At 41.2% G+C, this 67957-nt stretch overlaps 6 protein-coding genes and 2 long non-coding RNA genes across 10 annotated transcripts in view; 5 read left to right on the top strand and 3 right to left on the bottom strand.

Moving 5' to 3' along the window:
- Positions 1–7874: 7874 nt before the first annotated feature.
- Positions 7875–18131, bottom strand: si:dkey-56m19.5 (proteoglycan 4). Its single transcript, XM_062989237.1, has 2 exons — positions 17972–18131; positions 7875–10721 (listed from the first exon to the last, which is right to left on the bottom strand). Exon 2 carries the CDS (start codon positions 10711–10713, stop codon positions 8500–8502), a length of 2214 nt encoding a protein of 737 aa, XP_062845307.1. The 5' UTR covers positions 10714–10721; positions 17972–18131; the 3' UTR covers positions 7875–8499.
- Positions 18132–22555: 4424 nt separating this feature from the next.
- On the top strand, positions 22556–31984 carry dync1li2 (dynein, cytoplasmic 1, light intermediate chain 2). The gene is made up of 13 exons (XM_062989238.1): positions 22556–22656; positions 24096–24169; positions 24788–24904; positions 25278–25508; positions 27834–28000; positions 29128–29221; positions 29933–30068; positions 30197–30308; positions 30395–30454; positions 30688–30729; positions 30820–30937; positions 31361–31489; positions 31811–31984. Exons 1-13 carry the CDS (start codon positions 22556–22558, stop codon positions 31918–31920), a joined length of 1491 nt encoding a protein of 496 aa, XP_062845308.1. The 3' UTR covers positions 31921–31984.
- Positions 31985–36807: 4823 nt separating this feature from the next.
- Positions 36808–47038, top strand: cmtm4 (CKLF-like MARVEL transmembrane domain containing 4). Its single transcript, XM_062989646.1, has 5 exons — positions 36808–37100; positions 37959–38254; positions 41174–41350; positions 43317–43415; positions 43998–47038. The coding sequence occupies exons 2-5, from the start codon at positions 38069–38071 to the stop codon at positions 44148–44150; spliced, it is 615 nt and encodes a 204-aa protein (XP_062845716.1). The 5' UTR covers positions 36808–37100; positions 37959–38068; the 3' UTR covers positions 44151–47038.
- Positions 47039–48323: 1285 nt separating this feature from the next.
- LOC134304314 (uncharacterized) lies at positions 48324–58161 on the top strand. 3 transcript variants are annotated; one of them, XR_010007811.1, is made up of 6 exons: positions 48324–48638; positions 55282–55371; positions 56164–56235; positions 56313–56503; positions 57374–57514; positions 57992–58161. It is a non-coding gene; the product is annotated as an uncharacterized LOC134304314 (long non-coding RNA). The 3 variants fall into 3 exon arrangements; XR_010007812.1 differs by lacking the exon at positions 48324–48638 and adding an exon at positions 53972–54054; XR_010007810.1 differs by lacking the exon at positions 48324–48638 and having other exon boundaries at positions 55091–55371.
- cmtm3 (CKLF-like MARVEL transmembrane domain containing 3) lies at positions 48361–53849 on the bottom strand. The gene is made up of 5 exons (XM_062989921.1): positions 53539–53849; positions 50312–50467; positions 49956–50051; positions 49059–49173; positions 48361–48955 (listed from the first exon to the last, which is right to left on the bottom strand). The coding sequence occupies exons 1-5, from the start codon at positions 53665–53667 to the stop codon at positions 48927–48929; spliced, it is 525 nt and encodes a 174-aa protein (XP_062845991.1). The 5' UTR covers positions 53668–53849; the 3' UTR covers positions 48361–48926.
- LOC134304313 (chemokine-like factor) lies at positions 54875–56993 on the bottom strand. Its single transcript, XM_062989922.1, has 4 exons — positions 56858–56993; positions 56328–56483; positions 55405–55500; positions 54875–55096 (listed from the first exon to the last, which is right to left on the bottom strand). The coding sequence occupies exons 1-4, from the start codon at positions 56915–56917 to the stop codon at positions 54968–54970; spliced, it is 441 nt and encodes a 146-aa protein (XP_062845992.1). The 5' UTR covers positions 56918–56993; the 3' UTR covers positions 54875–54967.
- Positions 58162–59092: 931 nt separating the features above from the next.
- On the top strand, positions 59093–61880 carry LOC134304307 (uncharacterized). The gene is made up of 4 exons (XR_010007808.1): positions 59093–59872; positions 59956–60058; positions 60460–60553; positions 61588–61880. It is a non-coding gene; the product is annotated as an uncharacterized LOC134304307 (long non-coding RNA).
- A 5504-nt stretch (positions 61881–67384) lies between these two features.
- LOC134304326 (adenine phosphoribosyltransferase-like) overlaps positions 67385–67957 on the top strand; it is a 1383-nt gene continuing 810 nt past the window's right edge. Inside the window, exon 1 of the mRNA XM_062989935.1 lies at positions 67385–67598. Within this exon, the coding sequence (XP_062846005.1) occupies positions 67507–67598 (92 nt within the window). The 5' untranslated portion in view covers positions 67385–67506. The remainder of the gene's footprint in view (positions 67599–67957) is intronic.

Raw genomic sequence — 67957 nt, 5'->3', positions numbered from 1 at the left:
TTATAGACACCAGTTTGTACACCAGTTCTCATATCCAGCTCAGATAGAAATAATAAAGATGCTGTATTTAATCTCTGGCTTTGCTCCAGCAGCTCGCCGTTTCTCTCCTGCTGAGTTTTATTAAACATGATGTCTTATCTTTATTTATTGGAGATTCAGAGAGAGCACAGAGAGGGACAGTAAATCCTGGGCTGAATGGCTGAATCCTTCCAGACTCTGTATTCAGACGTTTCAGAATAAACACGCCGCCGTCAGAACAGAACAGTGATGTTACAGAATGTTGCAGAATCTATTTATACTACAAGTTATAATAATTATTTATTCATTCAGTTTCATTGATGTCAGGATAGATTAAAGAAATGCAGTGTTTCTTTTGTATGTTGGTTGTACTCGTCCTCTGAAAGTAAAACGACGTGAGTAAATATCCTCAGTTCTCAGGTACAACACTAACTGCAGAGTTCTAGAATGCTTTTAGCAGCACAACAACTTTCATCAGCAGCGTCTTGGCTGCACACAACCCTAACATCACCATGTGCAATGCCAAGCACTTACTGATGCAATGTAAAGCCACCGCCGTTAGACTCCTGAGCTATAAAATCACAGCTCATTATCAGACAGCCCCTCTTAAATGTGTCTGCAATTCCCCTCTTTTCCTCCCTGGTTCATTTTAGATAGTATTCCTATCCATATCATGCACCACACCCGTACTTCTTAAGGAGGGCTGCAGACTAGCACTCGCCATCTCAGACTGGTGTGAAACCTCCAAATATATCTTGCGATGAATTTGTGACTATGTACAGAGGAACACACTATGCTCTCTGTATTCCTCCACCACTTGTGGCAGAGCTTCAACTGGAAAGTAGAAGTCGCTGAGTCCATATTCAACCTTCCGTACCTCAAACATGGTCAATTGTGTCTGTAAAATGCACAACCAGGATGTTGACTCTACAAAAAACTCAAACCCAGGACCCCACAGGGTGAGGTAGGGCACTAAACTGTTTCGCCACGGTAGTGCTGATCTTCTTGTGGATTTTTACACAGACTTCAATTTTAAAACAATGCATATTGCTACAATTTTGTGTGTAACACACCCTTTGATTTTTAGAAAGGTGTATTAGTGTAATGTGGAAGGGGAACTTGCTTTACACATAAAGAGGAAGCAAACGGGAGGTGAGATAAAACACACACAAACAATGATTATCATGATTAGCTTCACCTTTTTGTAAACGTGAGCAGCTTTGTTCTACTACACAACGTGAGTTTGATAAACTAAAAGGAAACCAGAGGTACCATGAGAAAACCCTGTTTTTGCAGGGGTCAGGTTTGATCATCACAATATAATCATAAGTTGAATTTATATTTTTATATTGCCTTTCTCATAGCCAAGGTTGCTTTACAGAGGCTGAACGTAATAAAAAAATCAAACGATCAATTATTGTCACACAACAATATTAATATATAAAGAAATATGTTGGTGCTGGAACACTTACTGTGGCTCAAGGTGACCTGGTTTAAGTAAACACACACACACACTGTGCAGGTCACTTGCTTGACTTGAGGATTGTGATTGGTGCGTGATGATGTCAGAAGAAACGTTCTGCTTTAAGTCAGTTAGTGATAATGGCTCTGATATGATAAGAGTGTGTGTGAGTGTGTGTGTGAGTGTGTGTGTGTGTGAGAGTGTGTGTGTGTGTGTGCTTAGAGAGTGTGAGCAGTTCACCTTCACAGCAACAGGTCAGTGTGAACCAGAAGGGTATTTTCACGCTGGATGCTTTCCAGCAAACTAGCGTCTCTCACCTTCCAGTTTTGTCTTCTGCACAAAGCCAGGAATCACGTGTGTCCAGAGTAATGTCCAGATGAATTTCTTTCTTTTATATTTTGTTGCACCAGTCTGAGATACCAGTCAATCCACCATCTGGAGGACCTGAATTCAAGTCCCTGGTGCTCTTTATGGAGTCGTAAAGTCACTGCCGCAACACCAAGTTTTCCTTCCTGGTGGAGGAATACGGGAAGCATAGCATGTTCCCTTGTACGTGTTAAAGTACTCTGTAAGAATCCACTGCTGTCTGGTGTAAAGAAGAGTCGAATGAGACGTCTACAGCCCTCAGAACCAGCACAAAATTCTGTTTTAGTCATTCACTAATAGAAATAAATGCAAAATAATTAAATCCCATGACTGCTAAAATAAAATAAGAAAAAAAAATAAAAAAAAATAACTTGTTGCAGCAGTACTGAAAGAAAATAGACACTAACTGAAAATCCTTGAAAAACATATAGTGTGTAGTTTTTTTACACTAAAGGGTTCCTTGTAAAACAAGTAATGTACTTTGTTATATTATTATAAATATAATATATACATAAAAAATGAATAATTGATGATAATATATACAGTGTATCACAAAAGTAAGTACACCCCTCACATTTCTGCAGATATTTAAGTATATCTTTTCATGGGACAACACTGACAAAATGACACTTTGACACAATGAAAAGTAGTCTGTGTGCAGCTTATATAACAGTGTAAATTTATTCTTCCCTCAAAATAACTCAATATACAGCCATTAATGTCTAAACCACCGGCAACAAAAGTGAGTACACCCCTTAGTGAAAGTTCCTGAAGTGTCAATATTTTGTGTGGCCACCATTATTTCCCAGAACTGCCTTAACTCTCTTGAGCATGGAGTTTACCAGAGCTTCACAGGTTGCCACTGGAATGCTTTTCCACTCCTCCATGACGACATCACGGAGCTGGCGGATATTCGAGACTTCTAGCTCCTCCACCTTCCGCTTGAGGATGCCCCAAAGATGTTCTATTGGGTTTAGGTCTGGAGACATGCTTGGCCAGTCCATCACCTTTACCCTCAGCCTCTTCAATAAAGCAGTGGTCGTCTTAGAGGTGTGTTTGGGGTCATTATCATGCTGGAACACTGCCCTGCGACCCAGTTTCCGGAGGGAGGGGATCATGCTCTGCTTCAGTATTTCACAGTACATATTGGAGTTCATGTGTCCCTCAATGAAATGTAACTCCCCAACACCTGCTGCACTCATGCAGCCCCAGACCATGGCATTCCCACCACCATGCTTGACTGTAGGCATGACACACTTATCTTTGTACTCCTCACCTGATTGCCGCCACACATGCTTGAGACCATCTGAACCAAACAAATTAATCTTGGTCTCATCAGACCATAGGACATGGTTCCAGTAATCCATGTCCTTTGTTGACATGTCTTCAGCAAACTGTTTGCGGGCTTTCTTGTGTAGAGACTTCAGAAGAGGCTTCCTTCTGGGGTGACAGCCATGCAGACCAATTTGATGTAGTGTGCGGCGTATGGTCTGAGCACTGACAGGCTGACCCCCCACCTTTTCAATCTCTGCAGCAATGCTGACAGCACTCCTGCGCCTATCTTTCAAAGACAGCAGTTGGATGTGACGCTGAGCACGTGCACTCAGCTTCTTTGGACGACCAACGCGAGGTCTGTTCTGAGTGGACCCTGCTCTTTTAAAACGCTGGATGATCTTGGCCACTGTGCTGCAGTTCAGTTTCAGGGTGTTGGCAATCTTCTTGTAGCCTTGGCCATCTTCATGTAGCGCAACAATTCGTCTTTTAAGATCCTCAGAGAGTTCTTTGCCATGAGGTGCCATGTTGGAACTTTCAGTGACCAGTATGAGAGAGTGTGAGAGCTGTACTACTAAATTGAACACACCTGCTCCCTATGCACACCTGAGACCTAGTAACACTAACAAATCACATGACATTTTGGAGGGAAAATGACACGCAGTGCTCAATTTGGACATTTAGGGGTGTAGTCTCTTAGGGGTGTACTCACTTTTGTTGCCGGTGGTTTAGACATTAATGGCTGTATATTGAGTTATTTTGAGGGAAGAATAAATTTACACTGTTATATAAGCTGCACACAGACTACTTTTCATTGTGTCAAAGTGTCATTTTGTCAGTGTTGTCCCATGAAAAGATATACTTAAATATCTGCAGAAATGTGAGGGGTGTACTCACTTTTGTGATACACTGTACATGAAAAATTTAATTTTGGGAATAAAAATGGAAAAAACTAATAGAAACTGTTATTTTTTAAGTAAACTTTGGACTTAATATTGAAATATTGGAACTTTATGTTGTACCTGTAGATCAATGAGAGAGAGAGAGAGAGAGAGAGAGAGAGAGAGAGTGACTGGGTGAATGAATGAAATGGAAAATAATAATGTAGTAAAAGCATTATGCATGTGCAGATCGATACAGCTCACCGATCCACCGCCGCTTTTAGACGTTTCACATTAACAGCACTCCCAGCTGAGCAGGACACACACGTGAACGATTTACTTGTTGGAAATGTGGCGTCCCGTTACAGATCTTATTGAAAGTCAGATACATTTTTAGTATAGATTATCCTACAGACAGGGTTTGTCTGTCTAGGCTGCATGTTTGAACCCATTATATAGATACTACGTCTACATACTTCTGTCCAGACATGCTGTACATGAAAGTTACCATTTGTCATGTGTTTGTAGGTTCTCCGAAAATGTACAGAAATATACAGACAGCATGTGTTAGATTTGGTTTCATGAGCCTCAGCTTTTACCTTGATCTGCTGGTTTTGATAGACGTCATCAAGCATCTGGTACAATCTGATTGGATCTTTGATTACCATTTGGTAGATTTGGTTGATCTCAAACACTTCTGATAGTTTTTCACTTTTAGTACAGTTTATACATTTTATGATTATCTTTTTATGCATTTTACCCCCTTTTTCTCCCAGGAAGCGCATTGGGTATATATTCGCCTGACACACACTCCCTCCGACGTGTGCGTAGTCCACCAATCCCTTCTTATACACCACTTTCTGTACAGGCGCTCTGGGCAACCAAGGTCCTTACACAGCATTGATAACCTCAACCCTTATCAGTCTGGTCTTCCCCACTCAGCAGACTAAAGGCCAATTTGTTTGCATTTGCATTTGCCAATTGTGCCGACCGGTAGCAGAGCTGAGATTTGAACCCGAGAGCTCAGAACCTCAGCAGATTATCAGTTTATACATTTCTGACAGGCCAAATGTCAAAGCCTTATTTATTTATTCCTAAACCAGTTCTGATTTGTGATTTGGTTTATTGCCTGGCAGTAACACCTAACTCTGTCCAAGATTTAAACATTTCATGTCCTTCCTTCATTATTCCTATCCATTTTCTGCAGTGCACTTATTCAACTGTTAGTAAAACAGCTCCCTAACACAATACTACCAACATGCTTGATTGTAGGTACAGTATTGTTGGGTTGAGTCTAATTATTGTGGTCAAAAAACCTCTAGATATCCCTGAACGCCTGAACTCATTATAATGAGCTATTCCTAAGTGATTGTAATGCAAGTAGTTAGACGTGTGTGTGTGTGTGTGTGTGTGTGTGTGTGTGTGTGTGTGTGTGAAAGAGAGAGTGAGGGGCCCACAAGGCACTGAGTTCATTCCCTTAAACCCCCTCAACTTTCAAGAACATTCCTTTCATAAATCTGGGAACCCCGTGAGTGTTCTTTAAGAAACTCCACTCGCAGCCATGTGTGTGTGTGTGTGTGTGAGTGTGTGTGTTTAGATTTTTAGCATAAAAACATGTACAGTCTGAGAATGTAGTGCATGCACACTATGCTGTATAGACTGGGAATGCAACACACACACACAGTGCATTACAAGACAGTGAAGTGTGTATGTGAAAAGCATACCCTGCTTTTCTTTCAGCTGCTCCCACATTTACGAGGTCGCCACAGTGGTTAATTCTGGTCCGCATACCTCATTTGTCACAGTATTTAAGCCGGATGCCTTTCCTTGTTATTTTATCCGGGCTTGGGACCAGCACTGAGAGCGCACTGACAAGTGCACTCCCAGCGGGAGGGCTGTTCGGTTTATCGATAGCACATTTATTAAAATAGTACATTTAGAAACCAGTGTGTCTCATACTGATGCTTCCAGGTTTTAAATTCAGATGTAAACAGTAATGGAGCAGAAATACTTTGTCTCTGACTGTGTTTAAAATTTAATTTAGGGATGTTATGCATTAGGCGCTGCTACAAACTAATCTAAAGTCTAAATTTTGATGCTTTGATCTGGAATTTGATAGATTTCCAATTTCTCCCAGTCTAATTCTGATTTTAGATTTCTGTGTTACTGCTGGACCTTGATTGGTGCCTTGAGAAGCTGAGTGATGCTTAAAAAAAAAAACCCTCTGGTTTCCCCCTCAATCCAGAGACCCCTTCCATTCTCAAACACACACACACACACACGCACACACACACACACTCCTCCCCCAGCTCTCCACATTATCCAGCTGGGAGATGTAAGTGTATAAGGCAGAAGGTTGGGGGAGGGTTGAACTGATCCGTGTGTGTGTGTGTGTGTGTGTGTGTGTGTGTGTGTGTGTGTGTGTGTGTGTGTGTGTGTGTGGAACGGGACATCTGTATGCACCGTCACACACTCGCTGACCAACCGACTGGCTCCACCTCGCAAAACCCCAACAGTCATGCAGTCATTCATTCATCTTCACTAGCCAGCAGAAAGACTCAGTGCGGTCCGTTTCAGGGCATCACACAATCATCTCACGCACGTCTCACAAACGAATTATCGTTAATAATAATTACTGTGGAAGCTTGTGAGGAGGATTAGTCTACTGCGCTAGCACATCAACCCTGAGATCTTGGTTAAAATCTCAGCTTGGCGTCCACATGTTCGAGGGTCGGACAGGGTGTCTCCTCTCTCCACTGTGATTTGCTGTCTGTGAGCGGTAGATTGGCAGGGCTCTCGGTGCTCGATTACGTTCTATGTGAGGCCTCATTGCTGGTCAGTGAATCAGAAGCGGCCACTTACCACAGCATGTGTTGCTGCAGGCGGCAGAGGATTGGACACAAACTGTTGAAACATTCTTTTTATCCTATTTATCTCGTTTGACTTACAGTTGTCATCTAATACAGTTTAAGTAACTGAAGGTTAAGAGTCTTGGTAGGTGACCCAACAGTGGCATCTTGCCGGTAGTGGGGCTTGACCCAGCAACCTTGTGATTACTAGTCCAGTACCCTAACCGCTGTCTTGATTCATATAGCCGTATAGACAGTAGATAGATAGATAGATAGATAGATAGATAGATAGATAGATAGATAGATAGATAGATTAGATAGATAGATAGATAGATAGATTAGATAGATAGATAGATAGATAGATAGATAGATACTTTATTGATCCCGAAGGAAATTAGAGAAAGTAGATAGTATTAATCATAAAGCATTACAGTAGAAAAGTTGAAGTAGTTTTGTATAGATTTCAAAATAAGGATCATATGACGGCACCTGCACAGTGAGACGGGGGATAACGGGGATCAGTGCGTAACTCTCCGTGCGCAACACGGATCCCCGTGTGAACCCGCCTTGTGCAGGTCAAAAGAGGGGTCAGTACTGCACACGTGTCTGGTTCCTCTCTAGGTTTCTTCCTGTAAGTTTTCCTAGCCACTGTCGCCCTTGGCTTCTCAACAGGGGGTTTTGGTCTGTCGGTCCTGGATTCTGTAAAGCGCTATACAAATAAATCTGACTTGACGTGTTGGAGTGAAGGTGTGAGGTCAGGAGTGAAGGTCTGCGGGAGTAGGAGCGAATTAAAATCGGGTAATTGGATAGATACGACTAGATTCTGAGAAAATTGTGGGAAATGTGTAAATAGAAAAACAAAAAAGAGGATCGTAAACTTTACATGACTGGAATTTCACTTGTTCCAGCATCATCTCTACTGTGTACCCTGTTTGCTGCTGTTTCTTTCTGGGTAAAATATCATATATTTTTCTTAGCAGACAACAAGCCTCATATATGCTTCCCAAAACACAAACACAGCACACGTTCTAATTGTGTTCATTAGTTTTGTTATACGTTTATTTCATATCTGCATAAATAAATCATGAATTAACAAAAACAAAAGATGATTTGATCTCGGTCTGTGAAAGGATTAAAAATGAAAGTCCTTTTTTATTTTTATTCTAAGGCAAGCTTTCGAGTTAAAATGAACATCCCTTACTGCCCAAAATGCAAAACTTCAGTTGTTACGTGGAAAGAATAACATGTGAAAGTGTAAATTAGATTATACTAATAAATGCTAATTCAATAACCCGGTTTTATGTTTATCAGATTCACAAGCAAACACAAGACTTCTCATTCCAATTTTTAATGTCCAGTGTGAGTTCTGTTTAACCTTTTTCACATTTTTTTGTCTTTGTTATGTGTGTTTAACCCGTTTGGGCAGTAACACCTCGGCGCTCCTGAACACAGCATGAACCAACGAACTTCTCTCGCTTCAGTTTTAATTGAATCCACTTTTTAATATTCTTCATCTCTCGAGTGGTTGAACCCAAAGTTCTTTGCGCCCGAGCTGCCACAACAGGCATTTCAATCTAGGCCTGAACTGCTGGAGGACTTTTATTTTATTTTTATTATTTTTATTTCACATTTGAAGGTACTTTAAGGTAGTTTAGGCTGTATCAACAGCCTGACTTGCTGCAGCACTGAGAGACTCCAACTTGTCTCCGACATCAGTATCGACCTTTTTCAGTCCACATTCAAGTTCCGGTTCAGCCACAAAACCGTTTACAGCCTCTTTAGCAGCGAGCTCAGCGTCGACTACTGTGGTATCGACTGGACCGTCTAAAGGGGCGTTCACTGGACTGTCCAGAGGGGCATCACCTCGGCCATCTAGAGGTGCATCTATGGGACCGTTTTCCAGGACATCCGTCTTCTCACGTGCTCCGTTTTCTTTTATTATATCTGCAGACGGTTCGTCCACCGATTCAGTACCGTTCACTTTCTCAGTACCGTTGGAGGTAGGAAAAAGCTCGCTCGCCCCAGACACAATATCATTGGCTGAAACGGATTCTGAAATGACGATCTCTGGAACGGGTTCTTCAGCATTTGGAACAGATTCAGGTTCAGCTTGTGGAGGTTTAGGTTCTTCTTCAGGCTCTGGTTCAGGAGCAGAAAGAACTACTTCTACCTCAGGTGGTACCGGATCAGCCTCAGGAACAGATTCTGAAACTTCTGGCTCTGGTTTAGGTTTCGTTTCTGGCTCTGGTACCTCAGAGGTTTCTGGAGTAACTTCAGTGGTACTTAAAACCTCCTGGACAGCTTCTGTTGCAGACTCCACTGGGGCAGGTTCTTGTTCTTCCGATGCGGCTAAAGGCTCGATTGTGGGAACTGGTGGTTCCTCAGTACCTTCCTCAGAGGTGGTTATAGTCTCCTCTGGTACTGCTGGTTGTTCTTCGGATGCAGGTAACGATTCCTGTGGAGCAGATACAGGTTCCACTGGGGTAACTTCGGGTTCCTCGGGGGCAGAAACTGTCTCTACTGGGGCTGATATCTCCTCTGGTGCAGCAGCTTGCTCCTCGGGGGCAGATGCAAGCATCACTGGGGTAGAAACAACCTCCACTGGTGAAGAAACTGTCTCAGCTAGATTAGAAACAGCCTCCACCTGGGCTGGTGGTTCTTCTAGCCCAGCAGCATGGATTTCTGGGGCAGGAGCAGCCTCCACAGGGGAAGAAACAGTCTCTAGTGGAGAAGTAATAGCCTCTACGTTGACTGATGGTTTTGAAGGTGCAGCAGCTTGGTCCTCCGGAGCAGCGGCAGGCATCAGTGGGGCAGAAGCAGCCTCCACTGGGGAAGAAACAGTCTCTACTAGGGTGAAAACCGGCTCTGTCTGGCCTGGTCCGGCAGCAGAAACAAACTCCACTGGGGAAGAAGCTGTTTCTACTGGGGCGACAGCAGCAACCACTTGAGATTGTTGTTCCTCTGGTGCAGGAGTATGTTCCTCTAGGGCAGGTTCCTGTGAGGCAGGTTCCTCCTGGACTGCTGGTTCTTCTGAGGCAACTGTTGCTGCTGCTGGAGCAGAATCGGTCTCTTTTGCTGGCTCCTTTGGTGCAGCCTCCTCAGGCACAGCAGCTTGTATCTCAGGAGCAGGTGCAGATTCTTCTGTAGCAGGTGCAGCTTCTTCTGGTGCAGGTGCAGGTTCTTCTGGAACAGGTGCAGGTTCTTTTGGTGTGGGTGCAGGTTCCTCTGGAGCAGGTGCAGGTTTTTCTGGAGCAGGTGCAGGTTCTTCTAGAGCAGGTTTCTCTGGAGCAGGTGCAGGTTCTTCTGGAGCAGCTGCAGTTTCTTCTGGAACAGGTGCAGGTTCCTCTAGAGCAGGTACAGGTTCTTCTGGAGCAGGTGCAGGTTTTTCTGGAGCGGGTGCAGCTTCTTTAGGAGCAGGTGCAGCTTCTTGTGGTGCAGCTGCAGGTTCTTCTGGAGCAGCTGCAGGTTTTTTCGGAGTGGGTGCAGTTTCTTTTGGTGCAGGTACAGGTTCTTCTGGAGCAGGTGCAGGTTCTTTTGGTGCAGATGCAGGTTCTTTTGGAGCTTCTGTGGGTTTTTCTTGTTGGGCAGAAACAGCTTCCACTGAAGTTTGCCGAACAGCCTCGGCCTTCACCTCTGCCTCTGCGGGTGCAGCAGTCTGGTCAGCTGAAGCTTCTGACGGTGGAGTTTCAGGAGAAACCGCCGCCACTTGTTCTGCTTTGTTCTCTCCTCCTGCATCCTGGTTTGCTGTAGCGGCTTCGGCCTTCTGTTCGGTCGCAGCTGCTGCTACTACTGTATTCCCGTCCTTTTTGTCTTTAGGGTCGCTGACATCGTACCCCTTCTTCTTCTTGCTCAGCTTGCCTCCCATGGTGTGTCCTGAAAAACAAGGGCAGAAAAAATCAGATCTTGCTCCGATAGGTCAGGTCATTCACTCAATGTCAGACATAAGAGCCAATTTCCTTTATGTGGCATAGCATGGGTGCAGTGTGGGTAAACACTGTCATTTATTCATCTTTATTGGAGGTGCTGTCTGGTCAGGGTCATTCTGGGAAAATTTAAAGGCTGTAAAAATGCACCAAAATGAAAAACTTGTGTTCTTACTTATTTATTTTCATAAATTTGGATTTTTTACAATCCAAAGATGTAGGCGTGTGTGCCCTGTGATGGACTGGCAACCTGTACGGATTGTTTTCTATCCCTCACCCAGTGAATTGTACCCACTGAGACCCACTTAAATAGGATAAAGCAGTGGTAAAACAGACAATGAATGAATGGAGTTTTAACAATAAAAGTCTGTGCTTATTTTTTAGTTGCTACCCTATAAACGACTAGAAATAAGAGATTTTACTACAGAGTGTAGGAATACAGTGTTTAGTGTGGTGTTTGGAACACTAATGTTATGAAACGGTCCATAAGACGGTCAAGTGAGCTTTACTAAAGGAAAGTAGATGAAGGCGCATTAAAAACAGGATTGGAACGCAAGGTTAATTAACCATGATGGAAGCGAGAAGTGATAAAAGCTAACATTATGCGCGACTGCCAGCTTCGCCTTCCCTTTTAAAGGGCATTCGCTTTAATCTGCCAAGAGGGGAACGTTTGAATGGCGTCCAAAAGCAGCGGGGGACGAGGACGAATGAAAGACAAATGGCCTCTGGATGGAAACTTCACATGGTCCTTGTAAACTCGCCGCTCGACTCCTGTGTAAGGAACTACACAGGAATGTCAAGTCTGCTCGTTCCCGTTCCTCTCTTGTGGCATTTAGCTTAAAGTTAGCGTCTCTGTTATGAGAGAAAACAAAAATGTAACCTCTGTGTCGCGGGAAACTGAGAGCTGTCGGGATTCAATTTCATAAATCTATTTAATAAAACCATGATCCTGAAGTTTCCTCTCTGCTCAGAGCAACGTAAATTAGCATTAGCAAACTGGCTAACACAACATGAAGTTATATTTGTAGAGTTTTTATCCTGTTTACTAATAATAGTAGCTTGATAGCTAACATAACCTGACATGTTTTCACTAATTTAATTTTTGCAATTTCCATATTCACTGGTATTTATAACCAGCTTGTTAACATCAAGAGAATTCAGATTTTATGCTTTTTTTATCCCTTTTTACACGTCCAATTGCATGATTGCGTGATGCTTCCTCTCCACCAATGCCGATCCCCGCTCTGATTGAGGAGAACGAAGCTAACCCACGCCCCCTCCGACACGTGGGCAGCATGCCGTATGCATCTTATCACCTACACTTTGACGAGTGCAGTGCAGCTCAGCGTTGTGTACGGAGAGACACACCCTGAGAGCACTATTTTCTCATCTCTGTGCAGGCGCCATCAATCAGAGGTCGTAATTGCACCAGTGATGAGAGAGACCCTATCCGGCTTAGACCCGCCCATATCTGAACAACAGGCCAATCGTTGTTCATGTGGCTGCTCAGCCTTAGCTGGCAGGCAGAGCTGAGATTCGATACGATGTATTTGAGATCCCAGCTCTGGTTCCAGCGTGTGTTTTTTACCGCTGCGCCACCTGAACGGCCTCGGAAAACAGTCTTTATTGCTAATAGTAGCTAGATGGCTAACATAACCAGTCATTTTAAAAGCACAATAATTTCTAGTTACCGACAAGCAGTCGTTGTATTTTTATATTAGTTATGTTTAAAACATGCAATAAAACAGCATGTGGCAGAAGAAACAGACGCATACCAACTGCCAGCCGTTAAGGTACTGGACTAGTATTTGAATGGGCGCTGGTTCAAGCCCCACCACTGCCAGATTGCCACTGTTGGGCCCTTGAGCAAGGTTCTTACCCCTCAATTGCTCAGACTGTATGCTGTCACAGTACTGTAAGTCGCCTTGGATAAAAGTGTCTGCTGAATGCCGTAAATGTAAGTGTAATATAATGCATATGTGTTGGGCTGATGCGCTGTTCACGGTTCGTGGACGATTAGCTATTCTGAGTGCAGTGAGACTGATTAGATAAAACTAAACTGTAAACCAGAACTACATTGTTCCTCACACAGAGACACCTCGCTAACACAGACACACAAACACAGTCCTGATCGGTCTGGCTCTTGCCTTACACACCAGGAAACTAAAAATAATAATATATCGGAGATGAACAGATGATTAGCAGAAGAAACTTCTGGTTTAACTTGTTTTTAGCTCGGTAAAATCCAGATCCTGGTCTGTAATAACTTCCTGTTATATAAAAAGAGCTTTGCTAGAAGTCACATACAGTATATACGTGTGTATGCTGCTTTCACATCATCATCACATGAAAATCTTCTTCCCCTTAAAGCTTCTTTAAACGTCCAAAAAGGTGGAAATCAGATGGAGCTAAATGCGGACTATAATCGTCTCTCAGTATCTCAGACACGACCGATTACTCCTCCTCTCACCCTCACCGCTTATAACCAGAATATAAGTGCAGAAACTTTTTAAAGATCCCTTCTATATATATATATATATATATATATATATATATATCTATATCTATATCTATATCTATATCTATATATATATATCCATGCTAGTCTACTCTGCGATGGATTGTCGCCCTGTCCAGGCACCCAATTCTAGCCATGCACCCTGTGTTGACCGGGTTGATTATAATAAATTAAATGATTTATAAATACGTACAATATCTCAGACTCATAATCTAATCAGACAAATCCAAGTCTGGGTGCTGGTGTTTTTTTATACATCTCTTGCCACCTGCAGTAAGTCTGGTGGTAAACGGCGGCGGCTGCTGCAGCGGAGTGCAGTACCGGTAGGATCTGCTGCATTGGAGCGTGCATTATGGGATGTGCAGTTATGTGCCAGCCTAATGCAAAAATCAATCCGAACGCTGAGCTCTGCAGTCTGTCGGCTTTTATTACCTACCAGCGGCCATCCAGACGCTCGGGGACTGTTCACATCGTAGTCTGGGTTCAATTATTTTAAACTATTTATTTTTATCTGTTTAGATTGTGCAGTACTTTTATAACATTTATAATTCAGTCAAGAATAATCTCTCTAACAGTACAGAACAAATTAAGTACAGTTTGTAGAATGATATTTGGGACTCCAGAGCTCCCCTCTGCAGCCTGATAAAGCATGTTTGGGATTTTATATCAACATATTTCTTGCTTAAAATGACAGGCATCATATTTTAATTCATTTTTATAAACCTACTGGCTGAACCAACCATCCAATCACTTCTGTCAAATTTTTTACAGTGTGACGGAGGATAGTAACGCATGTTTAATTATTTAAGCTATTTTAGAGCCACGGGTCCCGGTGTGATTACTCCCCTCCACCTTCCCCTCAGCACTACCTGAGCCAGCAGTTTTGCTTCTGAAGGAAATGTGGTGAGTCCAGTTGTAGATTGAGATGAGATTCTAAGACCTGACTTGTGAAATTCCCATCTCAACACCTGTAGCATTTATTCAGTCGCTAAAGAGTGCTGTGCTTGTGTTTATTGAATATTAGGTTTGTTGTTTGTGTACGGCGGCTGATTTCTAACAGTAAATGGCGATTCAAGGTTAGAATAAATGGAGTGGAAAAACGCCTGCAGCTCTGACTCGAACCCGTATTGCTTTTCTGTTTATGTATTTAGCATCACGGACATATGACTGGTCACAAGAGCACTTGCCTCTGTCCTGACGTTAATAGGTGACTAAAACTAACTGCACTTAAAGTTTATTGAAAATCTGTGCTTTTACAGATATATAGAAATATGGTCTGTGCAACAGTTTGGACACCCTTGGTCACATTAAATTTTTTTATAAATATAACACAACCTCTACATTCATTATTAACAGACAAACTGTTTTTACCTAAAGATAAAACTAATAAACTATGGAAGTTAATGGGGAAGAGAGGGTGGACTAAACTTGTCAGTGCTCTCTCAGTGCCGGTCTCAAGCCCGGATTAAAATGGAAGGGTTGCATTAGGAACGGCAGTCGCAAAAACCTGTGCCGAGTCTGGTATGTAAGCAAGATTTTTCTTATATGTAACGTTCTTTAAATAAATCTAGAAATATCACAGACGTGACACTGATTGATCTGTGTGGAATGACTGTTGAAAATCTGCACTATTTTGAGTTAATACATGAGCATATAAACAAATAGGCAGAAATTTGATGTAAGCGGGTTCAGTCCTGGCCTCTGGTGCTGGTCTGTGATGGGTTTGGCCCTCCAGGTACTCCGGTTTCCTTCCACCTGTGACTTATAATGGATGAGTGTGGGATGCCCTGACCAGGGTGTGTTTCTGACTGAGTGTCTAATGCCCCCCACTGCATCTCTGATCATGCTGAAGCAATTACTGACTGTAAATAAATAAACGCCTGCTGAGGAAAAGCCCCACTGATAACCTTTAGGAGGAGGCTAATGGTGTTGCCATGGTGAATCATTGGCGGATAAGGGAGGAGGGCGGCAACAAATGAACCGTCTGTCCCAAACCACGCCCCGTTCACTATGTAGTGCACTAACGAGGGATGCTTGCTTTATTTTGCTTTAGGGATTTGATTCAGTTTAGTCTGCAATCAACTTTAGTTGTTTATGGTCCATGTTTAATACGCACGCCACCTGTAGTGCACTTGTGTAGGGTTTTGTAGTGTGTAGGATGTAAGGCAGTTGGGATTCAGAATACGAGGTGTGTGTTTGTGTGTGTATGGGGGGGAGGGCTTTATGTGAATGCTTTTAAGTGCATACAAGATTGCGATGTTAGTGTAACAGTTTTGAAACAGCAATTTTACTAACAACCACCTTCATAAAGTAGTCGACGTACAGCAGCTGTTTATTTAATCCAGCTTTAATATAAAGGCACTTTATAAAGTTTTAATATTGTATATGCGTGCTATATAAAAAAAATCTCACTTATAATGTACTGGTGCGAAATGCAGACGCCCTTTAAGAAAGCAGAACTGGATTTGACAAAACGGTGTTATACTGGCACATCAGTAAAATACACTAACCCACTACCGTCGAGATCCGGGATTTGAATCTCAGCGGTGCTATCGGCCGGCCACAGACAGTTTTGGCTACGTCTGAAGGAGAGGAAAGGCCAAACAGTCTACCCATTGGGAGGTGCACTTGTAAGTGCGCTCTCAATGCATGTCCCAAACTCAGATTAAATAAGGAGGGTTGCATTAGAAAAGCACCCGGTGTAAAAAGGGTGCCGACCAAAAAACTAAAGGGTCAAAAGTGTGCTCAGCTGGCACAGTGTTAAAATTACTGGCACGCTACCCCACTATTGTCGAGATCCGGGGTTCAAATCTGTCGGGCATCGACACAGACATGATTGGCTATGTCTGAATGATAGGGAAGGCCAATGGGTGCAGGTCCCAAGCCCAGATAAAGTAAGGAGGGTGGCATCAGAAAAGGCATTCGGTGTAAAAAAAATAAAAAAAGTGCTGAATTAGGTACTCGGACCACAATGGAGTTTTCAGTGTTTGAGCCACACCCATCAGTAACAGTTGTATTAAGATCAATCATATTAAATAAATAAATGCTTTAGCTTTTAATGCTTTCCAAAGCAAGATCTGTAAAGATCCATAAAGTCCTGGTTTAGGGAGATACATGAGTAGGAACTTCAGGGGTCTGCACATGCTTTTGGTCCTCAAGTGGTACTGAAGCGTGTTTTAAAAAATCTAACCTGCAATGTCTGATAGAACCTGGTTTTATTTGTATTATTTTTCTCTATTACAATCTTTCTGCCTCTTGCGCAGCCCACCCCCCTCACTGTCTGCGAAGGGCCGCAGATTTGCACCTGCCCCCTCGGACACGTGTAAAGTCGCCGGCCGTTTTGTTACAGCAGCCAGTCGGGAATGATCTTTCCTCTACTTCCTCCGGGGGGGGGGGGTTAGGGTCAGACAGCAGGGGTTGCACTTACAGCAGCAAGGAGGAGAAACCCAATCCGTCCCTGCCTCCCGCCTGTTGTGTCTGTTCAATGCCCAGCCGGGCCGCCAGCACCGCTGAGACTCACACTGGAGAGCTCAGACTCTCCGCGGCGGTGAGCTAGCGTGTTAAACTGCTGCACCACTGAGTGATTTATTCTGACAGAATATAAAATATAAAAAATGCACTTATATATTTTACAGCCTGAAGTCATGTGACGGGTCTGAGTACGTTAACTAGCTGAGAACCGCACCACACACCAACGTGACTTCTGTTAACCAGAACAAGCTAGAATACAGGTTCCAGTTACGTTTATATCATTAAGTACAAACAATAAAAGAAGAATTTAGTATTTGTGTATTAAAGATAGCCGTGTATATAGAATCTATAATTTGGATCTATAGAAGATTTGAATTTATAACACACTTCAAATGACTTATGTTTAGGAGCTGTGATTTAACAGAATATTTTTTCTTTGCATATTTAAGCATGCTTAAGCACTTTTGCTTTTTCTAAAACATTAAAATCAGCAAACTGATAGACAATAAAAAAGACAGACTGTGCGTCCAGACGTCCGGCATTTCCACCGCACCGGTTCTCTAAAACAGGCACTGATTTCTCTCTCCTACTTTTGAATGAATTTAAATAAATAGTGAATCAACTTGGACAAAATAGCAGCATTGAACCAAGGTGTAATATTTACTGTAGTGATTATATCTGATATTATATATCATATTTACATACAGAGCTTGTCTTAGAAAGCTGGACCCCCTTTTAATTATTTTTTGTTTTTGATGTACCTAAAATGCAAAAGCTTGCATGGGTGCATTTTACTCACCTTTACCGTGTGTGTGTGATCAAAGTAAAGTAAGATATCTTGCTTTCACGTGCACCGGTTCCACTGCACCAACGTGACACCAGTTAGCCAGAATAGAGAGAATGAGAGTAGAGAGAAACGTCTCCTACACTTCCTCTAATGTTATCCAGCACAGATTGAAAGAAAAGTCTCGTCTCAGTGGATGAACTGACCATAAAATAATATAAGCAACGATTTCAGTGTATCTAGATGATGTGAATAGTGTAGATGAGGAGAACAAAGAGACCAGCCCACATTGATACTGCACTAATGCACTACTGCTGGCATTACTCCTCTCTCCTGTTCTCTCTTATCCTCCTAAACTCTTAATTGGTGCACTTATAACATTTCCTTCGAACAAATGTGTAGAAACGTGTAGAGAAAGTGAACCCACCTGTGTGTGAGTAATCCGACTGAATAGACGTGTAAAGAAAACGATGAGGAGGCTGCGAGGGATGATGGTGAAGGAATAAAACCCAGCTGCTCCCGGTCTGAACGCTCTGAGGGTTTTTTTTTCCTCCTCCTGCACCTCCTCCTTCTATTAAACCTCGCAGTAGGGGGGGAAGAGGCACATGTGGTTTTTCTAGCCCCGAACCTTCCACCCCCTTCTTCCTTCACCCCTCCTACATCACCCGGACTCTCCCTGTCCTCTTTACCCCCCTGCACTTACTGACAAAGATACAGAGAAGTGACCAGACAATGAGAAACAGAAGTAAAATCTCACTGACCGGGAAGCAAAACCTACAGCTCAGCAAAACAACAAACCTGACTGGTGCATAAACTGGTTCTTATATGGACAAAAGTATTGGGACACCCCTTATAATCAATAAATTCATGTGTTTCCACCGTGACCATTCCTAACAGCTGTAGTAAATCAATTATATCAAGGAAATTAGATGCTTCCAGCATTGCAACAGTTTAGGGAAGGTCCTTTCCTGTTCCAGCATGACTTGCAACATGTTCTCCTTCAGCTCCCTGATACTAAAGATCTAAAGATGAATGAATGAGGTTGTAGTTACGTAGGACTGATGGGGTCTGTGATGAGAAGAGACATTGTTATCACACACACACACACACACACACACACACACACACACACACACAGTAATGTGAATGTTGTCTACAACACATATTGCCCATATAAATCACACTCTGGCTCAAACCTTGTGTGTGTGTGTGTGTGTGTGTGCGCGCGCGCACGTGTGTGTATGCGTGCATGGTAACATACACACACTGATCACACCTAATGTGTGTGCACATTCATTGCCATTGTACGATCTTCACCTACCAAAAAAATGCACTAGATATACAATAACTGACTGTAGCACATCTGTTGCTCTGTACTTTTTAAAAAGTGAAAACGAAAAGACACAAGGCTGTGTGTTGCGCTGTGTGCTAATCTTCTCGATCCCCCAGATTAGCGCTCAGCAGACATTTTCAGTGTGTGAACTATGTGATTTGGGACACAGCCGGCAGTTTCGATGCGTTAGTGTTGCGCAGCACCAAGTTTTCTCTGATTTCTGCTCGGATTTGAAATGTCAGGCCTTTTTTTTTTAAATGACAGCAGGAGGAAGAACACACACACACACACACACACACACACACACACACACTCACTGCAGATCAGTAATCAATAAGCTCCATCTGTCATCGTCAATAGTCTCAGTGTTTGTGTTTAAATGCGCCCTGGTTCTGAATCCACCGCTAAACTTAATCTGTAATGTGACGTTTTATAGATTTTGGATTATTTAGTTATTTAGCAGTGAAAGGATTCATTCACCTATAATTCCTGCTCTGCTCTGTAAAGTCAGTGCTGTCGATTGCTTTTAAAATCTTTTCATTTCTTAATACAGGCTTTTTACAACTTTACGTGACCCAGAGAACACAGACGATGCATCTTACTCTCTCTATACAAGATGTAACATAAAGCTTCCACAAGGGGGCGTTTAAATGCAATTTTATTTAATTATTATTATTGCGACTCGTTTATTTCTCACCAATTGTCAGGACTTGTAAATGATGACGACACCAAAGCACGTCATGACTGACTATTTATAACCATCTGCTGATGTGTACGCTGTAAAATCCTGTTATATTTTATTTAAAATGCTGTAACGAGGGGCTCGGGTGGCGCAGCGGTCGGATGCACTAGTCCACTGTCTCTAAGCACACCATCAGGGTGCATGAACAAGGTACCAAACTTGTAATCAGATGGTTGCCAATTCAAGCCCCACCACTGCCAGGTTGCCACTGTTGGGCCTCTAAGCAAGGCCCTTAACCCTCAGTCGTTTTGGATAAAAGTGTTAAATGCTGCAAAATGTGGAGCGGTCTGGGTCCTTTCTGTGAAGAGTTTGCATGTTCTCCCCATGTCTGTGTGGGTTTCTTCTGGGAGCTCCGGTTTCCTCCGTCTCACAGAGGAGAAAAGTACCAGAATATTGTTCACTACAGTGTGTGCAGTAGTACTGATGTTTTACACCTTATTGCACTTGATTGTTAGTGCACTGCTATTTAGTGCACAGCGTTCTCTAGTGGTGCAAATAACAAAGCACATGTAGGACTAAGAGATGCATTTTAAACTGAAAAATAAAACTTCATTCATTCATTGTCTATGTTAGCACAGTTTTATCCTGGTCAGGGTCACGGTGGGTCTGATTCATCTGGCAAAAGGCAGGAAACACTCCAGACCGACCATCAATCCATCACAGGGCACACACACATACACACACACATACACACACTCGGTGTGATTTGGTAGCTTTGATTAACCTGACTGATTAACCTGTTTTTGTACTGTGGGAGGAAACCGGAGCTCCCGGAGGAAACCCACACAGACACAGGGAGAACTGCACCACAACTATCCCCATCTGCCCCATCACTTTACCCCTTTGCTGCTCCGCCCTTAAATGCCAGCTGCCACGCCCTGTGTGGAAGGAGCAGATGGACAGCAGGAATAAACACAGTAGGGGTTCGGGGGATTTCCACCTTTCTCTTTCTGTCTTTTGCCCTTCCTTCCAACTGTTCATTTATTAATTAATTAACACATTTCTTTCTTTCTTTCTTTCTTTCTTTCTTTCTTTCTTTCTTTCTTTCTTTCTTTCTTTCTTTCTTTCTTTCTTTCTTCCTTGTATCTATTTTTCAGTGCCATTTTTACATTTCTTCTCATTTCCTTTTTTATTTTAAAAGTATTAGTTCTTTCTTTAAGCGAAAAAAAGAACTCAGGTCTTCAGAACTCAGGATGCTGTTTAGAACCCTTTCTATCAGCTGCACCACTGTGCCACCTTGTATTAAAGAATGATACAAACATTCAACATACATAACAGTATAGAGTAAATCAATATTCATCTAAATAAGTATTTATTTATTCCTTTTCGTTACTGTTTCATTCTGATTCTATCCTTTAACACTCGTTACAAGGCGGTAAAATCCCTAAACAGGGTGCCAGTCCATCACAGGGCATCAGACCCTCACCCACTCAGAGTTGCCAGTCCATTTTAGCCTTAAAAAAGTAACCCACATGGATACAAAAAAAACCCCACAAGCCCAGCTTTTACAGTGACCTGAGGTGAGGTTTTCACCCAGGCTGTGTGAGCTGCCCACTCTACCAGCTGCGCCACCTACTACATTTTTAATGAGTGAATGCGGGTTCCTTTAAGCTGTAATACCGCCTGTAACCAGCAGACGGAGCCAAACGCGCTGTTTATTTACTGTTTAGCGTTAATGTAATGATAATGTCTACTTTGATGGAAGGACGAAGGGATGAAAACTTATTAACTATGCAGTTATATTATTAATATTATTATTTTTTCAAATAATACATGCTTCCTAATGAAATGTATTAATAATATACATGTATTAGTACATTAATACAATCTAATCGAAAAAAATGTCTACATAACGTTAAACTAATATACATATAATATACACTTTGAAATAATATACAGTATAATATTTACATATTGTTAAAGTACATAATAAAATAATAATATATATTGAGGCTACTTAGCGATTTATATTTTAATGCTAGAAAAAAGGGTAATTTCTAAAAGGAATAGTAAAATAGTCAACTTCAGTGAACTATAAAGTTAGAAATTGTTCTATAGAAGTAGAAGCTGTACTAATAAAGTACTGTTATTATTACTGTTGTTATTGTTGCTGTTGTATTATGAGCAATACTACTGCTGTTACCACTAATAATAATAATAATATCAATATTAATAGTAATCATAATACTTTTGATGTTAGTTGTAGTAAATAGACCTGAACAATATAGTATAGTTTTATGGTCAGTAATATTATCATAATTATTAATACTATTGCTATTGATAGTGATATTAGTAAGTAACCCAAATTCATATTATTGTCATTATTATATAATTCTTTATTGTCACGTTTGTATTTAATAGTAATTATTGTTATTGTTTGTGTGCATTGTTTTATTTGTTTGTTTGATTTATTTGTTGTTTATTTATTGCTGCTACTGAAGGATAAACAATAAGCATTGTGGTGACGTCATCCGTTCAGGTCACATGTTCTCACCGCTGGGAGGCGCGCGCGCCCTATCATGACATCATTCAAGCCAACGCGGACTTAGGTGTCCTGTTAACTGCCGTATAAAATGAAGAAATTAACCGGTAAAAAGTACACGGCTTTGTTAGGCTGTTTAACTTTTTTAATTGTCAAAAGCCTAAATTAATTGTTGCCACATGAGTGTATGAATACACTGTAAAGTAACACCCAACGGTTTCAACGGTAACCGCCGGGCCCTTCAGAAGCACTAAATTTACTTTTTCTCCCACCCGTTTTGGTCATACATTATTATGATTGGCTGGAGAGGAGCCCTCGCTCGCTCTATAAATGGTTAGTTTGTGTGTCAATATGAGTCCACGCTCATCACCAGCCAATCAGTGAGAAGCAGGGCGGGCAGAGGCGGAATAAGGGTGTGGAAAAATGCCGCCTCCCTTTGTGGTTTAGACACAAGATGGCCCCGGTGTTGGAAAAGAAGGTGCAGCAGGGAGCAGCGGGAAGTGAGAACTTCATGATGGAGATGAACAGCGAGGAGGAGGAAGGACAAAATCTCTGGTATATTCAGTTAAATACTCAAAAATGGATAAAGGAAAACCTGGTGTGAGGGGAACAAACGGCTCCTCCTTAGGTGTCTGTGTCTCAATCCGCATACTAGCATACTAAGTAGTATGTCAGATAAGTCCGCCGCCTGATGTTTGGGACTATTTTCACGCACTTTGTAGTATGCTAGTATGCGTATTGAAAAACACACAGTTATTCTGTATTTTTAAACATGTATTTATATTATTGTCCTTATATTTATTGACTTTAGCTCATATGTAACTCTATTCTTTCTTTATTTATTGCTGTTACTTCTGTTATGCTGTTTTTCTTGACAGTTTAACTGCAACTAAACTGACACCGCCTTAACTACACACACACACACACACACTGATCTGTTATTAACACGTATAGTTTTATAATGTCACACTGTTAGTATGTATTTGTTACTATAGAATCATTAATTTAGCATACTGCTTATTATTAATTCAATTCCATTTTGATCAACCGCTGTGTCCTGGTCAGTGTCGCGGCGAAAACATCCCCCCTCCCCAAAACTATAGAAGTAGCAAGTCATAACTGTGTAGATGCCCAACTGGCTGACAGCACCACTAAGATTCAACCCCCCTCAGATATCTTGTATGTACTGTATTTAGTACATCAACAATCTAAAATACTGTCCATCATTATATTATTATATTGTTATGTATACTTTACTATTATTATATTTATGTTTATTCATTTACATGCGCTTTTTCATATTTTATATCAATTAAAAACGATTATTTATACCTTCACCACCATACAGCTGCATCATAAACCAGAATCACATCTGTAATCATTAATAACTTATGCTTTATCTGTTTACAGATTGTAGTTCAGGCCCTTTGAATGATACAGAATGTTTATTATTATTAATGATAGTAAGGTAAATAGAGAAAGGTAGAAAAAAAACAGGACTGTGATTATTTACAGCACGTTTGTTTACAATATTATGATACTGTAATACTATATATGTATCTTCGACTCGTACCTCTGATTAAATCACAGCTTTAATGTTTTTTTTAACGTAACACTCTTTCTCTAGTCTTTATTGATTTAAATAAAATGTGTTAAAAGCAATATTTTATTTAACAAGTTGTCAGCTCACGCTTGTCTAATATTGTGTACTAGCTCTATAAACCAACTGAACAGGCTTAAATATTTATTTCTAAATCAAGAAAATAAAACAGTAAGCATTTGCAGTACGTGTCTGTCTATCGTATATTAAATCTCCACTGTTGGGATTATAATCAGACATTAAAAATAACCTGTGCTGTAATGAAACTGCTTAGACGAGAACACGAGTGTAATTGGACCCCACACACAGTTAAGATCCAAACATCCCAGTTAAGATTTCGACCTGAGCACCAGCTCTAACTGTTAATGAATCTTATTTTTTTGCTTTTTTACAGGTCTTCAATCCTGAGTGAAGTTTCCACACGCTCCAACTCCAAACTGCCTTCTGGAAAGAACATCCTCGTGTTTGGTAAGTGTTTGTTTACATTGTGTTCATGTGAATATAACTTGTTCTGGTTTACATACCAGACTTGGCACCGTTTTCATGCCGGATTCCTTTTCAAACGTGGCCCTTCTGTTTTTATAAAGCAACTTAAATAATCACATCACACTGCACTGTCAGAAAACTGCACAGTTCATGGCACTTTAAGGAAAAATGGTTTAATGCTTTTGCACTGTACTGATACATTACCACTGTTCCACTATAAACTAAACTACAGATAGAGTCGTTCTCATAGTTGCTTATGCTGAGTCCTGAGTGCATGTGATGCCCCCTGCTTTATTTTTGGAAGTGGCTTTAAGGGTGTAATGTAAAAACAAAACTACAAAAAACAAACAAGCTTTGGTATTATACAGCTTTCTTTTCTCTCTCTTTATAAAAGTTCCTTCATGGGTTTTTTTAAACAGAGAAAAGTATGACTGTTATGTTGCAGTGGGGGATCATGAGCTTGTTGCACACCCCGTTCCAGAACAATAGGCATTAATATAGAGTGCCCCACCTATTCTTTAACTTGTTTCAAAATGTATGCAGTTAAATTATGTTTTTGCCAACATAGAAGAATCCGTAATAATTCCTGCTCTGTTTCAGGTGATGATGGGTCAGGTAAGACAACGTTGATGACGAAACTACAGGGAGTCGAACACAACAAAAAAGGCAGAGGGCTCGAGTACCTGTACCTGAACGTCCACGACGAAGACAGAGATGGTATTTATAAGGAAATAATAAATATTATACGTGGATAATACAGTGCAGTTCATTACTGCAGTGCCACAGGTTTTGTCTCTGAGATCGTTTAGCCAGCCAGCCTGATGGCGACTGTGTACATGTGGACTACTAGGGGACAATAGAGGGTTATCTAGGGTTTCAAAGTGCAAAACAAATCAAATAAAATGTAGGTTTTGTAATTAAGAAGTTAGAAAGCCACATATGAATGAAGGAGAGCATTTCACTGCTTTTTCATTATCTATAATAGCATTACTAGGATTTCACGTGAGCAGAACCTGTTCATTTTTTTATTATATTATATCAGTATCCCGTGGTTTCAATTGTCGGTATAACCCGTTCGTCTCTGTTCCAGACGTGACGCGGTGTAACGTGTGGATCCTGGATGGAGAGGTGTACCACAAAGGTCTGCTGAAGTTTGCCATGTCCTCCGAGTCCCTGCAGGACAGCGTAGCCGTGTTCGTGGTGGACATGTCCAGACCCTGGTGCACCATGGAGTCCCTGCGGAAATGGACCGGTGTGCTCAGAGAACACCTGGACAAGCTGAGGATCCCACCAGAGGAGATGAGGGAGATGGAGCAGAGGAGTAAGTCCTTGTATTAGTGTTACCTTGATCGTCTTTGATTTTTAAGGGGTGGCTGATGTTTCACAGATGTTTGGTTCTTGGCAGTTGATTGGTCAGCCAGTAGCCTCACTGTTGGGCTCTTGAGCAAGGCCCTTAACCCTCTACCGCTTTAATGTGTACGGTCACAACTCTGGATTACGGTCACTTTGGATGAAAGCGTCTGCTAAATGCCGCAAATGTAAATGAGCTGTGAGCTTGCCGTCCTTTAGGACAAATAGGACTGCCAGGTTGTCACTGATTGGGCCCTTGAGTGAGGCCCTCAACCCTCAGTTGCGTAGACTGTATACAGTCACAGTACTGTAAGCCGCTTTGAATAAAAAGCATCTGCTAAATGCTTTAGTGGCTCATTAGTCTTTTGTAGTTGGTTATTTCTTAGTTGTTCCTTTCTGGCAGGTGGTTGGAATTGGTGGCCGGTGGCTCTTTGTTGGCTAGTCTGAATAGCCGGACCTTGATTGGTCAGCCCTTTGTGTCTGGTCTTGTTGGCAGTTATTCAGGCCTTGGTGGCTGACTGATCTTTGACACATGTTTGGTCCATGATAGTCTTTCTTTTCCTTGGTCTTTTATGAAGGCTGGTCAGTATATGGCATCTGTTTTGGCATATAGGTGGCTGGTTGGCATTTTATGGCTGGTCTCTATGTCTTGAATCCCTGGCCATTATGGCTAGTTAGGTTTGTGTTGGTGGTTGGTGCAGGATGAGCCGAGGCTTTATGATTCTTGATTTGCTCCTTCTGTGATCAAGCAAGCTACAGATTTAAATCGTTTAGCTTTAACTTAACAACAAGATCGTTTTAAGCAGTTTGAATTTCTAAAGCTCTCATGATCTGATGATTTATTAAGATGACAAAAGGTAAAACAATCATCTCAAAACAAAACTGATGCTGGTGCTGTATCAACATCGCTAATGTCTGAGAAAACATGACGAGCCGTCGCAGTTTGTACAGTGTTAGCTTGCAAACCTTTTCATAATGTAAGTTTCATAGGTGCCTTTCTTGGTTTGTGTGTGTTAGCCGAAAGAGGAACCGTCTTGTATGGTGGTGTGTGTTCTGCATTTAAAATTGTACATTAAGCACATCCTAGTTCAACCGTTAACAAGTTAACAAAATATCAAGTGTTAGAAAGTGAAACCGCACTAAAACGACCGCAGTAACGTTCTACATTTACTCACATCAGTAAAATAGAACAGCGAGGATGAGAGTGGAGGATTGTTTAACTATTTAAAAATCTCTCGAGGCAACAACAAACACGGTGCAGTGTGTTCCACCCGTCTGATCTCATGCAGCGTCAGGGGGCATTTATCACCGAGTTATGTTACCGTTATCACCTTCATACTGGTATTCGGCGTGGCCAGCAGTATGTGGACGTCTGAGAAGCATACGGTCAGATCCAAAACCATTAATCATTTCGTGATAGATAGGGAGTCAGGGTAGAAGCTTGTCTTTTCTTTCTTTATTTTTTGTTTTGACTTAGCTTCAAGTTCAGGTGTCGTATGTTTGCTTACGTTGTCAATCTGCACTATGAGTCGGTCCTAGCAATCCTACAGCAATTCAGTTAGCAATCAGTTAGCTAAGAAAACTAACTAACGTCCAATTTTCAGAACATGAAGCCTCGCACCGTCGCTGGATGTTCTAGGTTTACATTCGACTATTAAGGTCCGATCACTCTCATCCTTGTATAAACTCTCACTCTATCCAAACATGTGTAGAGCTGGGAATTCAGCATGTTCATTGTCTACTGAACTGATCCAGATCAGAACTGACTGTACATGCTGGTAACAGTACTGACCTGCACTACGTCGAAGGTACCGAACCGAATAGTCGCGTCGGCTCGTGCTGCTGACGTGTTGGATCTGGGCTCCGTTCCAATTCTGTTTTTAACACGCCTCTGTCCACTTCCCCTCTTTGCTTCCTTTCTGTGTCCACCGGTGCTTTTTAAAGTCTACTAAGGTTACTCATATCAGATTAAGTGAGGAGGGTTCAGTGACAGTTTTAAGTATTTATGTCCTTTTATGTATTTCAGTGATATGGATTTGCAATGTGATCACTTAACACAGTTGGGAAAGAGGCGGGTGCTGCCGCCATATTATTGCCCATGGATTTAGATTGGGGTGGCCAACAAGCTCATTGTAAGCTGTATAGTGTTCCTTTTATTATACAGATCTGATAGTTTTGGCTTAATTCAGGTTTAAATAACAGCAAGTAAAATTAAACTCTCTGTCTCTCTCTCTCTCTCTCTCTCTCTCTCTCTCTCTCTCTCTCTCTCTCTCTCGCTCTCTCTCCGTTTTATCAGTGGTAAAGGCGTTTCAGGAGTACGTAGAACCGGAGGAGGCGATCCCGTCTTCCCCTCAGAGACGAAGCGCTCCCGCTGTAGGAGACGACGAATCGGTGCTGCTTCCTTTAGGAGAAAATGTCCTCACACACAACCTGGGAATCCCAGTGCTCATCGTCTGTACAAAGGTAACAACATCTATACGTCCGTACGGTGTGGCTGGGCTTGATACGAATCTGCATTTGTGTGGAATAAGCATCAAATCCGGTCTGAAAGCGCCACGTGTGTCTGTGTTTATCTGGATTTTCCTCCTGTTTCACTTTTAAACTTGTGGTACAGCTCGAGCTTCTGAGAAATTGTAAGAATCAACTTCTCGGTTACAAATAAAGCTTAACGTATGTAATAACCGTATCGGTGAACCTGAACAAGGGCTGAACCCTTAAATAGAGAGTGATTTATCACACAATATAAAAAGCTTTTGCTCCGTTTAAGAAAATCATTAAATTGTGCTTTTGTCAATGCGGTACTGATGATGTGCCACGCAGGGGAGGATGCTGGGGTTCGCTGATAAGCAATGAATGCCATTATTCAGGGTCTGTGGTTGCAGACCATTTCGGTTAGTTGGATGCTACAAAAACTTAAATCGGCTCATCACAGATCCTTCGTCCTTCTGTTGGCACGATAGCTTTCTCTTCCATACTTGTTTATGTCATTAAAAGAAGTGCTTTTATATCGTGTATAGCCTGTAGTGATGGAGCTTATCATGTCATTTTCACATGCTTTATGAGAACACTACACCCTCAGTACTAAATCTGCTCCCCCTCTCTACCCCCCCCGGCTCTCATCCATGTTCTCTGTTCTGTTCTGGGTAAGAACACAGAGAGAGTACTGAGAGAGGAAACCTCTCTAACGTGGCTAGATTTTGGAAACCGTGCGTATTTATTGATTGCACGATTTTCTGTCATATAGTGAGTGAAATTTATCTCTGCACAAAGATGCTACCGTCGGTTCATTAGCGTGCCGCAGTCATTTTCTACACGACTAGAGCGGAATTTCAAGTTAGGACTGTAGTATGCACATCAGATGATGTACATCAACCACATCCAGGAGCACAGCAGACTTAATTTAGACTCCAGCTCACCTAAAATGAACCAGTTCATTGTGGAAAATGTTAAATTTTTGTGTGTATAGAAACAATCCATGTGCTTTATCTATTTAAATAAGAAGACAGACATGACAGGGACTGTTTTATGTGTTCTTATGAGAAAACAGCTGATCTGATTAAGCTTTTATTTCTGTGTATCTGTCTGTGCAGTGTGATGCAGTGACCGGGCTGGAGAAAGATTACGACTACAAAGAGGAACATTTCGACTTTATTCAGTCCCACCTCCGGCGATTCAGCCTTCAGTGTATCCTTCAGTATCAGTGCCCTGAATCCTTCACTATTATTAAAAATAGGAGCTGAATTTTAGCACCAGGGTTGTAGAGCACAGATACATAAACCAGCACTGATTCAAACAGCATGCGGGTATCTTTACATTACTCTATAGTACATGGTAAAATGTGAGAACCTTTTCTGTGTCCACAGTGATGAATATAGATTGACCTCAGTCATTTTAAAATTAGTGCAGTCATTATTTTTACCTTTAAATTTGTAAAAAAAATCTCAAAAAGATCGACTTATGTGACTGTAACATTAGTTACCTGCAAATGACTGCGTTTGAATACAAACTAGAGCTTAACTGATCAGTTAAACATATTAATTGTGTCAAAATAATTCAGTAGAAATACCAGATTATTTTGAGATTGTGATGCTTAGGAAAATCGCTGTGACCAAAACTTATATGCATCTAGTGAGCACAATTCTGTAAATGAAGCCTTCTCTGAAACACACGGTCTCGATAGATCAGATTTAGTATTTTAATATAAATGTTTTAATTTTGTTTCTGTGTAATTTATGAATTTAAACCTCTTAATAGTAAGTATGGATTTATCTCTCTCGGGTGTACATCTTGGCCACAAGAAAATGTATCTTGACTAGGATCCCCCACGATGATAACTGCTACTTCCTGAAAGCAGTTTCATTAAAAAAGTGTTTCTTCCTTAATAATAAAATGCAGATGGAGCTGGCTTGATTTACACGTCTGTAAAAGAGGAAAAGAACCTGGACCTTCTGCACAAATACATAGTGCACAAACTGTACAACATACAGTTCACCTCACCGGCCTCGGTAGTGGAGAAAGATGCTGTGTTTATGTAAGGTCACACACACACACACACACACACACACACACACACACACCTCACCAGCCTCAATAGTGGAGAAAGATGCTCCACTAGTATTTAGTATCTCTTCTTATAATGTCTCTGTGTATTATTTATAGTCCTGCCGGCTGGGACAACGAGAAGAAAATCGGCATCTTGCATGAGAACTTCACCACGGTCAGACCTGAAGATCAGTTTGAGGATTTTATCATCAGACCGCCAGTACGGAAGGTGAGACCGAACGTAAACCTTCTAAAGAAAATGTGTTTTATTTACATGTTTAATCCCCTGATTAATGTCCCCTGTTGAATTTTCAGTTGGTTCACGATAAGGAAATAAATGCAGAAGATGAGCAGGTCTTTCTCATGAAGCTACAGGTGTGGTCTTCTTATTTTTTGTATATACATAGATTGATATATAGATGTGCTGTTTTGCTGCAGCTTTCCAGGTTATTATTGTTTGTTAAATAAGTATTATGTATTAAATTAGTATTAAATTAGCATTTTAATTTCATACTTTTATAACATGCTGTGACTCTGTCAGCGGTATGTATGAAATTGTTTTGTATATCCTATTAATTTAAGTTTTTTGTTTTTTCCCCCCACTGCAGTCATTGTTAGCCAAGCAGCCAGCCACTCCAACGAGAGGAACGGTAAGTAAACGCGTCCTCCTGTCTCATCATTCCTTTATTCGAATAGAAAAATGGCTAAACGTTCTAAACCTCCACGTATTTTTGTGTTAGGAATCTCCTGCACGGGCATCGTCCGGTTCTCCACGACCCGCTGGACGCCCCGGACCCACAAACGTGGCCAGTGTGTCGCCCATGACGACGGTGAAAAAACCGGATCCCAACATGAAAGGTGAGCCGTTTAATTCATTTTAGTCTCTTAATATTCCAGTGTGTGTGTGTGTGTGTGTGACCAGAGTGTGAGAACCATTTTAGCATCGTTATCTGCTCACAAGCGAAAAGACAGCGAGCACGACTCATGAGAGAGGAAAAATGTAAAGAATGCTTTCTTAAAGCATTCGTAATGACACTTGAATGGAAAGAACCCGACTGAATTTGAGACTGGGTACAGTTTGAAAACACCTTTAATGCCACCAGTGAGCAAAATTAGAAAGCAAAGGTTTGTCCAAACATCCTGTTGTATAATATAATTAATTATACAGTAAGTGGCATAAGGAAGTAGGAAAAACAACATTTCAGATTGTGCTGATTTGAGTGATTGAGTGACGGATATTCGACGGATCTGAAAGCCGCTGTGTTTCGTATTTGTTTACAGGAGCCGCTGCTAACGAGGGGGTGCTGGCAAACTTCTTCAACAGCCTGTTGAGTAAAAAGACCGGAGCGCCGGGGAGTCCGAACGCTCCAGCAACAGTAGCAGCAGTTCAGGGATCCACCAAGAAACCAGGTACACACTGCATCAGTCAAGCTTCTCCAAAAAAACACGAACGATGCATCCAAACGAAACACAAAACGAAATAGACTTAATTAATAAAAATGGTGGCAATCTGGTGCCACTGTGGTTTACGAGATGTAACGTAATGCCTCCACATAGGGGCGTTCATGCACGTTACAATTTCTTGATTTCATTAATATTATTTTTCTCTGTGACGCATTTCTTTAGATCATATAAATGATTGATAACCCAGGTAGAAGATGGAGCTGTTTCTCTAGTTCCATTCTGTGTACAGGCGGTCACTGTTGCTCTTGTGTCTCTCTCCTCTTGAAGGGCAGAAGCCGGCTCTGAGTGAGGTACAGGCGGAGCTGGACCGCATGACCCAGAAATCCGACTCCACCGTCACGTCCAATCACAGCGCAACGCCCGAGAACCAGGCCTGAACCTTCAACACACTCTGGATCCACCATAAACCGTTATAAACCTTCATTAACCATTATGACCAAATCCACACTGTGTGTGTGTGCGTGTGTGTGTGTGCAGCTTGTAGTTCGGGTATCGCTCAGTAAAATGGTTTTTGGGGACCTGGTTTCAAACTTTGCGTCCACTTAACATCTGTAAGAAATTCTCTCTGTATGGGTTTTTATCCATCTACTTGAAACATGCAGCAGGTGGATTGGCTGCTCTAAATCATCCCTAGATGCGTGTGAGTGAATGACACTCTGCAATGGATTGGTGGTGCCTGTGTAGGGTAGATTTCTGTCCCCTACCGACTGACCGTGCCCAGATTAAGCGATAGTTCATTGTAAGTGTGTGTGTGTGTGTGTGTGTGTGCACCATGCTGCTGTTCTGCTTTACCGATGAAAGGACGGGTGAAGATGATTCAGGTGGTTCAGTATAAATAGATGCTTCAGTAAATAAACTGTTAATGTTTTGGTTTAAACGGACGTACACGGTGTGTGTAAACGCCGCGGCGGTAAACCGGCGTATTTATACGAAAGCGGCGCATTTTCTGGGTTCCGTCTGCGTGCCGACGTTAAAGCTCCTCAGCTCCGACGTCATGACACTAATCCTAATGGCCTTGTCTCCAGTCTGTAAATATGCACAAATATAGAATTTGCTATGTTTTTTTTTTTATAAAATTAAGAATTATGAAGAAGTCCTTTTGATAGACGTGAGTATTGGCAGGTAACGGAGCGCTTATTTGGTGTTTATTGTTTGTTTTATTTGTTTTTTGTTCGTTTCCTCGACTCCCAAAGTGCCTGTTGTAGAGGAATTGCACTGTAGCGCCGATGGTCAACACGTCCCTTCCCCTACAACGTCCGGATTCACCTTATTATGTCTTTGGCTTGTACGACACACGACAGCTTTAGATTTCATTACGTTCTGGTTACATCTCAGATTACGTTTTACACTTACTGAGGTTATATTATAACGTTTATAACTCCTGTTTCAGTACTGCTTTAAAACACTGCATCACTCTATCAGCTATCAGAATTAAATTCTTATCTTATATACACAAATATACACACAAACATGCTAGTAAAGTACAAAAGTATAGATGCAGAATGCAAAAATAGATTGAGTGCTGCATTCTCACTGTGCATTTGGCATGTTCTTCACATGTGTAGTAGGTCTGTTCTGCCCTGCAGGAGGTTGAGTAAATGGTCAGGTGACTGAGTGATACTCCCTGTACGTCACCTGTACATCATTCTAGCATTGCACCTAATGCTTACTACTTTATGAGAGATATTCTTCCCTCTGAAAAAGTAGTTCCATTTCTAAATAATTATCATTAATTCTACTGCAAAAAAAGTACAGTACAATGGAGCGTGTAGATAATTATCGTACCTACATTAAACTATCCGACATGAGTATTTCTTTAAAGCAGTACTGGAACAGGAACTCTCCAACGTCTCTATAGATTCATAGATTTTCCCTTAACGTCCCATCAGTTATGCTTGTTGTTCATATACAAGTCAGTGTGAAACATTCCTGATTTCTACACACTCATAACAGAAAGAAAATTCATTTAATTCTGACCTGTTTTCTAACTCTGCAGCTCTGATGTATTTTTAGCACTTACTCTGTCATATCTACTTAATTATTCATTCGTCCTATAGTGCAAATAGAAAGAACTAAACTAGACGTCTGTATAAAATCCTCTGACTGAAACCTGTGGAACTGTAACTCGTTTCGGTTGATTTTAGGCACGAGAACCGTTCACTCATATTAAAGGAAGATTAGAACCAAAGATCCCGAATCCACACGTGCTTTTCTAGGTGTGACCGAGCGTCTTTTAAACACATCCGTACAGGTGCTTTCAAACCTGGAGAGTCCGTCATTCCAGTCTAGCCACCGATCTCCCTGCCGTCCAGTTCTCTCTACACTCGGAACCGGTCACCCTCGCTTCTTTACTTGCTCGTCTTTAAGGGAAAAGACCACGCGGTGTGCAGAGTCTACTTTTGTCTTGTTCTGTTTTGCATGAATTTATTTGCTGTAAGAAATAAAAAGCAGGATGGAGATTTGTAAGAATTTATTCCTAGAGAAGTCGTATTAATTTCTGTCTGCAAGCACAATAATTCAGTCTGGATTCATTCATGGTTTTACATGTTAAGCACTTCTTCTAAAGCTCATTAAGATCCTCGTTGTACTCTAGGCGTGTGCCCACATCACTATTTCATCGTTGTTTATCATAAACGTCATTATTATTAACATAAATTATTACTGCTTTATAAGTGCTTTATTAAAAATACTTATCCAAATTGTAGGCCCATTAAAATATGCTGTTCATTAGTCATAAGTCATAAAAATTTTGAAATTTAACAATAAAGATGATGGACTGATGTACAAATGGCCTTTAATTGCATTTTTTATTACTCGGCTGTCGCTTAATTGCAAAGAAAAAAAACCTGTAGCTTTTAATTTGCTCTGTAAAATTAACGTTCACTAAAACCGAGCACTAACCTTACTAATAAATACTAATTAAGATTAAGAACCTTAGCCAGCCGTCCTTAAGAGTTGTTAGCAAATAGAAACTAAAATGACAAAATAAAATGTATTTAAAACTAACTAAACTGCAGAGCTAAATAAATCTTAAAAGTAGATGCACTAAATAAGGGGGGAAACAGGTTGTTTAAATTAATTACATACAGCTCTTCTAATCAAAATTATTATTTATTAGCCCAATGAAATATAGTTGTATAGTTGTATTTTTATTTGGTAATTTGGCCTAAAGCTCATATGCTGATGATTGAGTGCATTTGTTGATGGGTTCACGCCTCTTCCACTTCATGTGCTTTACTAATAAGAGTAACTAACCCGCAATAATACAAATGCACTTAAATATTCTGCTGATTTTCGCTGTGCTGTTGTAGAACCATTAAAAAAATGCTGCCTCATTAAAGCTGGATTACAGAATGAAAGCAGAACAGTTTAAAAGATTTAGATTCTTATTTGTTAAGAGTCGGTTGCTGTTTAGGTGAGGCAAAACTACAAGTAGGGGAGCAATCGAGACCACCAGCTGGATTTTACTTTGGGGTTAGAGTCTCCGATGAAAGGAACTGCAACACTCGGGCCTGACTGGGTTAGAAGATTTGTGTGATTTAGATGATTGTGAGAGTTTATAAGTTTGCTTTATAAGATGTAACATGCACTTCCCCTGTAATGAGTAACTGTTCCTGTAGGTTATTTACAGACGTGTATTTAACATTAATAACAAAGTGTTTATGAACTGAACCTGTCTGATTGTACGACTTAAACACACAACCTCGCTTTTCTTATCTGCCAATAAAGAAACTGAAATGCTTCAATAAAAAAAACATCCAGACTAATCTTGCTTTCTGTGTTTATTCAGTGAGTGTGATTATATAGTATTGTGAAAAGAGATTGTGGGAAATATTAATGATCTGACAGCAGATATATGTGATTACAAAGTAAATAAACACTTATTAGTTTATTAGTTGTTATATGTACATCATACTTGATGATGAGCAGAATGTGCTCTTTTTCTTAGGAGTTAGGAGTCTCATAGAAGCATAATGAAGAAGTTACAGATGGGACAGCGCAGACTGACTGACCCCCATATAGAGATAATTGCACTAATTAAGGTATGTTTTTAACATAGAATTTTATAAGTGCTAGAGACAAGTCACAAATAAATCGTCAAAAATAAAAAATGATCATAATGTTTAGCAACCCTGAATTAGTTTGGATATTAGGGCCCAAAACTGTCCAAAAATCCTTGTTGTCTCATGTATGATTATATGGACTAGTGCCCAGGTCTCAGTGGGAGGTAATTAGGCATATTGTCTGCATAATACAAGTAAACAATAAACGTAACAGAATATCCAGCTATAAAGAAAAACTTTATTGCAAGGATGTTACATTGGGGTTTTTAAATCCAGGTGGTTGCTGAGCTGTTGATAGGTGGTTATTGTGTGTGTTTAGTGGTGTCTAGGATGTTCCAAAATGGTACAGTTTGTTATTATATATAAAGGTGGTTACTAAGGTGTCATAGGTGTTCCAGGGAGTTGTTAGTATGTTATTATATGGTTAATATACTGTAGAATCTCAGGTTGTTGTTAGGGTATTACAAGTGGTTTATATGTTAGTTCTGGTGGATGCTGTGGGGTTGTAGTATTTGTATTAGTTCTAGGGTGTTTACACTTGCCTTTAAAATGACTAAATAAATCTGTAGTTAAGGTACTGGATTAGTAATCAGAAGGTCACTGGTTCAAGCCCCATCACCGCCAGGTTGCCACTGTTGGGCTCTTGAGCAAGGCCCTTAACCCTCAATTTCTTAGACAATATAAAGTCACAGTACTGTAGGTCGTTTTGGATAAAAGCGTCTGCTAAAGGCTAAAAATGTCAAATGCAAATGTAATGTAAATAACGTACCATAATCTTACAGTAGTGATATTCTATTTTAAACTGTATATTTGTCTCTACCTGGTGGCGATTATGAGAATTACATTAGACGACTTTTTCCCTTTTCTACTTAAATATTTCGCTTTCTACATTCTAAAACGCAAAATGTATACATTTATACTATCCTTTCAGTCAAATTATTTATTATTTATTAAATACATAAAGTGCACATATTAGTTTTTGCACTGTTTTGAAACAGTCAAAGACGATTAAAATGGATCAATCTGGCAACCTGGTCCAGTCTCGTATTGTTGTGCACTAAAACTAAGTGCACTAGAATAGAGGTGGCTGCGAGCTGCCATACTGAGTCCATTCGTGTTATTGTTTTGCTTTGTTTTAGTACAGACTTGTGGCGTAAAATTGCATTATTTATTGTGAATGATTTATTTAAATTTCGGCTTGTTCTAGTGAATTCTGTGTGCAGGTCTGAAGCAGGAGTACAGAAGTACACTGAACACCAGCACTGCTGCTCCTGAGCGTTTATACTGAACTGGGAACGGGAACAATGCATTAACCCGAGGAAGAGGAACATGGGAATGTTTGTATGGGAATTTGGGGATGAATGCATGGAACAGAAGAACAGGAGGGGAACACTGGAGGAACATGGAGCTGAACAGTAAAATCCAGAAGCTTTCGAGGAGCTGAGAGGCTGCAGATCAGAACCTCATCACCATCTACAACTTCATACTTCCACGTAATGTTCACACCTTCATCTCATGTATAAACTGTTCTTCTGAGGTTACTTACTGTTTACTTACAGAGTACTTACTGTATTCTGGGTTTTCCGAAATATATCACTTTACCCCCAGAGGAAGTTGCAATCCAGAAGTTCCTGTCCACAGTCATACAAGCTTTGTGTGGAATAAGCTTGCTGGACTGTGAACAGTGTGACCCCTGTGTCCTTTAATTTCTAACCAGGGGAACTCAATTTGTTAAGAACAGTAAAATAATAATAATAATAACAATAATGATAATTACACATTATGGGACAGAAGTAGCACTGTCACCTCACAGCAAGAAGGTCCTGGGTTCGATTCCCAGGTGGGGCGGTCCAGGTCCTCTCTGTGTGGAGTTTGCATGTTCTCCCCGTGTCTGTGTGGGTTTCCTCCGGGAGCTCCGGTTTCCTCCCACAGTCCAAAGACGTGCAAGTGAGGTTAATCAGAGATGCAAAATTGTTCATGACTAAATGGTGCAGTCCGTGCCCACTCGTGCAGGTACAGCAGTGTTGGTGGGATTTTTTTTAAGTACATGATGTTAAAATCCTAACTAATAAATAAATATATATGGCACAGGAAAATCAATAGGGGGAATTCTTGTGATATAGATTAATTTTAAACTACCTGTAGTCTATGTTGGGTCTTTGAGAATGGACTACACTTTTATTTTTGGCTAAAAATTGGGCTATAATGTCCACAGATACATTCCAAATTCTGGTTCAAAATCTCTCCAGAAGAGTGACGGCTGTTATAGGTCACGATCGGGCCTTTAAATCAATTCGGTCGTATATTTGACAGTTTCCTGTCTGTCTTTCTGTCTTCATTACTTTCTGTAGAAGAACACTGACCCTGCTGCTGCTGACCCTCGTGCTGCTGACCCTCGTGCTGCTGACCCTCTTCCATCCATCGCTTCTGTAACAACTCGGAACCCATCGACCGTTTCCCCATGAGGAGCGGCGAGGAGGCGGAAGGGTTGGACGGCGAGGGGTCCCACATGGCCATGGTGTCTGGGGCGACCGGTCCGTACCAGCCCACCACAGAACCGGTTTACCCCGGCGCCGTCTTCAGGAACATCAGCTGCAACACCCGCTACCTCACCTCCCAACCCGGCATCCTCAAGATCCTCCAAGTGGTGAGCACAGTTAAATGTTTTGTTTAATGATGTAAAATTGCTTATTACAGCAAATTCCACTAAATTTCCACTAAACCCGGGTTCGATGCTCAGTGTTTGTTTGTTTTTTTTTCCCCTGAGATGTGCAGTGTTTGTATATAAAACCATAATATTTATTTCATGTGTGTTTAAACTCACTTTAAAACCTTTGATCAGAAAGAACGGAGATAAGTACCCTGCCGGGGAGAAGACAGTCATTTTGGGTGGTGTACCTCCTCCAGATGTTCAGAAAACGGTAGAAAAGCAGAAACGCTCAGCAGCCCTGCGAGATCTCCTGACTCGGCATTAAATTTGGGAGCGGAGCGCTTCGGTCCCAGCAGGAAACGCAGTCAAACTGAGGAAGTCATTAAAGGAAAACACGGCCACGCAGACACCGACAAAAACAGCCTACACACACGTCCAGATACAGGAGGTGGCACGAGGGCAGCTTTCCTTCATGAATAGATCAAACCTTATTACTGTGTGTGAACTTTAAACTCATGTAATAAACTAAAATAATCAATTAGAATGAAATCAGGCTGTACGATGACTTTAATATATAGTTAGTCCGCTCTCATTTTAGCTGCACTGGTTCAGGTTTCTAAGCTGATCGTTGACCTTCTGATCAGCAGAATGAACACTTGTTCTGTTTGATATCACTGAGGTTTTTTACGTCCTCGTGACCGTCCTCACTGACCTTACGTTTAATCTGAGCTGGGAGAATACAGTCGTGTGGGAAAAGTAAAACTCCCCCGTCTGATTTTATAGGGCCTCCGTTATTGCATATTTATCACGCTGAGTAACTTCAGATCGGTGAACACACGAGAATCTGACCATCAACATATACAAATCTTCTGAACTGATGTCAGAAAGCTTTAAAGATTTAATCTGTGTTAGTGAGGACGCACTGGGTTTCAGTCCGCTAAGATCTGACCGTCTGCACGTCACAGCAGAAATCAGGCATTTGCCCTCTTTCACAATTGCTTTGTGACTGTACCCTTCAAGGGTCAACTAAAAACTTTCCTCTCTACTGCACATTATTCTTCTTTCTCAATCTGTTAGTTTTGTTGTGTGGGTTTTTTTCTTGATGTTATTTGCGCTTTTCTTGGTATGTAAAAATTGCTATATAAATTGTACTTATTATTTTCAGACCAGGCGACTGGTTGAAACAGGGTCCACGTCTGTTAATTCCTTATAACGGGACACTTTGTGGGGCTTTATGTCCTACTGATCACTCACAGACTATCGGCTGTGTGAGTGAAAGTGAAATATTATAAGAATCCCTGAAGTGCCTGCATGCTTGTGTGCAGCTAAATTTACTTTCCAGATGCTGTGTGTGTGTGTGTGTGTGTGTGTGTGTGTGTGTGTTATATGGTAGCCATGTTGTGTTTCTCGAGGTCGACCTGAAGTACAGCTGGAAAATAACAGTGTGGAAGTTTAAGGAATTTCTGGTGCTAAAATTGAACTATGGAACGATGGTAAAAATAGTTCTAATTTTCACTGTATCTGTCATATCTTACTGGGTATGTAGTGCATATAAACATGCAATTGTGTAAGTGACTGTGCTGATCATTTTAAAACATTCGGGACTTCAACGAACCACAGCGAAAGCTGTGATTTCCCAACAAAAAAACTTGGGACAGTGATAGATGTACAGAGACGTACAGAGGTCTGTAGCCTGAGCTAAACGCTTATGACTGTACAGTTTAGAAAAGACTAGGAAATGGATAAAGAAAAAAAACTTTATTGTTAATCAATAGAAATATTAGTGTTTGTCTGACATTAGCAATTTAAAAAAGCAGCGTGTGACCCCCTCCCTAAACGTCTTGGCATAAAGATGTGGGCAGTGGTAGATCAGCTTAAGCCCCACAACCGCCACGTTGCCACTGTTGGGCCCCCTGAGCAAGGCCCTTAACCCTCAATTGCTCAAATCGTGTTCCGTAAATGTTTAAATGCCGCAAATGTAAAAGTAAATTTTGATAGACAGACCAATCATAGGTGATGGTTTTAGAAATCAAATATGTCCGATGAAAATCAGATCCAGCATTTTAAAAACATAGCAACAGTAAAAGATGGTGGTGGCGGTGTGAGGATGTCACTGTCTGTAAGAGTTTTGGCACGTTCTCTTCCTTTGAGAATGCAACATCTCTGTGTACCCGGGCTCCCACCTTTCAAAAACAGGCAGAAGGTGGATTGTTCCTGGGTGTGAGTGAGTCGTAAATGTGTGTTTCTTTCAGGACGTATTCCTGCTTTGCAATCTTAGTTTTTAGGATGGTCTCTGATCCCACTGGAAACCTGACCAGGTGGAAGCTGTTGTGGATGAATAATAATACAGAGAGAAACTTTTCCTCCAGGCTTTATGCAAATGAAGTGTGAATGTGGGTGATAAAGAGAAAGTGAACAGACCGGTGCGTCCTGTTCTCTCATGTGAGTGTTTACAGGTGCAGGTCAGCGATTCACTGACTTCTATTAAATCCTTTAATGTTTATTATTAATGTCTGACTAGTTTTATTATTTTTTATTTTAGCAGAACACTGTATGATGCCGGATCTTTCATTTTTCCACCAAATAATTCCTGACATTATCGTATTGACCCTTGTGTAGTCCTCTTGTCCTGAAGGTCAGAAATGACCCGCCTCCTCTAAACCCTAAAATCATATTAATGGGTCATTTTTGGTCCATAAGACAAAACACGGGTTAAGCAGGATTATTACAGGCGCCACGGGCTACTAACCAGGGTTCTTGCACGACATCGAAGACCCCACCCTCTTTCCGAACCGGTCTTTTCCCACATGGCAGACCTAAGGGCCAGTTTTGTCTGCTGCAGGCACTGCCAGTTATGCCCACTAGGGCCACCTCGGTGCCCCGATAACCATTTCTTGTATATTTTTCTCTCTGCAGGTTCTGTCTCTGATCGGGTTCATATGTATCGAGACGGTGATGATGTGTTCCCCCTGTGCTGGAGTTTATCTGTTCGAGTTCGTAAGCTGCAGCGCCTTCATCTTCACCGGAGGGTTACTGCTCGTCTTCAGCCTGAACCTCCACACCAAAGTGCACCAGGTCAACTGGAGACTCACGGTACGTCACCGCGTACTAATAAACATCGTCAAACGCCACCTTATAGCACCGGATGCCAATTAAACACTAACGTTGGCCTCGATCTCGAGCTCTCAGGTTTGAATCTCAGCTTTGCTCTCGGCTGGCTGGGCGCCTACACAGACACAGTCGTATAAGTTCTAGGGTGGGTGGGTCAAAGGGATTACAACAAACATTCACCATGGAAAAGTCAGACTTCCATAAAATAAGAGTCCAAAAGAGGGTAGCAAGAATAAAACCACTGATTTAAAACAATAAAGTCCACCCCCTGTTAGAAAGTTCTTGTGGGATAATCTAAAGCTTTGATCTAAAGTGTGAGGGGGCGCGAGAGATCAAAGCACCTGTAAGTTGAAATGACTTTGTTACCAGTGAGTTCCGTTAATGTGAACCACTGGATTTAAAAGAACCGAGGGATGTAGAGTAACTGCACGGCGACTTTACCAGTTTTGATTTCCATCACGCTGCACATTCCAGCGGAGGCAGAAAACTTTTCCTGTCCAACCAAAACTATCACAGTGAGGTTCCACTGAACAAGAACGTTCACTCGACTTTAAACGAACATCTGAGTCTGAATTCAGTATTTTTGGGATGTTTTTTTATTTTTATTATTATTTCCGGCTCCATTACGTCAGTTACTGTCTGTGCATCTCTGTTTATCAAAATAATCTTTTTTTTTTCTCATTTCTTTTGATGGTCTCTTTGGGTCTGTGTTTTTCCTGTTCAGCCCAAACTGAGCAACGATCGGCTATTGTTCACACAGGATGGGAGCTGGATAGGGACCTTATAATCGATTCGATCACAACCTCTGCTGGCTGTTTGATGGCGCCTGAACAGAGTCGAGGAATAATGCGTCGATCAGGGTGTGACTCTCCGTACACAAAGCTGATCCGCATATGAACTCGCCTCGTTCAGGTGAAAAGATGCAGTCGTCTACTGCGCACGTGTCGGAGGGGACGTGTGTCAGTCTCGCTGTCCTCGATCAGGGCGGGATCGGCATCAGTGGAGAGGAAGCGTAATGCAATCGGGTAATTGGACACGCTAAAAAGGTCTGGAGAAAAAGGGGAGAAAATGCATAAACATTAAAAGCCACGACTTGGTCCTTTAGTCAGTTAAACAAAGGTTCAAGGAAATAAATAAATCACAGATTGTTGTGATTCTTAGTAAATAAAATGACACTGTAAACTGGGTTTGTAATCCACGTACTTAAATTAAAGCACGTCTTCACCATCTAAGAGAAACAAATATCTGATTTCATGCACAAAAAACACAAAGCCCTCGTGAATGCTCACCTATTTAAAAACATCATGATCTTTTATCCCCATCTGTGGAAAAACTCTGTGCAGGTTTGAATTACAAACCTTGATTACAGCCTGATTTTATTTTGTAAGAATCACAAGAATCCGTCATTTATTTATTTTCTCGAACCTTTATTTAACTGACTAAAGGACCAAGAAATGCCTTTTAAGGTTCTCACTGACCGACTGAATTGTGCATCTGAGTCTCGTTCTGGTTTGGGATGTGTAGTGAACTGCTTATTTTTTTATACTTTTCATCCCAGAATTCCCCTGCTTGTGTTTTCATCCTGTAATTATGGCTGGGTTTGAACAGGGTTTGTTTTCCGATGACTGTGTGCACAGTCAGGGGAAGCGAGTCTGTCCCGACTGAACGAGAAACTATTCAGCACAAGTCTGCAGCGCCGAAATGAGCGACACCGGTGATTTTCTCATCATTAAAATCTGTTTAGCTGCCAAAATACTAAAACAGACTTGAGAAGAAGAGTGAAAAAGTAAAAGCACCCAACACTAAACGACCCCCTGTGTGTTTTTATTCTGACAGGGACGTTAGAGCCTCTCGAGACGAACAAAAAAAGAGGAAAAATATAATGTTGTATAATCTAATTAAAACTTTATCTTTAACGAGACAAACGTTGTTACTGTTTGTGCTGCAGGATCTGATCAACGCGGTGTGCAGTACGCTGTTGTTCTTCATCGCCTCTGTGGTCTTGGCTGCTCTCAATCACCAGAGCGGAGCCGAAATCGCCTCTGTGGTAACTTCTTCTTCAATTTGCTTTAATACACTGGTGGAAAAAGTATTTACCCCCTTTTTGTTATTGCATCGCAGTTATGATGTTATTAATTATACACAGTGTTTAGTGTAGTAATATTTAGCATAGTAGTAGAGTAGCATGTTGGTATAGTGGTATATGGGTTTGAGACACATAATGGTCTAAAGCAGAGTGACATGGGACACTGGTAGCCTATTGGGTAGAGCTTTGGGATATCAATCGGAAGGTTGTGGGTTTGAATTCTGGCTCTGCCATACAGCCACAGTCGGGCCCTTGAGCAAGGGGTGCGGTACAATAGCTGACCCTGAGCTCTAACCCCAGCTTTTATTATGTTGGGATATGCAGAAGAAGCATTTCATTGTGCCGTACTGTACGTGTAGCTGTATATATGACCGCTAAAGGTCTAGTATAGCATTAGTACACTGCTGGTACTGATAGTACTATAGTACATATTATGGACAGTTTAGTATGTTTCAATTTTACCTCATGAATTGTTTTCATGCTTCCTCTGTGTGTGTGTGTGTGTGTGTGTGTGTGTGTGTGTGTGTGTGTGTGTATCGGCAGATTTTCGGCTTCGTGGTGACTGTGGTGTACGGCGTGAACATGTACAAGTGTATTAGACAATGGCGTACGGGTGTCCAGGACCCCCTGCAGACCAGCGAATACACACGAGCCCGCACCGCTTCACGTGGTGAAGTGGAGACCCGGCCTGAGTAACACACACACACACACACCCACACACACACCCACACACACCCACACACGCACACACACACACACTAGAACAGTCCTGCAGGGCCAGATATGATCTCAAGGGGTGGCACTGTGGCTCTTTGGGTAGCACTGTCGCTTCACAGCAAGAAGGTCCTGGGTTCGATTCCCGGGTGGTTCGGTCCAGCAATAGTCCAGCACCTGAACCTCTTTAATAATGCTTATGAAAAGTATTCATAGTGCGATAATCAGACATTATTTAGTGCTATTATTTACTAAAGGTGACCAGTTCAGGCTCTGGCGTTTATTTGGTGTGGGATTAGCTTCAACATTTTAAACCTCGTCTCCGGATTCGTTTTCTCATTAAGGGATCATGTGTGGCCCAGCGGGACTAAAACAAACAAACGATCAGCAGAAGGACGGTTTAGAAGAGAAGTTGGACCAAACTTTGGTAGCTTTTGTTTTCCTGTAAGTCTTAACCGAGAGACGCTAAAGTTTAAATTCCAGTCACGTCGTGCTTTTTATCTTTTTTGTTTTTCTTGTATATTTTGTTTTGTTCTGAATGATTCCTAGACACACTACGATACTGAACGCTGATATGAAGGTTAAACATGGACCGAATGAAATGAAATTTAATCAAGTACCAGTTTTTAACATTTCTAACATGTCGTTTATGGTACTAACTTGGTGTATTTGTGTTAAAAATGACATTATTTAGAAATCATTAAACCTCACCAGCAGCGTGCATGCATGAAACAGAAGAGATAACAAAATCTGCATGTCAGGTTTTTCCCCCACAGCTGTAGTTCCTCAAACATATCTGTTTAGACACCAAGCCGGCTGATGGCACAGCTGAGATTCGAACCTGGCCTAAGCAGCGAGTTAGCGTAATAGACCACTCGAGCTTCATATAAGTTTATTAAAGGATGCCAAGAATTTCTAGGGAACTAGGCCTTACGCTCAGCTCACACCGGACGTTCCTCAGATGAGCGACGTTAGCACTGCTACAAACGAGTACACAGAACAAGAATATAGAAAGTAAAAGTGTCTGCGGCTGCGTCCCGAATAGCTCTAACAGACCAGTGTGTTCTGTCCATTTTTTGTGCATGAAGATGAAACCAAACCCACGTTGGGATGCTTTGATCTGAGACTTTAATATCCACGTGCATTTAGATCCCCGATCTCTTCATTATTTCCAATTCAAAATTTAAATGTATTGTTAAATTAGAATTCAATTACCTAAATGCCGTTTTTCTATAGAGTTTTTTTGCTAGTATGGTTTTCGCAACTAGTATTGCAAGTTAAAGGAAGTGTTACTGCTGCATGTGATGCACTTGAAAGGAAAACACTTCAGAAACGCGTCGTGTGAACGAGCCTTCATTTCACATCAACAGTGACTTAAACCCTCTGCCTCTTACTTGTTGCACACTTGTACAATTTTGTAGAGAAAAAGGAGCTTAGCTACAGTTTTAAGAAACGTACTTGTTAAAAAGAAAAGGTTACTTAGACATGTCATGCGATCTTTAAAGCTGAATTTGTAATTTTGTCTGTTTATTTGTTTTTATTTAAAGGTAACTGCATTTTTAGTCATGTGTTATTTACTGCACACAGCCAGGGCTTGTAGTTAGATCTGACTCGTGGTGCTGGGGTTTGACTTTGGTGTTAGTCAGTAGCGTTTTCAATTATTAGCACTTATCATCTGGACAAGCAGCTAGTATTTAGCTGGTTATTTAACCTGCAGCTAGTTGCGATTATCTGTGCTTGTGATTGTGTGATTATTTAGGTTATCTGCACTGGGGCAAGTAAATAGTGCTAGCACTAGTCAGACCCACTGCAATTAGCTAGGGTCTTAAAACGTTTGTTTCCTCTATAGGATGTGTGAGTAGTTTGGGGTATTCAATTCACAGCAATTGTGAATTAAAGTGTAAACATATTGGGTACCATGTCTAACCGTTACAGCACATTTTAATATTCTGTTTAAATGCTTCAGTACGTTAAAATCCGGTAAATGAAACAAACTATTTCTGTTTATTTGCAGAAATTATCCTAAGTAGGAGTGTCCAAACTTTTTTAGCTTAATATTTAGGCCACTCAAGCACCTTATTCTCTGTGATGCTCTGTGGTAAACTCGAAAGAAAATACAGTGATGCAAACAAATTCCTAATACGAACCTGTTAAATAATCATTTTGTATGTATTAAAATGTTGTTTTGTTAAATCTGGACCAAACACACTTACGGTTAGACTTAAACTCTCACACTGTACACTGTTTAAAACGTTCTCTCGGTACCGATGTGTTTGGTGTGATTACGTTGTTATTTCGTTTTTATTCACGACACTATTGTTTATCACTCCAATCTTCCAGCTGCGTGTGTGTAATTATTATTATTTAAGAAAGGTGACGATGTTCTGACTACAGTGTGAAAAATGAAATATCATCAGCTTCAGATTTTATCAGGACGTTGTGATGTTTCAGTTCTTTTTGTTTGTTTTCTGTAGTGTGCACAGCACAGCATTGTTCAGTGGTCAGATTTTACTCCAGTAAACTGTTACTTTTAATGTAGTTACGTTACATTTTTAAGCTTCAAAATCAGATTTAGAAACACCAGCAAAGTAAATGTCAGTTTGACTCTTTTATTTCAGACAGAGCCAGATCGTTATTGGTTCATGTTGACAAGTTTTGATCAGATTTTAAAATGAAGTCATTTTAAATCAATTTACTATTGTCCTATTTTAACATTTTAACAGATTTTTAAAACAAATAAACACAACCGATATTTTAATACACTAAAGTGTTTTAAGAGACAATAGATTTTTTTTGTTTTAATGAAGGAATGTGTTTCTGAGCTCTATTGTAGCTGTATTATCTGTGCTGTTTTACTTATCTTATATTTAAGTTTTAAAGATTTCTGTACTTTGGTTGAATAATAAATAATAATTGTTTTAACTTTATTGTTCACACTTTATCAGTTTTAATTTTCGCTAAAATATCTTATCTGAATCTGTCATGAATGTTAATAACATGTTTTTATTTATCAGAACACAGCTCTGAACAACTTAATATTTGTTTATTAATCAGTCTGTCTCACGCTATCCGGCACAGACTTCAGAACTTATGGTGCAATTGATTAAACCTGATTAAACCTAATCAGTTGTTAGGGAGGGAGGACTGTTTATCATCAGCCCTCTCGATATTCAGAGCATAAAGCTTTTTATGAATAAAGCTCTGAGGTTCAGTAAGGTAAACAGGCCCTGTCACTATGCGATCTTGATTTTAAAAGAGAGTCACTGTCACCCAACAAGTCTCAATCCAACAAGTTGAGGCCTTTGACCAAGACCACCACAGAGGAGCATCTGTACAAGGGCAAGATCTCCATCCTTAACCGGGACCGCCCTCACCTTTCAGTCGTCAAGGTAAACTTTACTAAACCTTTAAATGAAGATTGTATGGTATGTTTTAGTCCTCTGATATCTAATGTCTAGCATTTAATACTAAACTTTGAACTAGACTAAGTGTTTCCTTTAAAAATTTGTTTGTATCGGTCTACAGGTTTTAGTTAACCCCACTTCAGTTTTGAGCAAAGGTCTGGTCTATCATTTCTGACTTTGGTACGTGACCACTGCCCCGGGTTTCATACAATTCGTCCAACTGACTTTTGATTCAATAATCAACTACAAATCTATTAAAATAAAGTTAAACATTATTTTAAACATAAATTTGTGTAAAGGTTAAGAAAAGTCCTCTAAAGTTAAAATCTGCCCTGTAGATGCTATAAATCACTGGAACATCCATTTTATTTAAAGTTGTCACAATGATCCCAAAGGTTGTTTCTCAGTGCCCACATAATTAGGGTTAGTTCGGCTGCACTCATTATGCTGCTTTGAGCCTGATCGCAAGAAAAAACTTTAGGTGCTTCTTTCTCAGCCTCTGGGCCTGTAGCATCCTAAAGCTCGCTCGACTGTGAACAGTGTCACCTGTTCTCCAGCTGCCTATAAGTCATGGCAAACCAGCTTTTTACATATCCTGCAGAGATTGATTTCTTTTCATCATTAGTTGTCAGTTTATTATTATTAATAAAGGAGCAGAAATTAAATAAGTGTCAGTATTTTATAATAATTAGGATTATTATTAGGAGGCTACAAAGTCAACATCGAAACCTCTTAACTGATGTGTGTATACTTTTGTTCCAACAGATTAATAAAAGCCAACCAGAAAATTCTGAACAAATAAAGACAACTTCATTAGTAACATGTAAACAGACACTGTATATCAGACAATACGACAAATGTTCTTGTGTAGATCGCTTCCATTTATAAAATTCACCTCTTTAATTGGTCTGTAAATAAATATATAATACTGGAAAAAATAAGGCAGCGTGCAGTCTGGCTACCTAATCACTTATTCACTATTTTCTGTACCCAGGAAAAATCCGGAAACCTTGAAGTTATCTGAAACCGGCCGCCCTCTACGCAAGCGAACATCTCGACTCTGAATGTGAGTGACACTTTTTGCCTTGATGATCACTGATAATAAACACAAACTGCACCAATCTACGTCTACGATCTGCACTGCCGTGATAATGTCAGATTATTTATCCACAGACCGAAAGCGATCGTCGTGCTTTAATACCTATGTACAAACGTAGCGTCGTATATAGAGTTAGCCCACACTTTATAAAGACACTCTGACACAGACACAAATAAAAATGTGCAGGTCATGGTTTTTTCCCTTCGGGCACATTAGTGGTTCATCTCCCAGGGTCCTTCACGATCACGATCGACGCTAGTCCGAATCAGAATCCGAGTCCGCGTCTAAAAAAAAACAAGAGCAGATAAAATATCGGTCTTGTACGACATTCCTTGACCTGACTAGTCTTTATAAAAGTGTTGATTTGTCTGTAGATTATGAAGTTACCTCGTGCATTCTGAGGTTCCTGGTTCGAGCCGCCGCCCTTCAGGAAATCGGCGAGCTCGTTAAAGATAAAATAGAAATCCAGAGCGAATACGATGGTGGCGACGAACCCGAAAACCTGCACCAAGCAGAACGCAACTTTAACCTTCCAGGACCTGGAACAATTTATTTCTGTACGACTCATTTAGTAAAATGTACAGGGATGCGTCTGCCAGTTAAGTGTTAACAGCGTTAACTGAGTTTGAGCAGTGAATTCTCTGGCTGCCACTGTCTACAACTGACCTGTGTATGTGTAACTAACACTGCGCCTGACAATCGATGACATACTGGGCACATTCACCAGGCTTTGGTGTTGTTTCGGTGAAGTGTTGTGTGTGTGTACTGACCCTTTATGGTGTTGTATGTGGTTGTGGAGGTTTTGCGTTGCTGCTTTTTATTGTAGTTACAGCTTTGTTAAAGCATTTTATCTTGGTGACATTTAGGTGGAAATAAGTCGAACCCTGCATCTACACAAACGTTTGAATAGTAAAAGTTTGAAGGCAGTTTGTTGCCCCACTTGTTAAACTCATTTAAGAGTTTGAATGCAGTGGCTGAGACCAGAAAACTATCAGAAGCTAATAAAAGAACAATAAACAGCAGAAACATTTAAAATGGGAAAAAACTGGAAATGATTTGTCTCTGATACACAAACTTTTAAGGAAATCTGTTTAATTACGACATGCGTCGTGTAAACAGTGTTCCCGGGGTCTGCACGCTTTAAGCCTTCACACCCTGCAAACTAGATTCATTAGAAAAACGAGGGATGAAGAGCCAATCCTTTATTATCAGAAACTTTCAGTCAACACGTGCATCACTGAACAAATGTAAAAACAATATTAAATTGGGGTGAGGGGGTCTTACTCCGGCAGCTTTAGACGATCCATCGGGGTATTTAGCAACGGCCATAATGGAGATTATGAAAAAGATGATGGAAGCGCTGACACAGCGCAAGAAATCCTGCAAGAACAAGAGAATCAAAGACGTTAGTAATAGCTGTAGAACGTAGGATATTACACAGGTACACACACACCAGTACAATACCAAATTTATACTTGTCACACTTGTCATTGGCAACATGTCAGTGTACGTATATGAGTAAAACATAAAAGTATCCTAAAGTAGCATCTAAATCATTCCAATATATATTCTTTCTGACTGGATAAAAAATGACAGTATACGATATTTTATAAGACGTTGCTTAATTGTGCTTCGCTCACCATTAGCGGCCAGTGAAACCCTTTAAATTTCTGGTTATATTTAATGGAATAAGCGAAAAGGATGAGGAGCGCGGCGATGAAGGCCAGAAGAGGCGCTGTAACAAACACGGCTGCTGTCGAAGCACAAAAACACACGAAACTGATCAAAGATACGACCTGCAATTAAAACAAAAAACACAGGGGGATTTATTAAAAGAGAATCCAGTAATAACAACAACAATAATAATAATAATAATAAATTATGATATGTGCAAATAAATGTAAACAATAGAAGAATTAATGTGGGCATATGGGTATATATATATATATATATATATATACAGTGTATCACAAAAGTGAGTACACCCCTCACATTTCTGCAGATATTTAAGTATATCTTTTCATGGGACAACACTGACAAAATGACACTTTGACACAATGAAAAGTAGTCTGTGTGCAGCTTATATAACAGTGTAAATTTATTCTTCCCTCAAAATAACTCAATATACAGCCATTAATGTCTAAACCACCGGCAACAAAAGTGAGTACACCCCTTAGTAAAAGTTCCTGAAGTGTCAATATTTTGTGTGGCCACCATTATTTCCCAGAACTGCCTTAACTCTCCTGGGCATGGAGTTTACCAGAGCTTCACAGGTTGCCACTGGAATGCTTTTCCACTCCTCCATGACGACATCACGGAGCTGGCAGATATTAGAGACTTTGCGCTCCTCCACCTTCCGCTTGAGGATGCCCCAAAGATGTTCTATTGGGTTTAGGTCTGGAAACATGCTTGGCCAGTCCATCACCTTTACCCTCAGCCTCTTCAATAAAGCAGTGGTCGTCTTAGAGGTGTGTTTGGGGTCATTATCATGCTGGAACACTGCCCTGCGACCCAGTTTCCGGAGGGAGGGGATCATGCTCTGCTTCAGTATTTCACAGTACATATTGGAGTTCATGTGTCCCTCAATGAAATGTAACTCCCCAACACCTGCTGCACTCATGCAGCCCCAGACCATGGCATTCCCACCACCATGCTTGACTGTAGGCATGACACACTTATCTTTGTACTCCTCACCTGATTGCCGCCACTCATGCTCGAGACCATCTGAACCAAACAAATTAATATTGGTCTCATCAGACCATAGGACATGGTTCCAGTAATCCATGTCCTTTGTTGACATGTCTTCAGCAAACTGTTTGCGGGCTTTCTTGTGTAGAGACTTCAGAAAAGGCTTCCTTCTGGGGTGACAGCAATGCAGACCAATTTGATGTAGTGTGCGGCGTATGGTCTGAGCACTGCCAGGCTGACCCCCCACCTTTTCAATCTCTGCAGCAATGCTGACAGCACTCCTGCGCCTATCTTTCAAAGACAGCAGTTGGATGTGACGCTGAGCACGTGCACTCAGCTTCTTTGGACGACCAACGCGAGGTCTGTTCTGAGTGGACCCTGCTCTTTTAAAACGCTGGATGATCTTGGCCACTGTGCTGCAGCTCAGTTTCAGGGTGTTGGCAATCTTCTTGTAGCCTTGGCCATCTTCATGTAGCGCAACAATTCGTCTTTTAAGATCCTCAGAGAGTTCTTTGCCATGAGGTGCCATGTTGGAACTTTCAGTGACCAGTATGAGAGAGTGTGAGAGCTGTACTACTAAATTGAACACACCTGCTCCCTATGCACACCTGAGACCTAGTAACACTAACACATCACATGACATTTTGGAGGGAAAATGAAAAGCAGTGCTCAATTTGGACATTTAGGGGTGTAGTCTCTTAGGGGTGTACTCACTTTTGTTGCCGGTGGTTTAGACATTAATGGCTGTATATTGAGTTATTTTGAGGGAAGAATAAATGTACACTGTTATATAAGCTGCACACAGACTACTTTTCATTGTGTCAAAGTGTCATTTTGTCAGTGTTGTCCCATGAAAAGATATACTTAAATATCTGCAGAAATGTGAGGGGTGTACTCACTTTTGTGATACACTGTATATATATATATATATATATATATACACAGTATATATATATATATATATACAGTATATATATATATATATATATATATATATGTGTGTATAGTACTGTGACAGTATACTGTCTAAGCAATCCAGGGTTACAAGGGCATTGCTCAATGGCAGCCTTAAACCAGCGACCTTTCGATTACTAGTCCAGTACTTTGACCACTAGGCTACAACTGCCCATGGGACTTTCCCATTTTTTCCCTACTCTAGTCATGTCCAGTTACCTGATTGCTTTTCGCTTTCTCTTTACTGTTACTGACCTCCACTCCTGACTCCACTCCTCACCCAATGGACGAGCCGATCGTCGTTCGTGTAGGCGCCCAGTCTGCCGGTAGCAGAGCTGAGATTTGACTTGAGCGCCCAAAATAACTTAATTAACAGATGAGCTGCATAAATCTTCAAACCCATGGCCTTGCTTAAGGACCCAACGGTGGCTGCATGGCAAAGCTGGGATTCGAACTCTCAACCTTTTAACTGACAGCCCAAAGCTCTACCCACCCACAAGAAGCAACGTACGCACAGAATAGAACAAATCACGACTGCATGTTGTCGTCTGACCGCGCCGGTCTGCTTCATCCAAGACGCTCCATCATGAGTGTTTTTCAATTGTGGAACTGAAGTATGAGTCCATGTGATGAGTCAGGATATGGGGGAGGAAAGGGGAACCACTGACAACATTTCAACAAAGAATTCAGGCAGCCGGATCTGCTCAAGCTTCCCCGTCTCTGTCTATTGACTTGAACTGTAGTTCTGATGGTTCTGATTGGTTGGTCGGTTGGTTGCGACGAGGTCCAGAGTTATTTTGGAAGGTGCTGCAGATCCCATGGTGTGTTCCTTACATTTCCAGCAGACAGAGTTGCAGGAACACTGGGCTTTTATTTGTTGAATGTGAAATGAGAATAGTGGAAGGATTTTGAGATGCACAGAGTGGAAGTGTGTGTGGGTGTTGCGCTTTATTAGAAACAGATGAGCCCGGTTTGTTGCTGCTTTCTTTACTTTTTTTAAAAGCTTTAAGTGACCAGCAGAACAATGCAGACTCAAAATGTGCATGCATGCATGCCAATGCACAAAGTCGCATCAAAAGTTGCATCACAGACCATCGTGCATTACCTTACATAAATAAACTCTATCCTATATAGTTACACAGTGAGATCCAGATGTTGATTATGGTCTGTATTCTGTATGCATGCTTTATAATGTAAGATAGCAGTTAACAGATGTGCATCTCACCACTTCGGCTATGAGGAGTTGTCCCTTTCTGGATCCGATCACTTCTTTATTCACTAAAAGAGAAAAAACCGCTCCAACACGTGATCCAGTCCCGGATTCCTGTCCGTCCGGAGCTTCAATATCCCCCATTATTACTGTTAGTAGTAGTATAATAATAATAATAGATACCCCGCATGCAGGGCGAGTGCTGAAGGTCCGAGTCGGGACAGTTTTAGTTCCTTTAGCTTCGTTCTGGAGAGAAGAGGAAAAAGAAAAGCCGCCTCCAGTGCGCACACAGCGCGGAAACGGAAACAGTGAGGCGGAGGGGGCGCAAAGTTTGTGTTGAAGGAGTCGAGCAGCCGCACAAGTTTGGGTTCGTGTCGGGCGGGGTTCAGGGTTTAAACTTGTGCCGTCGGGACACTGACCTGTCCAGATGTGGTGACGTCATCCACTCCGCGATTCGTGCAGTTCTGGACACTCGGGGGCGTCAAAGCAGGGCGGCACTGCGGAGCTCTAGGGTGTCTGGATAGTTTCTCGGTCAGCTTGATAAACTCAACACCCTAACCATGAAATGAACATTAAGGGGAATACAATGTAGTAGGGGGCTGACCGACACCTCCCCCAGACCTGTTGTTTTTGCCTCTTTTGAGGAAGGGGGGGTCAGACTATAGCTATATGGTTAACACTATAGCTATATGGTTACACGGTGAGATCCAGATGTCGATTATGGTTCCGTAATTCAGGACCATGGTTACATATAACCCCAGTACTTCTGTCAATAACCCAACGACCATCATACTGTCTGTATTACTGTTTACTTTCAATAAGTAGTTATGCAGAGCCATGGTACTCTTGGTTCAGGTTGTTGGTTTTGTGGTCTTTGTATCATGTGCCGTTTTCCTCTGGTCTTGTGTCGGGTTCATGCGCTATGGGTTTCGGTCTGTATAATCATTAAGCTGTGTTCTAAAGTGGACAGCGGTGGATCAGTGCTTAAAGTACTGGACTAGTGATCAGAAGGTTGCAGGTTAAAGCCCCACATCTGCCAGACATGTTTACGAGTGTTTTTTTTTTCATTGCTTATTTATTTTTCTGATTTATACAATTTTAATATAACTGAGCCTGTGGTGGTTCCTCATGCTACCATCAAACCTGCTTATCGTTTAACATCTCTCGTCTGTGTGACATGAGCGTCACCCGTGTTTTACACCAGTCCCCAATTTTTGTAGTTTTTTTGTAAGCACAAGATGTGTCGATACCGACAATCTACAGTTTAGCTGTCGAGTAAAAATGACACTAATATTTACTTGCTTCACGTAGATATATAGTGTCTATATACAACAATTATGGGTCAAATAGGTGTCATTAGTTTATTATGTTTATTAAATGTTGTGTTTCGTGGTATAAATTCATTGGGTGTGAGCGGAGGCGATCGGAACAGGGACGGTTAGTATCACATCACATCCTTCATGCAGTTCTGTGTCAGTGTGGGGGGGGTGGATGTCGGCTGGTTGAAGGTGATTTTCTTGAAGATGTAGAAACCGTCTAAACTCCACAATACAGCCGCCACCAAGCCTAGAAACTACACACACACACACACACACACACACACACACACACACACAGTTTTACTTTACCCAGGGTTACTGTAACCATGTATGGTTGACTTCATTAGTGAACACACATAGGAAAGACATTTTTACATATTACTTTTTTAATATTTGACTCGTAAACATAAGTGGAAGCTCTTGACTTGTGTCTGTACAGGTTTCTACGTCGTGCTGCCACCCCAGGACTGGCCGACTGAATGTTCACATAAGAGTTCAGGAGTACCGATGTATCTAACGAAGTCGATCGGTAAGATCCTTCACAATTAAACTATGTACTCACCCCTCCGGCTAGTGTCGCCTTCACCGTGTACGTAGAAAGGGCCACGACGCTGACGATACCCACGAACACGGCCGCAAAGACGGAGTTAAACGCGTCCTGTGAAGAAGAAGGAAACAGACGAACTATTTTAATTCCCAACCACATACCACTGAAAGCTTGGCGGTATTAGAGGTTAGGTACGGATGTAGGCTGAGAAAAACACTAACTGGTACAGGATTTGTTTTGTAAAGACATTCTGATCAATATTTGTGTGCATTTGGTGATGATCTAAATTTACAATGACCTCATTTGGTTTTCTACACAGAATTCAAACACAAGACCATCGGAAAGGTTAAAATAGAATCCTGTTACCAAGCAAAACAGGAAATAAACAAATGGTACAGGAACATAACAGTTACAGCTTACTATCGAGTGTCTAGACATCTGCCCATGACACAATTACTAATTGGTCTGTTTTCAGTAGTTAAGGTACTGAACTAGTAATTGTTACGTCATCAGTACAGCGTCGATTGTCCACGGTCATCGTCGTATGTCTCTTGTAGATAAAAAGCGTCCGCTAAATGGCATCGATATACCGACGAGGGTTTTCCGACGTATTACGCAGCCCGTGCCGTAACATTTTATACAGAAGCATTTCAGTTTTTTTAATGCAGGGACATCGATGGTCCCAGGCCTCATGTCTGGCCCTGAGATTTCTCTAGATTCTTTTGATAATGTCTAGACTGCAGATGGTAAATTTCAAGCTTTCTTCTTCGTCAGACGTCAAGAAACGACGGGACTATTTGCTCACGCAAAGTGACGAACCTCGACCCGTCCTGGCTCATAAAAAAGGTAAAGAAAGTTTGGGACACGATCCGAAACACTTGTCAGTCTTTTAATGCTCTTGTCTCGACTCTGTCGAAATGCAGATGTGACGTTCTTACGATCAGAGGCCAGAAGAAGAAGGTGAGGATCTTGTGCAGTTTCAGAAGGTAGAGCAACAGCAGAGCCAAGGTGACGATCGACTCCAAACAAGCCACGGCGATGTACGGAGGCACGCCGGCTACCGCGTAACACAGGAACGCCACGAACATCACCGCCTACAAAGAGGTCAAAGTTGGTGAGCCACCGAAACTGTTTTTTTTTTTATTATTTTGACTACAGTGTTTAATCCTTTCAGACCAAAACCACCAATCACAACCACACACCACATAACTTATTCTTACAGTCTTTAGCAAATAAGTTGAAAACACAAATCAAATTCCATAAGTAATAGATTTTTCTAAGCAAAAATAATTGTAAAAAACAAATTATATCAGGCGTTTCTTCACGATCGCTGTTTATTTGCCCCAATTACAATATAAACGTACCAGTATTTATGAGCTAATAAAATATTTTGTGTGCTTATAAAAAAAATACACTTCAGAAGAAATATCACGTTAAAGAAGTTAAATATTGTATTTCATACACTCACTATTTCTGTGATTTTCAGTATCGATCGTTTGGATCGGAGAAAGTCCCGGTCCACCTCCATGACTGACAGTTGCTGTTTTTCTGACTTTTTAGCACACACACACACACACACTCACTTCCTGAATCAGAGTTCCTGTGTGCTTCAGGAAACGCAACACCGAGTGTAGAAACCGTACTGTTTTAAAATACACTGTCAAAAACCCCAGGCACAGGACAGGGCGTCAAACCCGGGCAGGATGCCCGTGTCACAGGGCGGCACATGAATCGAAACGTCGATCGAGAACCGGGCCTTTATGTCTGACATCACAGTGTGACCTCACAGATCCCCACAGACACGCTGTAAATGTTATGGTCATCTGTCCCAGGGTGTTTATGCAACATTTACCTGGAGGGCCCACAGATGAGATCTCACAGTGGGGTTTTGACCCCGAGTACAGCTGCCCAAATCAGACTCTCATGGGGTAAAAGCCCCGAGCCACGAATGGTAGTGCGGTGATTTTTCTCTGACCTTTAATAGGCGTACCTGGCCAGGCGCTATAAGGAACCAGGCCGAGGCCATCAGGCGCCCAGCGGAGGAGGCCAGACTGTACCACGGACCCATCGAGTCAACGGGAGTGGACGACTCCTGGAACCCGATAACACTAGAACCCGGTGTTAGGTAAGTTTTAATGTGCAATTCTTGGAGCGGTCAATACAATGATAAAAGAGACAAAACAGACACGCGAGAGGAATGTTGTGTTGTTGTTGTAGAATATTCTGAACTAGAGTGAAACTTTGAGGAGTTCTGCCTGTTTGACTGTAGTTCAGAATATTGTGACTCACTCGACCGACCCAGTCCGAGTCCAGCTCGCATGGAAACAAGACGGCACGTCCATGTAGAGTACTCTACTCCCTCCTCACTATTGAACAAGTAATGGTACTTCCTTTCTACTCAACAGTACATTACTTGTTCAATAGTGAGGAGGGAGTAGAGTACACTAGAGCTACATGGAAGTGCTGTCTTGTTTCCATGTGAGCTGGACTCGGACAGGGTAGGCCTTATAGCAGCCTTATACCAGCCTAGCAGTTATGACTGTATGTACTGCCTAGTAGTTGATAGACAATATAGAACTCATGGCAGTGATGTGTGTTGCAGGTGATCCAGGCTGATGGTGACCTTCCCAAGCTGTTGCAGCAGTACGAGCGGAAGCGAGCGCAGATGTTCACCCAGTCCAGTGTGCAGTACTGAGCAAGCCGGTGGAGGAAGAGCGACATGACTGTTTGATGGATTGATGAGTTGTACACATGAATAAAAGAAAAGAAGAAAATTCCCTGTTGAGTGTTGTCTGTGACGAGTAGCGAGTGTAGTTTGTAGTAGACTTGAATAGTACAAAGATCACAATGATAGGTGGTGAACTTATTTATTATTAAGAAATAATCCTTATATACGTATATATACAGGTGTGGAACTTACAGTGGGTACGAAAAGTATTCAGACCCCTTTAAATTTTTCACTCTTTGTTTCATTGCAGCCAATTGGTAAGATCAAAAAAGTTCTTTTTTTTTTGCTCATTAATGTACACTCTGCACCCCATCAGACCCTTTGCCCAGTAGAGGCACCCTTTTGAGCTAATACAGCCATGAGTCTTCTTGGGAATGATGCAACAAGTTTTTTACACCTGGATTTGGGGATCCTCTGCCATTCCTCCTTGCAGATCCTCTCCAGTTCCCTCAGGTTGGATGGTGAACGTTGGTGGACAGCCATTTTCAAGTCTCTCCAGAGATGCTTAATTGGGTTTAGGTCAGGGCTCTGGCTGGGCCAGTCAAGAATGGTCACAGAGTTGTTCTGAAGCCACTGCTTTGTTATTTTAGCTGTGTGCTTAGGGTCATTGTCTTGTTGGAAGGTGAACCTTCGGCCCAGTCTGAGGTCCAGAGCACTCTGGAAGAGGTTTTCCTCCAGGATATCTCTGTACTTGGCCGCATTCATCTTTCCTTCAATTCCAACCAGTCGTCCTGTCCCTGCAGCTGAAAAACACCCCCATAGCATGATGCTGCCACCACCATGTTTCACTGTTGGGATTGTATTTGGCAGGTGATGAGCAGTGCCTGGTTTTCTCCACACATACCGCTTAGAATTAACACCAAAAAGTTCAATCTTCGTCTCATCAGACCATAGAATCTTCTTTCTCATAGTCTGGGAGTCCTTCGTGTGTTTTTTCATGTGTCTTGCACTGAGGAGAGGCTTCCGTCGGCACACTCTGCCATAAAGCCCCGACTGGTGGAGGGCTGCAGTGATGGTTGACTTTGTGGAACTTTCTCCCATCTCCCTACTGCATCTCTGGAGCTCAGCCACAGTGATCTTGGGGTTCTTCTTTACCTCTCTCACCAAGGCTCTTCTCCCACGATTGTTTAGTTTGGCTGGACGGCCAGGTCGAGGAAGAGTTGTGGTCGTCCCAAACTTCTTCCATTTAAGGATTATGGAGGCCACTGTGCTCTTAGGAACCTTGAGTGCTGCAGAAATTCTTTTGTAACCTTGGCCAGATCTGTGCCTTGCCACAATTCTGTCTCTGAGCTCCTTGGGCAGTTCCTTAGACCTCATGATTCTCATGTGCTCTGACATGCACTGTGAGCTGTGTGGTCTTATATAGACAGGTATGTGCCTTTCCTAATCAAGTCCAATCAGTTTAATTAAACACAGCTGGACTCCAATGAAGGAGTAGAACCATCTCAAGGAGGATCAGAAGGAAATGGACAGCATGTGAGTTAAATATGAGTGTCACAGCAAAGGGTCTGAATACTTATGACCATGTGATATTTCACTTTTTCTTGTTTAATAAATTAGCAAAAATATCTACATTTCTGTTTTTTCTGTCAAGATGGGTCTCAGACCTGCTTTTCCCGGGCAAAAAAAAAAAAAAAGAAGAAAGAAGGTGATGTGTAATCGGTGTACCTGGGCGGGCGCTGTAAGGAACCAGGCGTAGGACATCAGACACCCAGCGGAGGAGGCCAGACTGTACCACAGACCTATTGAAAAAAGGTAAGCGGAAATCTCAGAACCCCAAGGGAACAATCCTCTGTGTGCATTCTTGTTTTATTCGATTTTATTTCCTTTTATTTCAGGAGTACGGGTGAAGGTGTCGGGTGAGAGGAAGGTGAAGGTGTTTAGGAGGAGTCTGCCTGACCGAGGCTGTGAGGACCCTGGCCAAACGCAAGCCTCTGATCGGTAAGTAAAATGTTTTGCAGTTCTTATCTAGAGCAGTAAACTGTGGATCTTACCGGAGGGCAGAAGTCAGCTGTAAGGGACGAGGACTAATAATGAGGAGCCAGAGGTGGTCATAGGTTGGGGTTGGGGTTGGGGTTGGGGGGACAGTGGGTGAACATGTCTCTTTTTCTCGCTCGCACACACACACACACTTTTATAGTACAGTTTGCACTGATTGTCTTATTTTTTATGTTTATGTGTAATTGAATAAGCGTTGGCAATACGAATGTCCATATTCGCCATGCTAAAAAGCTCCTTTAGAATTCTTCTTCACCTCTTTAAGAACTGAGAAACGATCACATTACAAATGAGCAGAATCTTAGAAAGCATGATGCTGTCACTAATAAATCCCATATCTGCAGATTCTCTTGTGACCTCAGCACTGACCAGATCAGAGGAGCGGCTTTATGAACGACCTCGACGAACAGGAAGATGCACCACAGCCAAGAGTACACAGTAAGTACCCCTGATATCACACACCAGATCTGATATTCATGAACACGGTCTATTGAAGTCACGATTGCAGATGATGCCAGTGATAAGGTCAGATGTCAGTATATGTCAGAGCCAAAAACAAACCATTGAGTAAATCTTTTAGTAGAACAGTGCAGAACAACGTTTCCGAGATTCAAGATTCAAATGTTTTATAGTCATGTGCACAGTAGAATCAGCAGTTACACTGTACAGCGGTACCTTGAAACTCAACGTCAATCGGTTCTAGGAGTGGCGGTGTAAAGGCGTTGAGTTTTAAGGTATTTTTCCTCATAAGGATGTTTGGGAAACCTGTTAATGTGTGAAACTGCATATAGTTTAGGCTAATGTAAAATAATGTGGTTGTATTGACTCTTATACACTAAAAATAACGCAAATGTAATATAAAAAATACTGAAATACAATTTAAAACAGTAAAAAATAAATAACTACGGAAAAATGGACAGTGAGTGTTGAAAAAAAAAAACAGGATTAAACAAAAAATTTACAACAAATACGTTTTAATCTGTTTTATTATAGAATACAGTATTTGCATTTAGCTGAAAAGTAGAGAACAAGCCTAACAATGCGAGGATAGATGGTTGTACAAGTGTTTTAGTTTAACGTGAGTTAAATAGTTAATTGTATTTACTTTAAATATTCAGAACATCCAACTAATCAATATTTAAATTGTAAAAACTAGTTGTATTGTTATGTAAGCACTTGTTTTATCTGAAGTAATTACTCTGATTATATTAAGTACAGTTACTAGATTTATTGCAGTTACCTTTAAAAATAATTAGAATTTATTAGTAAAAAGCAAAAATAAGGGCGAGACTAGTGGCCCGGAGGTTGCGTGGTACAGAGCGGGGTTCGATTAGACCACAGAGGTAGCTTGGGGCTGGTCCATTTTTGGCTTTGTAGGCGAACATGAATGCGTGCAGTTATAGGAAGCCAGGTAAGCTGCTAAGGAATATAAACTAATGCTTCTTAATTTTGTTTTATTTTTGCTTTAACAGAACTGGGCTCCTCCTGGGTGTGAGAAGCTGGGGAAGTGTCTTAAACCGCCGTCGTCAAACCCATGGAAATGTGACTGGCCACATTGATACACATCTACCAAAATGAACAAACAGGATAATGGGTTTCTCATTCTGATTGCTCCTATGTGTATACGGGTATGATTTTATAATATGTCTACATTTTACTGTAATGCTACGATTTTAATTTAATGCGTTGAAATGCATTTAATCTATCTGGAATCTAATCCATAGCTGCAAATGTTTGGGATGTTTTGTGAAATTAAATAAAATGAAGGCTCTGTGATGTTTTTCTTGTTTTGTTGTTTGTTTTTTAAACAGTGTTTCAAAAACTGATTGTACTGTTTAACTGTGGGTGTTGCTATCGCACATCGCATATGCTGGTATGAGTGGATCAGACACAGCAGCGCTGCTGGAGTTTTTAAACACCTCACTGTCACTGCTAAACATCCAGCCAACAGCGCCCCTGATGAAGGTCTCAAACAGCAGCAATAGATGAGCGATCTACAAGGTGGACCAACTAGGTAGGAGTGTCTAACAGAGTGGACAGTGAGTGGACACGGTATTAAAAAGCTTTAGCAGCGCTGCTGTGTCTGATCCACTCATGCCAGCACAACACACACTAACACACCACCACCCTGTCAGTGTCACTGCAGTGCTGAGAATGATCCACCACCTAAATCATACCTGCTCTGCGGTGGTCCTGTGGGGGTCCTGACCATTTAAGAACAGGGTGTGAATGCATTAATAAAATAAGCACACAGTGATTCCTGTGTCCGTGTGATGACCCTGTACTCCTCTGTTGCCTTGCAGCAAGTGTGAACACCCGCACAGGTCAGTGGCTTAGCTGGGTCTCGAACCTTTAACTTGAAACACTCCACAGTGTAGCACTAGCGCCTTAGCCTGCTGCGCCGTCCAAACATTGTGAAATATGCTCTCGTAGGAGGTCAAATAATAAGTCAAATCAATAGGAAAATAAGATAAGCCCACAACCGTCTTTTGCTTTGGATCTCGAACTGTCGACTTCAAACACTCCACAGCGTAGGTGTAGCACCTTAGACCGCTGGGCCATCCGAACTGTGTGAAATGTTCTCTGATAAGAGGTTGTAAAGCCAATGAAGCTAATAATAAACTTTAGCTCTGGGTCTTGAACCCTCGAGTTTGAGCACTCCACAGTGTAGCTTTAAGCGCCTTAGACCACTGCACCATCCAAATGATGTGAAATATTCTCTGATGGGAGGTTGTAAAAAACAATAAAGCTAATAATGAGGCACATCAATAAGCTCACTTGTTTTAATATGCAGTATATGACAGGGTCCGCAACTGACCTTTGCTTTGGGTCAGTGGGTCTCAAACCCTCGACTTCAAACACTCGATAGTGTAGCACTAGAGCCTTAGACCGCTGCACCATGGGAACTATGCGAACCCTCCTAAACATGCTCTTATAGGCGGTCGCAAAAACAAATGAAGTGCGCCCTCTTGTGGTGAAAGTAATTACAAGTAACCGGCAAGACTTTTATGCACATTTCTTGATGGACTAAAACTGTAAAGCATTAAAGTAATGTGTCTGCGCCCCCATGGTGAAGTGAAGCATGTAAATAATCCTGATATTTATAAAAGAAAAGGAATAAAAGCATTGTTCTATATGGATGTATAGAGCCCTTGGGACTTTTAGTTTGAAATGCCATTCTAGTACAGGTGTGTGTGACGTCAGACTGTTTGGGTAGTATCACGCAGGTGTAGTGGATCGTGTTTGTAATGTTTGTACCTGATTAAAATTAAGTTCAAACTGGATATTTCCACGTCCTACACGAATCTGTGAGTAAGTAAGTGTTATTACAGTGATGTGGTCTGAGTTTACATGCACAATATTTACATTCTTACAACCAATCACACGATTATTGTGTTCACCTGAGCTTCAGCAACATGGATACATGTGAATCAAAAGCACTACTAGTACTACTATAAGAATACTACATATGTAATATAAATATCATCAGATTGTATTGTTTGGAGTGCATCCATCTGTGTTTACTCCACCACAATCACAAGGTCGCTTTATTGTTGTGTTTTGTTTGTCGACATGTATCTGAGAAATCACGTTTCTCAGGATGTCAAGTGTGATTTAATTGATGTATACTTTTCAGGGTTTGAGGTGAAGCTGGATATTATGAGCTGCCCTCGTGTCACTACTGCTGTCATTAAGAGACCTGACCTCAAGGTCCAGTTGGGCTTCAGTGTGCATAATGGCATTGTAAGTAGACTTTATCACTGTTCTGCACAGATCTGATAAGGTTGTTAATCTGTCTAACAATATTAGCTATAGTGGAGAGCTGTTGAGAAATAGAGGAACACACAGATGTTTGATGAGTGATATGTTTGTATTGTATGTATAATGTTTCTGCACAGATGTTCGGGTTGAACACAGGAGCATCCAAAACATGACAACAGCACAAATAGTGGGTGAGGTAGGAGGAAAAACCATAAATCTATCCAATTATATAAGTATTTGTTCATTTGAATGATAATTGTTATTGTATTAACATAAAAAGCAAGAGCTGTCATGATGTGTTTTTTTTTTTCCCCCCTCATGTTGCTGTAACTGGGCCAGTGATAGCTCAGTGGTTAAGGTACTGGACTAGTAAACAGAAGGTTGCCGGTTCAAGCCCTGCCACCACCAAGTTGCCACTGTTGGGTCCCTGAGCAAGGCCCTTAACCCTCAATTGCTCATTGTGTTCCGCTCAGATAAAAGCGTCTGCTAAATGCTGAAACTGTAAATGTAACTGAGCATTGTTGTGATCAGCAAGAGGTGCTGTTATTATTGATATTGGGAGTGAAAGTGGCCCGGTCCTCCCACACTGCCCTGTGCGCGGAAAACGCGCACAAGAGAGAGTGAGAGGGGCAGGCCTCTGCGGCCTTTAGGAGTTCCCCTCTCTACGCGTCCGTGGCGTTTCTTGTGTGAACATCCGACTTGGGTAAGTCGACAGCCGAGATTCGAACACGAATCCGAAACTCTTAACAGTGGTGCACCACTGCGCTGCGCCACCCGGGCGTCACAACAAACACCGTCAGATTAGGCGGTGATAAAAGTAGTGCAGTGCGCCACCTTGTGGAGAAGGCATTGAAGGCATTAAAGGCGCATCATTGAAGTTGCGCCCCAATGTGAACCATTAAATAAATGTAAATATTAGTAATTATTAATTATTGTACGTTATTGTAATTTAAAAATATTATTGTCCTTTAAAAGTAACCGAGCAATATTTGCTTAACTGTCTTTAAAAATACTGTTTATAATTGAGTTTTTTTTTTTTACATATTCTTACTTTCTACTTCTTAATACTTAACTTAATACTTAAACACTTTTTATATTCTTGAAAGCTGCTGTAACACTGCAAATCCCCCCCCCCCCACAAGGTGGCGCACTGCACTGGTTTTTATCACGTCCTACTTGACAGTGTTATCTTATTTTGTCTTATTTTATTTGATCTTATCTTATCCTAATAATCTTGCCCTTTAGGATTATAAACCAGAGAGTGGAATTGGCAAAATATTATGTAAGTTTGCAATTTCAAAGGTAGATAATAATAATAATAATAATACATTTTATTTATATAGCGCTTTTCAAGATACTCAAAGACGCTTTACATAAGACAAATAATCAAAACAAATACGTACATACACCATACAAATCATAGTACAAAATCAAAATAGTACATCAACATCAAGAATAATTAAGATAAAAACAAAGAGAGCAGCATAAGACAGTTCATTAAAAATTAGCTAAATTATGAGAGAGAACAACAAATATAGAACAATTTCTTAAAATTAGACAGAAACAGGACAGATTTACATGCAATCAGGAAACTGAAAACTTTACAAGTTTTAGGATCTAGGACTTCACATTTCTGTCGTGATCTAAGTATAAAAACTATTAAAAAGAATAGCAAAAATAAAAGCATTTATTTTGTGTTGTTACAAGTTAAATGCCACTCTGAATAGATGAGTTTTGAGAAGTGACTTGAATTTGGACAGGTCAGGACAATCTCGTAGGTGTTTGGGGAGAGCATTCCATAAAGATGGAGCAGCTATGGAAAAGGCCCTGTCACCCCAGGTCCGGTGCTTGGTCCTAGAGGGTATGGACAGTAGGTTAGCCTCAGAAGAGCGAAGGCTACGGGAGGGAATGTGCTGATGGAGCAGGTCGGTGAGGTAGGATGGGGCCTGATTATGGAGAGCTTTGTGAGTGAATAGAAGAATTTTGAATTGAATGCGTTGAGCAACGGGAAGCCAATGAAGTTTTTGTAGAACAGGTGTAATATGATCACGGGAGCGAGTATGAGTAAGGAGGCGAGCAGCTGAATTCTGGATATACTGAAGTTTTTTTAGGATTTTGTTAGATGTACCATAAAGGATGCTATTGCAATAATCAATTCTGGATGTAATAAAAGCATGAATCAAGGTTTCGGCGGCAGAAAAGGAGAGTGATGGACGTAGACGTGCTATGTTTTTTAGATGAAAGAAAGCAGTTTTGGTGATGTGATTTACATGGCGGTCAAAAGAGAGGTTGCTATCAAAAATTACACCAAGATTTCGGATGTTAGAAGACGGAGACAAAGTGTCATTATCAATGGTAATTTGAAAATTTTTTGTGGTTTTTGCCAGGGTTGTAGGACCTACGATGATCATATCTGATTTTTCACAGTTTAATTTGAGGAAATTAGCTTTCATCCACAATTTCATTTCAGTGATGCAATTTGTCAGAGTGGAGTGAAGTTCAGTATTAATGGATTTGGAGGAGATGTAAAGCTGAATATCATCAGCATAGCAGTGGAAATGTAAACCATGCCGACGTATGATGTCACCAAGGGGGAGCATATAAAGAATAAACAAAAGGGGACCTAACACTGAGCCTTGGGGAACGCCTTGGGACAGTGGAGCAATGGCAGAACTACAATTGTTGATATTAACAAACTGTTGTCTGTTTACGAGATATGACCTTAACCACAAAAGGGCAGTACCAGTGATGTTGACAGAGGATTCAAGGCGGGACAGAAGAATGGAGTGATTAATGGTGTCAAAAGCTGCAGTAAGATCAAGGAGGACGAGAATATTAATTTGTCCAGAGTCTGAGGAAAGAAGAAGGTCATTTGTGACTTTGAGGAGGGCTGACTCAGTGCTGTGCTGGGGGCGGAAACCAGACTGAAATGATTCAAATAGATTATTGGAATTTAGGTGATCTTTGAGCTGTGAGGCAACAACACGTTCCAGTATTTTCGACAGAAATGGAAGATTGGAAATGGGCCGAAAGTTACTCATAATGTTAGAGTCAAGTCCAGGTTTTTTAAGTATGGGAGTAACAGCAGCCAATTTGAGTGATTGAGGGACTGAGCCAGAACTAAGAGAGGAATTGATTATCTCTGTGATAAGTGATGAGATAACTGGAAAACAACCCTTAACAAGTTTTGATGGAGCAGGATCCAAAACACAAGTGGAGCTTCGCATCCCTGTTAAGATCTCAGATAGGTCCAAAAGAGACACAGGTGAGAACTGAGACAGAGGCTGGGTAATAAATTGAGATGAGATAGGCGGAGAAACAGAGATGACAGGGGAAACTGTCAGAAAATTGTGGATATTCTAAAATATTATATTATAAAATTGTGGATATTAGATCATTCAAATAGAAAGTAAGGTTAGTAATAAAGTCGGTCTATTATGTTTTTCTTTGTTTTACTACATTGTTTGCATGTTTTTTACTCCACCTGGCAGTCAGTTAGGACACCCCTGGTTCAGAGGAGCAGCAAAAGCTACTACCGGTTAGTGTCTAGGGAGCCTGAGAGGTCGATTTGACACGCACCCTAACTCTCACTCGCGTGTAGTGACGGGAAGCTGTAGGCTGCTGTGAGCATGGATGCTAACAGCAGAGCTCAGAAACTGGAGCTGATTGAACGGAATATTCGGCATTTTCCTGATTTTCCAACCAAAGGAATCGTGTTTAAGTGAGTACATGTAACTTTCATATGTGTTGTAAGTATAGAGGCATGTGAGGTATAAAACACGTAATGATGTTACTTTTACAAGTGTTTGTGCAGTTGTATGATATTGTTCAGTTAGCATTTAGCACAATGTGGTTTGTTGTGGGATTGTTCCCAGAATTCACAGCAAAGGTGTGAATGAGGTTCCACATGTCTGTAATCAGTGTGTGTAGTTTGTAATGTGGTTAGTTGTTTTAGAACCTACATTTAGTACAGATACAATCTGTGAATGTATCTCATCTGGTTCTAAACCCTGTGTTTATCTAGATTTTATTATGCTGGTTAATGTTAGTCACAGCGTTGCAGTGGACATTGCCCTTTTT

Source organism: Trichomycterus rosablanca, chromosome 27 (genome assembly GCF_030014385.1).
Source record: "Trichomycterus rosablanca isolate fTriRos1 chromosome 27, fTriRos1.hap1, whole genome shotgun sequence".
Taxonomy (NCBI): Eukaryota; Metazoa; Chordata; class Actinopteri; order Siluriformes; family Trichomycteridae; genus Trichomycterus; species Trichomycterus rosablanca.
Note: the sequence above shows the minus strand (reverse complement) of the source record. Positions and strands in the feature narration are given on the sequence as shown.

What these genes read in the sequence shown, in the direction of transcription:
- si:dkey-56m19.5 (XM_062989237.1), bottom strand. Translation starts at nt 10,713, where the DNA reads ATGGGAGGCAAGCTGAGCAAGAAGAAGAAGGGGTACGATGTCAGCGAC.
- cmtm3 (XM_062989921.1), bottom strand. Translation starts at nt 53,667, where the DNA reads ATGGGGGATATTGAAGCTCCGGACGGACAGGAATCCGGGACTGGATCA. An exon ending in AACTCCTCATAGCCGAAGTG is followed by an intron (nt 50,468 to 53,538) that starts GTGAGATGCACA and finishes TTTTAATTGCAG; the next exon opens with GTCGTATCTTTGATCAGTTT. An exon ending in GGTTTCACTGGCCGCTAATG is followed by an intron (nt 50,052 to 50,311) that starts GTGAGCGAAGCA and finishes TTGTTCTTGCAG; the next exon opens with GATTTCTTGCGCTGTGTCAG.
- cmtm4 (XM_062989646.1), top strand. Translation starts at nt 38,069, where the DNA reads ATGAGGAGCGGCGAGGAGGCGGAAGGGTTGGACGGCGAGGGGTCCCAC. An exon ending in TCCTCAAGATCCTCCAAGTG is followed by an intron (nt 38,255 to 41,173) that starts GTGAGCACAGTT and finishes TTCTCTCTGCAG; the next exon opens with GTTCTGTCTCTGATCGGGTT. An exon ending in AGGTCAACTGGAGACTCACG is followed by an intron (nt 41,351 to 43,316) that starts GTACGTCACCGC and finishes TTTGTGCTGCAG; the next exon opens with GATCTGATCAACGCGGTGTG.
- dync1li2 (XM_062989238.1), top strand. Translation starts at nt 22,556, where the DNA reads ATGGCCCCGGTGTTGGAAAAGAAGGTGCAGCAGGGAGCAGCGGGAAGT. An exon ending in CCGGCGATTCAGCCTTCAGT is followed by an intron (nt 29,222 to 29,932) that starts GTATCCTTCAGT and finishes AATAAAATGCAG; the next exon opens with ATGGAGCTGGCTTGATTTAC. An exon ending in GAGAAAGATGCTGTGTTTAT is followed by an intron (nt 30,069 to 30,196) that starts GTAAGGTCACAC and finishes TATTATTTATAG; the next exon opens with TCCTGCCGGCTGGGACAACG.
- LOC134304313 (XM_062989922.1), bottom strand. Translation starts at nt 56,917, where the DNA reads ATGGAGGTGGACCGGGACTTTCTCCGATCCAAACGATCGATACTGAAA. An exon ending in TACTGAAAATCACAGAAATA is followed by an intron (nt 56,484 to 56,857) that starts GTGAGTGTATGA and finishes ACCTCTTTGTAG; the next exon opens with GCGGTGATGTTCGTGGCGTT. An exon ending in TCTTCTTCTGGCCTCTGATC is followed by an intron (nt 55,501 to 56,327) that starts GTAAGAACGTCA and finishes TCTTCTTCACAG; the next exon opens with GACGCGTTTAACTCCGTCTT.